Genomic DNA, 60,948 nt, shown 5'->3' with positions numbered 1-60,948 from the left:
AATACAGCCACCAGGCTCACAATACAAAAGTGTGATTGTCATTTATAGATATTGTGGATCATGATCAGCCTATTTCTGAACACGACGGGTATATTTTAAATTTTGTTGAAGTATAGAAAGACCTGGCCAAAGTCTCGTTTTTGTATGAAGCTATTAAACGACGCAAGAGGAGGGTCCCTGCTCGTGTTAGTTTGCACCTGCCCATTCCTTGTGGTGGTAGTGTCAAACTTTATTAACAATATGACGCCCTGTCTGGCGCTAAGTTGTGAAAATTATTGGCAAGCTTACCTCAGCAGCCAACAATCAGATCTTGAGTTGGCCGATCATGTCAACATTTTGCTAGAAAACAATGCATGTTGCTCTATGGAAATCTTTTGTGATGTGTGATGTCATAGCGCTTTAGGCTGAATAAAGATTATTATTATGATTAAGTAATGTGGATGCACAGCAGACTTGAGTAGCTTTATGCCATGTTAGTAAATTGTCGTACAAGTTGTTATTGATGCAATAAAACTGTGAAATAGACAAATGTCACCATTTAAGTGGAGGCCCCGAATGAGCCCTCCCCACAACACTGCTGGTTTTTATTGCATTCTTTTAATTTTACAAGAAAAACCAGCACCTGCTTGTTCATGCTAACGATGTAGCACTTCTTACTTTTGTTTGTTGATGAATGAGCTCACCAGTAAATTGGCTTTTGAATTGGGTGCCCTACACCTCTCCCAAGCAACAATAAAGGTTGCCGGAGGAAGTACATGCTTTTTTAAGTCATTACAAAGTCAACCTAAATCATTACATATCCTTTCAAATGCTTACATTGTTTTGCTAAGACTTGCAAAGTGTGTAAATACAACAACAAAAAAAACCTTTTGAACATCAAAAACTGTTTATTGACCAAGATACAACACTGTCATAAATGTCAGACTGTGTGAGGTACACCAATAAGCCATGTATAAATAAACTGCTAATTACAAAATTTCCTTCATTGCAGTGCAGCTATAGAAGAAGAAAAGATGGAGACAATCTATAAAGCATTGGCACTTTTGGGCACTGTACTGTCTTTTGGTACCTAGTGTAGGGACAGGGAAAACGTGCCGAGTTGGTCCTAGAGGATGAAACTGGCTCGTATTACTAGACACTGCACTAGCACATTACTATGATGTGGATCCCGGTTTCGAAATGTCCAAGAGATGCAAGCGTGCATGCGAAATAGCCAGCAGCCTGACAGCACAGGTAACAAAAATACTAAAAACATTGCACTACTAAATTTGACCTAATCCTATATTCACAGAAAAAGAAAAAAAAAAGATTGCCAAAACAAGCGAAACAGTACTGTGAACCTCAAAAGACAACCTAGACGCGCAATTAACCCAGACCTCATCCTGCCATACAAAACTCGAGAGTGAAAAAGTAAAGCAACCTGAACAAACCTGACTATACATCCAGACACTGGTCAACACGCTCCCAAGCACACTGCATACAAACGGGCCAGACACAGACTCGCTTAGTTTGACCTCAAAACAATCCACCGCATTCTTGAACACATCGCTCATGTCTTTATGTACATCACCACCGTAAAAATGACTTTTCTTCTTGCCTCTTGCAGTTCTTTTTGGCTATATTCCTTGGAGGTACAAAACTAGAACCCAGCACCGTCCAACGACTGGTGTGAACGACCGCCGGCAATTTAGGAGTGCCGTAAGGGCTCGAACAAACTGTTGCTCTAGAAATTTTTGCCTAGTGCTCTGGTTATGTGTAATCCGTGTTGCTAGAATAACAAGACAGTTTCAGTCTTATTCTGAAAATAAATTTGTGATACTTGATGTGCGATAAAATGCTGCAGAATGTGAAATTTGTTGAGCTACAACATATGTAGAGTGATTCTAGCAACATCCAATTGTATTGATTGTGTTCCTTATGCACATAGCACACAACCCATGCAGAACACGAGCAAAGTGTTTTTGTCACATAGCCTCTGCTTTGACTGCTTGTGATCCTCTTGGAGATAGGCATGTTCTGGCAAGGAGCACCGCCTCAAGCATTCCAGCCAAACCTGGTGAGGAACATGTACTCCAGTGGAGAGTTTCATGTTCATGGCAGTGTCCTTGTCATGCGCACAGTCCTGCAAGGCCTTTAAAAAATCTGAACAGCATGACCTAGTACCATAATAATATCACTTCTCTGCTCAGATTGTGTTTTGTTTGTGGCTGGTTTGACTGCTCACAGGCAGACGGCATCCTATACTGGTCCATTTTTCGCCATTCCTTGGCATACCTTTGAAAAACCTATCGCACGGTTATCACAGCTTTAAGACTTCCTTCCTGCTCTACATTGTCCTCTGTTCGTTTTCTTGCTCAGGAAGCTTGAGAAGAACAAAATATTTAAAAAAAATTTATACATTCTATGTACAAAGCACCACCACACTGTGCCACCGCTATGACAACTAGACATTGGGAACTGCCACGGCTGTGCAGACATTCGACGTTGACTCTGGGTTTGACAAACCTGACAGCCAGACATGCATCCTGGCATTTGGTCGTAAAGCGTCTACACGTGGGGTTTATTACCTGACAGTTAGTTAAAAGCTAGAGCTGTCAACTAAACAGACTGGTCAGAGATAGCAGTAGTAACGGTAAATAAAACAAACAAGGACTGGGCAAAGGTAAGTCCCCTTGAGCTCAGAGTCTTAACAGCACAACACGTGCAAACCTGCCAATCAGTACCTGCACTTTCTGGGCCCACGAACACTTTGCGAAAAGTTTCGCGTGCCTGCACGTGCTCCCGTCTCACCCAGCAGAAAAGGCTCGTGTGTGCTTCAAAAGAAATAGGGGCAGGCAAAATAGCAAACGACACTTATGTAGGCTGCTATTTAAACTGGCAGTGCCAGTTTGGGGAGGTACGCACGCCTGCCACTAGTCATTGTAAGGAAAAGGTTCATTTGCATCGATGTGGCAGCAATGATTAGACCCTGAATCATGTTAGGCAAACCTGGCTTCGACTCGTTTTATGTTTGGATGACTACGCAGACTCGGCAGCTTGTGGCCTGGTGCACCGAGATACACTGGGAAGACGGGAGCCTGTGAAGGTAGCAGAAGTGTCGGCAATTGCAACCCTGCCCAAGAATAAGTGAAATGGTATGTGTAATCACAGACATAAGTGCAATACTTCGTACTTGTCCATACTCTTTCGTGCTCCCAACCTCATGTTCTACGAAGTCATGCTTTGAGTTTCATGTTTTTATATTTCCCCGATATACTGAAAAATTACTTGCAAAGCGCAAAGCACTAACTCACGGCTGCTAGTGTAAAGGCAAACAAGCAAACAGTTTACCGACACTGTGCATAGTCATACATTTTTTAAATTCCATTGGTTGATATGAATGTTTCCTGACCAACAAGCTCTTTTACTAACTCTTCTTTTTTTTCTTGGCTGACTAAACACAATTTTTCATGTTCAAATCTTGATGGCATTTTCTGTCAAGACTTATGTACAATCTTGCCAACAGCTGTTACTGATGTCTAATGTACTAAAAAGAAAATGAATGTCTCCTCATTAATAAAAATAGAAAAAGAAAAGTAAGCCAGTGAGTTTTTTCTTTTTTTCATTAATTCCATTTTTCTGGAAGCCCCAGTAAATACATCTTTAAAAATACGAAGGCAACTATGCTCCATGGAACACAACATTTCAAAAATTAAATAAGTCACAAATGTCTCCCCCCTCCCTTTCTCATCTAAAAATAAGTAATGCATTAGGGATTTTACTTCTACCACAATATGAGCTTCTATCATGCTTATTTTGATCTAAGGATTGCACATTTTGCCTCTGAAGTGGAACTTTCATGGATGCAGTATTATCTGGTATTCACAAGACCAATTTTCTTTCTCTTGTGAGAGTCTCAATCTCATCCGTAAAAGACTTCAATAGCCTATTGAATCAACATTCTCTCGTCTTCCCAGATGCACCACCCATGGCCATTTATTGCCTCCTTATGGAATGTGGCTCCGTACGTCTCGGTTTTCAATTGGCATGTTATTTCAAACAACACAACTACAAATTATCAAAGACAGTGCACCACTTTACCATGTCAGCCACATTCACTTTGTTGCCTCCCTGCTCCAAGTAATTTCTGCCATGGAAACTTTCACCCTCCACTCAGCTTCTCAGGGGAGTTTCCAAAAAAAAAAATCTTTAACAAGTTTGTAACTACAGAGCCAAGAAATAAAATGCACACTCATAAATACTACACGTCACATGCCAACATCCAAAGGCATGCAAATGCTCACTTGTGCTTTTGCCGAGTAAAAACATTTATAATGCCTGCAAACTGACGAAAACACTACTACAGTCTACTTCTAGCAACTGGAATTATAATTAAGCTAGTTGCGGCTTACCGAGGTAAGGAGGTTTCAGGCAATCAAACATGCGTAACCTCAGTCCACTGTTACAAAAGGCTCACTTGTCCATATGGGTATCAAGATAGCTACCTCGAGTATTTCCTGCCTAAAACCCGAAGCAAATTGGCCATTTTTCTTGTCTTTTACCATCAAGACACAATTGCATCCCGTCACATCTGTATTCTGCCACAACCCAAAGTGGCACGTCTTGAGGGTGCATGGCCAGCCGGCGACATGTCTTTCGTAAACCCGGGAAACAGCTTTGGGTTGCGGCAAGCGAGGGCAAGACCCGCGGCAGTTCCACAAAAGGCGGCGGACAAAGCGACGGCAGGCGGTTCGCCCTCAGGCGTCCTCGATGCAGACCCGCTGCAAACCGGCAGACAACTCCTTGCTGCCGTCGTCCGCCACAGACCCTTTGGATACCGGAAGGCACATGCGTAGCGGTAACGTGGTTGGTCGCGAAACCCTGTCTTCCTCCGTTTCTCGGCAGTTGTCGTTTATGTCCTTGCTCTGCAGGAGCGGCGACGTCTCGTTCTCGGCCACAGGGGTAATCGGCGGCAGAGACCTTACACGGCAGCTCCCTTCTACCATCTGCACCTCCGTGTTGACCGGGAACTTCTCCGGCGGTCTGGCATTGTCCGACTTGGCGTTGCCGGCGCGGCCCGCGTCCTCCCTCGGCTTCCACTCAAAGAGGTTCCGCAGGCCCCGCCTCAGACCGCCTTCGGCTGCTGGGCTCGCCTTGGGCTTCCAGAACATTCCCCTGAAGCGCTTCTTTTCCACTTTTTTGGGCAAGCCGAGTATTTTGTGACCGTTCCCTGAGAACAAAACAGACGCAGAGATTAGTATCGCCGGAAGCATTAAAAACAGGTGCAAAGGCAGGTCTAGAAATGGAACTCGCCACTCAAAGCAGTTGTTGCACATCACACAGACCAGGTGCATTGCCTTTCAGATTGTACCGTACCATTTACGAGGTTAAAGTAAGCCAATGCAGCTTGTGCGTAAGCCAAAAGACCTTTTTCAGTAATGAACAGTGTCTGCAGAGCTGTCTTGGAACTACAAATGAAGGGCAGCCCTACTTGCCTCCGCCCATCAGAATACATTGGCATTGTACTGTTGTACTGATCTTCATTGACTTTTATGCCCCATACTAGCATATACTCAAACAAGAATCACCAAGAAAGATGAAATACGTGCAAAGATAGGTCCTCAATATGTTGGACGACCGAAACTTTGCACTGCGAAAATGGCGACAGCGGGATGCGAGGCCAGGAGAGGGTGTGTACGCTTGTGCAGAAGCTTACTGAAAAAAGGTTCATTTAGCGTATTGAAATGCTAATTCACGGCCCAGTATATGTGCACAGTTACCAGTAACCGTAAATAAGGCAGAAAGTCAAGGAGAGCAAGCAGAGGAGCCACAGTTGAGTTCTGAATTCAAAATCTCCGGCAAGAATGCAATGCAGAGAGCAAGTCGTCTGCCTCTTGCGCAGGGGTTGCGGTGACGTCAGAACGATGCGAGGCTCTGACTGGCTTTGATTGAAAGGACAGTGCGGTAGACCTCAATGCTAGGTGGTTTGAGGTCTACCCCCTATTTTTTTCAATCAGCCAATAAGAGCTCGGCATTCTGACATCATCGCAACCCTTGTGCAAGAAGCAGACAAACTTGCACTCTGCATTATGCTGGCCTCCTGTGCAGCTTTTTACTCTTTACTTCTGAACTTTCAATTGAAGGTAAAACTTTACTTTAATCTTGTTGTAGCAAGGTGCTTTGCACCACTATCTCACTGCAAAGGGCATATGGTTGGTCTATTGTGCTTGTGCACGCCACCCTGCGTCATTGCTTTGCTTTCACTCCAGCAGTATTCTTCACGATGCTACTCGTGCGACAAAATGACGGCATGGGATAGGGTCACACAAGCAGCTTGCACAACTGCCTGCCTGCAACATGAAACAATGTGCAACAATAGCCCGTGTGTACTGGTTTGTTTGTCATAGTACGGTATATCATTTCAGGTGAACAAGCGGTATGCATCAAGGAAGTGAAGAACAGTGTGGACTAACACTATCAATTTATATCTGGTGCCACTGCAACATTGTTAGAACTGAGCCAGAGGCACTATGTTTGCACACTTCACTGTTAAGGTGAGAGCACAATACCAGCACTGATAACTTGTAGCACAGCCTGATCGACTCTGCAGCTTGTAGAGCTTCACTCTAAATAATGCAGATATTCACTACTACAACGTTTGGGACTCATGATACCTATTCCGATTGAAAAGTGTACACCTCATAGTAGCATTGCTAGACTCTCATTAGTTGCCATCCCCTGCTGCAATGACGGAACTTCACAGCCTCACAGAATGCACTTCCGATGATACCTCATAAGACTAGTCACCATGAATAGTTTACTCATTTCCATTCTCGTTGCAGATAGACTGCTGTGAGGATGATGGCCTTAGCATAGCCTGGATGCCAGCAAGCTCCTTCTTTCCTCGAAAACAAGGCTCTCTGGTGCTTCCCTGCTGTCCGAGAGGACATTAGACAAATATATACTCCTGACAACAAGTATACATGGGTGGGGCAGACCAAACTGAGTTTGGAGCAATTTTTGGAGCAGACAAATTTGCATTTTTGAGCAATTTAGGAGCAGAAAACCTATACAGTAAAACCTCGTTATAACAAAGTTGAAGGAGCGGTTGTAATTATTTTGTTATAACCATTAGTTTGTTATAGCCACTGTCCATTTCTTCCCACTATTAGCAAGCAAGGGGAATTATGATTGCTTTGTTATATCCATTAGTTTGTTATATCCAATTTTGTAATAATAAGGTTTTACTGTACTTTGGAGCAACTTAGGAGCAGAAAAGCCTGTATTCTGGAGCACTAAAGCATTAAAAAAACATTTTGGAGCACCTTAGGAATAGCTGTGACATCATTTTAAGAAGGCATCGTAGCCAGTTGTACCATCAGTAACAATTCAAGAAAACAAGGTATGTACTACAAGTGTTGGAAAGTACTGAATAGAACTTTACAGGGAAATATCTAAAATTAAACACAGAAAGATATTTTATTTTAGGAACAAACTTATGGCGAATTCGCGTGGTCAATCGTCGGCAACTTATTTTGCCGGAAAACCGGCAATAGTGTTCGCGTGGTCAGTTTCCGGCCGGCGCGCACCGTTCGGGTGGTGGTTCTCCGGCAAGCACCGGCAACTTTCCGGTGCTTTTTCCGCCCGAGCTCCGAACGGCCGGGCGAGTGGGCGCCAGACTGTATCCGGTGTCGTCACTTCCGAAATGAGAAAGAAGGTCAGTGAGAAAAAAAAATGAACGAAAGAACGAAACTGATCTGAAGTAACTTTAGCAGCCGCTACGAAAGTCAATCCAAGTCGTTGGGACATGAGTGACGGCGGCGACAGGCTCTCGCTAGCGGTGTCGCGCGGGCAAGAGGCGAAGTAAACTGCCGCCGTCTGGCGTTTCGTGTTCGGGTGGTGAGGGTCACGTGGTGTGCCGCCGGCGCGTTTCTGGTTGCCGGTTGCGCCGGCTCGTTCTCGCCGGCGACTGACCACCCGAATTCGCCATTAGACTAAAAATGAAGGGGCACCACTCGGCAACTGAAATCTTACATGCTACGTTGCATCATACATTGTACATGTACAATGTCTCTCATGCTGCGGTACGATGGCTAGGATGTACGATACACTGAATCCATCGGATGGATGGATGGACAGATACGGCTTTAACAAGGAATCGAACGGTGGCCTGTGCCACCTGGCAATAGTTTAGCCAAGGTTGTCAACCGAACTTTCACTTTTTGCTAAATCTAGCATCGCAGTGATCTCCGGCACAGCGTGGCACAATTTCGGTTGATTTGGCGCTCTTGTGCCGCTAGGCACAGAAAATTGTGAATGTATCGAAATGGCGTAATTAATGCAGTAGTTCCACCCCTGCAAGAAACAATATAAAAGCAGGTCCAATAGATTTACTGTATTCCCTCATTTTGGTCCAGACAATGAGCGAGCCACATGTTTCGTTACCATCTGGTGCATTCTTTTTACTTCACCGAGTAATGGGGCTTCAGTGTTTAACCACGACTCCTCGATTCGCTCCGAGCCGTTGCGTCGCTTCGTCCTGCCTGTCACTTCCCGGGGAGAACAATATCAACTTCGTTTCTCCTCGGTTTGAAGGAGTCACCGCTACGTGTGCTGCACGGCATGGATGCACGTTGCGTGTCTGGCGGCGAGAAATAGAGGTCCGCGCAGGTATGAAACAGAGGTCTGCACAGGTATACCGGCCATAGCCTGGGCTCAGACTTCACAGCTAAGACCATGCAGAGCCCGGACCGGGTCAGGCTTTGCGTTCACATCTACAAGGCAGGCCTGGCATTTTTCTTCCCACAAACAAATTGCAAACCTGTTTGGAGAAGATGGGTAGTAAAAAAAAAATGGTCGCATTAAAGGCTTTTTTTTCTTTTTTTTCTTTCAAGACAGTGTGTATAAGGGCCGGAGAATGTTGGTGGCGTGTGAGTCGTCGGGTTCTTTTTTGCCACCCTGAGTGGTAGAAACATTTTGTCACCAGAGGTGCTGCCAGATATTTTTTCTTTCAAGCACGAACGCATATGCGGCCGCACGCAGGCATTCCCTTGAGTGTGCAAATCATCTGTGCACACGGGAGCGAGCACCTCCTTAATATGGGTAAAGAGATGCCGCTTTCACATTGTCAGAAAGTTTTGGCGTTCGTTTCGTGTTGAAGCGTGGTGTGGGCTCAGTCCATCCTGGACTGAGCCCACACTGAGAAATTGTGTCTCATGGAAAGCTTGCTTGAGCAAAACATGAACAGCAGGGTATTCTGGAAGTGCAAAGAAGAAACAAACTATTTCCGCCTTAATTTCTCTTTTTGAACTACGTATGCTCAGCCAAAGGGCGGTTGTATTAATTTTTATGCAGCGCAGAAGTTTCACTGCGTTGAAACGTATGCTCCGATGCACTTGCGATCTTATAAAGACACACAATAAAGTGAGCATCCAAGCAGGAAAGCCGACAAATCGCAGCGTTAAACATTTTGCCAAGCCCATACTACATCCGACCGTCCGTGCTCCCTAGCACCACCCGAATCACAGTGGCCATTTTTACAACTTTCGTCGCCACCGGGAAGGAGAGTGATGCAACAAGCCAAACGAGTGGAGAGCGACGAGGGGCCGTGTGGAGCGAATCGAGGGGCCGTGGTTTAACTCTACTTCAAAGACGAGAGTGGCAGGAGACCTCTATCATTTTTTGAGCCCATTGAGCAGTAGCTTACTTTAGTCTTCCATTTAACTTTTCTAGAAGTTAAAAATCGTAGCCAGAGGCGTCATCCGTCACCGGAGACAGTCGCGAAACCTGCCAAGTTCAGTGCGGCCCCCGTCACCTGACAAATGCACTCACCCGGCAAGTTGGGCTGCTTGGGGATGACCGTAGAGACGTGCACCGCATTTTGCACATAAGGGATCGGGTGGTAGGCCCGCGTGGTCTGTGCCAGCACATCTCCTAACACCAAGGCGCTGTTGTCCTCGGCCGTCGTGGCGGCAGTCGCCGAAGAAGTGGCCGGCGAAGACAACGACGAGTCTGCGTTGCCCACTAGTCCACTGCCTGCAGGCCTGTTGGCCACAAGCCCATTGCTCACGAGCCCGTTGCTCACGAGTCCATTACTACCGAGTCCAATGCTCCCGAGTCCATTCCCCACAAGACGGTTGCCCATGCTCACTCCACCCAGCAGAGCGGCGTAAGGCAGCAGGCTCCTCGAGTCCTGGTCGAGCAGCGTGTTCCCACTCACGGAGATCTCCTCCACGGGTTCCACCATGAGGTTGCGTTCCAGGCAGGGGTTGCGTCCCTGGTGCGGTTGTAGTGGCACCGAGACTGCGGTTGGGGCGAGGTTGCTGCGGTTGTGGTGATTGTTGGCCGCTGTACTGTTTTTGTCGGCCAGCTGGCGCACCCCGGGGCTGCTCGGGGAGAGCGGGGTCTCGGCCGTGGCCTCACTCCGCTCAGTGCTGTTCTGGATCGAGCAGGGCCCCAGGGGCCCGCAGCCCAGTAGGGAGGAGAACCCGGACCTCGGGTGGTGGTGCGCCGACGTCGGGTTGATGGTGGGGCTCACTCCGGTGACGCTGATGCCTGCTGTGGGTCAGAACAAGGGGGGGGGGGGGGGGGATTGGTTGGTTTGTGAGTGACTCCATTCTATGCGGGAGTGAAACGGTGCCATACAACGAGGAATTTGAGGACAAAATGCACATGCAGAGGGAATTTCACTTTTAGCCCTTTAAGTGACGGGTCTTTTTCATCCCAGTGTGCACCCTTTGATAAATTTTTTATGCTGAGCAAAAAAAAAATTTTTGGATGCAGAAATGTGGTTGCACAATTTAATAAAAACATTTATTTATCAGGCTATGTTGCTTTATGTTCTTCAACTTCAGAATTTCTTTGATTTAAAAAAACTCTCTTCATGTGGAAAGTGGCACCTCGCATCACTTTCATCGGTATCCGAACTACACTCAGTTTCACTGTCATCAGATTCTGACGTCACAAATAAAAAGAAGCGAGGAGGTGAGAAGCGGGAAAAAAAATAAATAAAAAAGTGTGCGCGCATGTGGGAGACCTTTTTTTTTTTTTTTTTACGCATTGTGATATTTTTTTTTGTGTCTATGACTCAAACTTGCATCAATTTCAACAATAAAAGAAAAAGACCTTTGGGGTGTCAGTGCCCCTTTAAAGGGACACTGACAGGGTATTTATGCTCGCCGAGGTTTTTAGTTGTACGTGACGTATGAGAGCTCAACTACCCAGAACAGAATTTGCGGCTCGAAATTCGGTTTCTTTCCGCCCGAAAACCGCCGATCAAGAACTGGCCGGTTCGAGTCTCGCTCACTTTCTTTTCCGCGGTCACGGGCCGTTTTCTAAGGTATTGATGCAACCACCAAATTTAATCAAAGTCGTGGGTCACTGAAGGCACACACCCAATATTAAAAATAGAAAAAAATATGAAACCCATTTTTTGTGGCTTCTAAAAAAACTGCATATACGTTGATTGAAAAAAATAGTTCCACAGACAACCGGAAGCATTCTGTGCGTTCGTCGTTTCGCGTATCGTGGGGACGGCGATGGCAGCAGACCACGGGCGTGGGACCTCTATTTCAGAACTGTTGTTTGCGGTACCGGCGAATTCTGTCTGCCTTTAAAAAAGAAATTTGGGACTGATCAAAAGAATTGGTATTCATCCCGTACGACACGCCCGACCACCAAGCCGATTTGAACGAAGACGTCGCCCAGCTGTCACTCCGTTCTCGTGGCTGAAGACATCGCTCGCGCAAACGTCAAGCAAGCACAACGTGTCTACTTCGAATTGAATATGCACGCGTACGATTTCTTCACTAGGTGCGAATGTCGCCAATGCGGGGTGCTTCCCGATTTCGGAGTGCTTTTGCTGGAGGCAAATCAGCAACAAACTTTCCAACTTCCAGTTGACCCTCTGGGTTGTTACTGGAAAGAGATCACCCACGAAAAGGATGCCCCAGTAGCTCAGAGGGAAAGACGTCCGCGGCACATGCAGTAGGACAGGGTTCGATCCCCAGTAAAATCTTTTTTTTTTTTTTTTTTTACAATTATTACTGAAGAGGCAAAAAAAAATAACAAACAAATGTTGTGGACGACACATCGCTGAATTAAATGGTATGGGATTTCCTTTTTGACACCTGCGAACTCAATGTAATCACTTTCCACAAAATGCAAGGAGCATATAAATCAGGTAGCGTCCGCTTTCCGAGGTGCCCGTAAATGTTCTACAGGAATTGCAGCCAGCCATTGGTCCCGATCCCGTTGATCTTTCGGAAACTCTGTCGCACATTGCCACTTTTTTCGGACGCAGCTGGGACATGTGAGCCAGCTCTTCACGCAACATCTTGGGTGTATTCTTTTCTGAGCCGATCATGGAAATTCACCACGGGCACTCGCTACTCATCTCCGACTCCTCAATGTACAAAACAACTCATCTTGGAGTACAGAACAGCGAGCGGAACAAACATAACTGCAAATAAATCGCGCGGCAAACAGTTCCCCCTACGCTGCATGTCGTCTGCTACGGAAAGGAGAAAAAAAAAACGCACGGTCGGGTGCTGCCACGTGACTTCCGCCACTCACTCCCTTCTCTCCACTTCTCTGACCTCCGTGCGCGGGTTTCGGTTTCGAGCAGTTGCGTCTTTTGACTTTATTAAAAAAATACGCTACTCTGTTGCAAAATATTGATTGGGTAGTCCTCCAACACCATAATGAAGCGCCTGGCAAAAGATGAAAAAAAAATTTTGGGGGGTGTCAATGTCCCTTTAAGGGAGCTGTGCAACGATTTGAACGATGAAAGAATTGGCATCTTCTACTTTTGACATTGTTTATCTTGTCCCAAAGGACAGAAAACACATTTCCTTCCTTCGAAATGTTGCAATTCCGCCGCATAATCGCAAAGCCAAAGTGATAATGTTCTTCGACCTGCAGCCGTGAGCGGCAGCCATGAGAACCACGCGGCATGACGTCAATGGGGGTCTTGTAGAAAGAGAGCAAGTTGAGCGAATACCTGCTCGATAAAAGGTAACTTTTTTATAAATCTTGTCGTTTTAACATAAATATGAATGCATCAAAAACCTGGTATCATCAACAATGCTTTTATTATACGTAGTTTTAGCGGCGCCATCTATCCTAAGTCCACAAAACCATCAATTCTATCTGCTACCGCCACTACCGCAAATAGTCGACAGATGCCGGAGGGGGACGGACCCGGATGAGACTTTCCTCCCTTCACCATATTGTCCGCGCTGCGCCAGCACGTGGTCATGCGGTGGCGAGCGGTTCAGTTTTCGCTGTTCACTGATGGCTCTAGAGAAAGAGCTTCACCCGAACCCCGCGCTACCCTCATTGACGTCACAGCGTACCTGACTCGGAAGATGGTGAAGGAGTTGAGGGGTGCCGAAAACCTCAATCTTTGTCCATTTTTAGAATAAAAACTAGGACATGCAAGCAAAAGCGGTTTTTTGTTCTTTACTTCAGAAAGGTCGAGACACAAACTCCCAAATTATTTAAGCAAAACACTGAAATTGCTGCACAGCTCCTTTAAGGATGTGCAACTCACCCTTGTGCCTGTCCCAGAGCATGGGCAGTTCATTCAGCCTCTCCTCAACGCACACCGCAGTGAGGCGAGCTTCGGCGTCTTGGTCCCAACAATCTTCTATGGTTTCCTTAAGAGCTCTCACAGCCTGCATTTGAAAATAATTGGAAGCAATTACTATTGCATGTGAAAAATTATTACTGTTCACGTATGCCTTTGTTAGAGCTTACTGTAGCCTCAGAAACTGTGCAACAAGTTAGCCGAAGAAGGGTGTGAGTTTGTACTACATAACAGTTAGTGAGCGTAACATAAATTCAGGATTTACAGTCATACATACACCAAACTATAATATATACAGATGAGTGGCTACACGGCAAGAGCCCACAAGAATGATGAGTTGTGTCAAGCGCAGAAACTCTGAGTATAATTTCATGGGGGAACAATAGTAGAAGGGGAAGGAACACAAATATCCCAGAAGTGCAAGGGCAGTATGTATCCTTGTATATTAGCAATGTGCATGTATTGCCACATTTCTGGTCTAGTGAATAGTGAACAAAAAGTAAGGGCGCAAACGAGCTGGTGTACACTGCACATGGTTGAAAAAATCCCGAGACTGCGGGTAAACGACACAACACTAAAAAGTCTCTCTGAATAGTGCATGCGACTCCCGCGCAGAAGCACAGGGTCCTTACCCTGCTACCCTCATTTTCATCTGACCTTTCACTACTAAAGTGGAACAGTATGTCCCAGTAGTTTGACAGTTATCGTGCGTCCTCGTCTAGAATGGTCACGACGACCTCGTGCGTATAAAGGTAGCAGTAGTGTGAGCAACAAGGCAGTCTACCGCTAGTCTCAACCCTGATGTCGTGCCGACATCAGCGCCCACGACGCCAATGATCGTATTAAAAGATACATCAAGAATAAGGCAGAAATAAACCGAGAAATTTTTTCTTAAATTATCAAAGGGGAAATGGTGGCCGACGGAGCTCTTGAATGCATGGAGCTGCGTAGCACCAAATGCCGAAAACGGGCACAAACGAGTCCCATTTTCCTATTCAAATTTTCAGGAAATCACTTACAACTTAACGAAATGACGGTTAGTTCTGAAATTTTGGCATCTAGTTCGGGCCGCTAACGCTACATTTGGGCGGAGAACGAGCGTTCGGCGATGCATAGTTTATTCATGCAATAAAAAAAACAAAATTTTTTTGCTTTGTTTTACATCCTGTACAGTGCAACCCATTCATAACAATACCACATAATATAACGATGTACCGCTTATAATGATCACTTTCTAGAGTTTCTGGACTGGAAATGATCAGTTCTAGTCCAGATACAACGATAATCGGTTATAACGCTTGAAATTTTGGGTTTTCTCATTACCATTAAGTGGGCTGCACTAATTCATTTTTAATGGAATGGAGTGTTGGCATATGCTCAACATTTTATGGCAGAAACTTTAGAAGAGTGCCAACAAAGTAGAAAGCAGAAGCCCTACCGGATTGCTGGCCTTCCAGATGTCTGGGAAGAGAGGCCGTGCCTTGTGCCTCGCCACCAGCACTTGCATCTGCTCCGTGCTGGGGTGCACCCCCACCTCGGCTTCGTACGGCATCTTGTATTCTGGCACATTCATGCCTGTGCAGGACAAAACACCAATGACTCAGGACTGGACATCTACCTTTTGCGGCAAAGGTACACCAACAGTTTCACAAAGGGCATGCCATACGGAGCGATGGTGCAGGGGGAGTAACATGAATTTAGCCGTAAAAACAGTTTCCAATATATAATTCCACCAGTATTTTCCAAAGGAGTTCTCATTTAATCCCCCTCCAACTGAAGATCACAGCTGACTGTTGGGCGAGTTGGTCCTGAATCTTAGAAAACATGGTTGCGCTTACGGACACTGACAAGGGGAAGAAGAAACAACACAATGGGTTGGCGTATTGCATTATGTGATCTTCCCTCTCCTTCGTGTCCGTGAGCTCAACCATGTTCTCAAAAAAAACCACAGGGTGTTCCCACGCCGGATCGCGTACAATGACTGTCCAGGTCATATTTTTGATATTTCTGTAATAAATATATGTGAAAGCCATGCTCTTGGGAGGAGCAGTCGGCTATATGTAAACGCCGTAGCTAATCTTTTTCCTAGAAATACAAAATTGAGAAACTTGAGGCATGGACATTGCAGAGACCTTATTATGGTAATTTGCACAGATGCTAATGTTGCACAAAAGCAGGCCCACAGTTAAATTTTTTTAAACTTATTTATAGGCAATTCACAACATGCACACCACATACGAACAAATTACAATTATATATTTCTATGCAAAAAATTTACGAAACACACAAAAAGAAACACGTTTTGGAGACACTTTCGCAAATTATTTACCAATAAGCAACTTTATGCAAAATGTCGCAAAATATATCAAAATGTGTGTCTTGAAATGCAGCTTACGAATATGTAAAAATATTTGCTTAGTCATAATTGTAGTTTTGTTATTAATTCAGAAACATAAGTGATTTCTGTAGAGCAGCAAAATTGCACGTCAATATTTAAAAATCTCCTTTTTTTTTTTGTTTCTTTTAAACTCGCCTTATCTCCTTGCAGTAACTTGAACTAAGTTGTGATGGAAATATTGAGTAGCGTATAACCTCCAATTAAGTAAAGCGACAACAAACCTTCACTCAAATCGAGCTAGCTTTCCTTCGTTATGGGGGCTTTGCCGCACGACATCGGCTCCAAAGAGATATTCTCTAGAACTGAGAAAGTGTGTACAACGGTGCTGCTCTAGTGAAGAGCATAGAAAGTCGTCATAACTTAAAACCATGGGACTAGGAGGAATAAAGAAACAAACAACACAACACAAAAACCTCAAGAACGGCCGAGTTCATTCGGCCACACCAAAACAAGGAAAGATCAATAAAACAGAACATGATGACTTTGACGAGCGTGTTGGGACAGATGTAACAGTAAGAAAGCACAAAACAAACAGAGGGACAAAAACAGACATGTACAAGCTTTCAAGCTTGTACATGTCTGTTTTTGTCCCTCTGTTTGTTTTGTGCTTTCTTACTGTTACAGAACATGATGTCGCGAAGATTTGACCAGACGTGGCTTGACAGGCTAAATCCATGCAAAACTAGACACACTTCCAACAAGGAGAATCTACCACCAAGCACCCGCAAAGATAATCTCTGTCAAGACTACGAGAACGAACCAACTTCCTGATCTCAGAGTGATAGATAATGATGTTTCCTAACCAACTCACATGTGTTTACTTCTCAAAAAGTCATACTGTCCCAAGCTCTGTTTTATCTTTCAATTTCCTTGTGTTAACTTCTAAGGCCCCTGCATAAACTGTGTAACAAAGCAAGGGAAGTCTTCTTTGACATGTTCGCTCCAAATGCTAATCTGAGAGTTTCTAAATGCCTCTCTCCAGGTTTTTAATGTTTGCTTAGCGTCCTTGCAGAAACATCCATGTGGTTACCAACTTCTATCTGTATTCCTTGTTTTTTATGTTACACGTCGAAGCTTCCGAATGCTAAGCCGATGTGAATTGTTTGTTTTCCACCCCCCAATGTTGAGCAAAAAGGTAGTGACACCCAAGATACTACTTCCCTTGCTTTGTGTTCGCGGCGACCAACCTTCCTTTTGTGCACACTAGAGTTTCAAGGCGATCTGCCGTTCCTGTTCGCAACTGCAGACACCAGTGCCGTGCCCCAACACTCCTTAGGAAATAATAGGAAAAAGGGGGGGAGGGGGGGGCTTTAGGAGGCAACACAAGGAAACTGAAAGATAAAACAAAGCTTGAGAGAGTATGACTTTTTGGTTGAGAAGTGAATGCATGCAAGCTGGTTAGGAAACATCATTATCTACCACCCTGAAATTAGGAAGTTGGTCGGTTCCCATAGTCTTGACGGAGATTATCTTTGTGTACGCCGCAGACTCTCCTTGTCAGAAGGGTGTCTAGGGTTGTACGGATTTAGCATGTCAAACCACGTCTGGTGAAATCTTCGTGACATATGTTCTGTTTTCTTCATCTTCCCTTGTCTTGGTGTAGAACGGAGCTCTTGAGGGAGGAAGGGATGATACGGAGAGGAAGAATACCCCTGCTCTTTCTCTCCTCCTCTTCCCCATCCCCTCCTCCTCCCTCCACCTCTCATTTTCCTCCTTCCTCTCCCCCTCCTCCATCCTCCTCCTTTTCTTCTCTCCCCCTCCTCCCCTCCCTCATAAGTCACCCGAGAAAGTCACGTGAAGGCCGTGACCTTCACTGTGAAGGTCGTGACCTTCATGAGTGGCCTTCGTGAAGTCACTCAAGACCTTAGTGACCCTTGTGACGTCACGTGTGACGTCACGAGGGTCATTACATCCCATAATGCAACGTCACTACGTCCCATAATGCAACGTGCGGTTACAAGTGACGTCACTCGTGACCCTCATGATGTCACTATAGCCGGTTACAGATTAAGAAGGTAGCGGCAGATGCCCCTCAAAGGGAATCATTCATATATCCCTCCGCCACCTCCATATCCAATAGCGTACCATCGTTTCCGTGACGTCGCGGCCAATGCGCGAGGAGTGTCTTGCCTTTTGTACATATTTGCTTTATCTTTCGATTTTGACTTAGCATTGTGGAAGCCACGAGAGGGAGATTAGAGTTTTCCCCCTCCGATGGCAACAAGTACAACTTTCGGGCATTAGCTTCCCCCTCCGATGGATAGGCTGCTTTCAGGGGCTCAGTTCCCCTTCCAATGTATACAAAGATTGCTTTCTTAAAAAGTGGGATTGGAGACAAGTTGGAATCCATTGAAACGGAACAAGGAGCGTTTCCAGTGAACTCTTCTTTTGACTGCGGAGAGATTTGAAACGGGCGCATCACGCTTGTGGGAGGAGCTTCTCCTACCTTCTTGACTTGTAACCGACTAAAGCAAGGGTGGCCAAGCTGTGGCTCGCGAGCTGCATGCGGCTCTTCGCATGTTAAAGTGCGGCTCGCGGCTTGCGGCTCCCTCCCCTACCCTACCCTACCCCCCCCCCCCCCCCCCCCCCCCCCAACCCGCCTCCCTCCCGGTCACACGAGCACTTCGACACAAAAAGAAATGGAACGCATTTCAAATCGAAAGACAGGTTTGCGATTCGGATAGATTGAAAGTATTTCGAGTTTCGTTTACTGCTATGAAGAAAAGTTTGCCCCGCCCCGCCCCGCCCTGCGCGGCTCTTTGAAGTTTCGTGGTTTTGTTTTGCGGCTCTTAGGCCAGGTAAGCCTGGCCACCCCTGGACTATAATGACCCTCGTGACGTCGCATGTGACGTCATTATGCGAAACGTCCCATAATGCAACGCGCAATTACGCCAATGGCGACGCCACTCAAGCCAGAAACGGGTGCTGAGCTGTGCTCTAAATATTTAACTGCATGCCTGCTTTGGTGCAACATTGGCATCTGTGCAAATTACCATAGTGAAAGTTTAACAATGTCCACGTCTCAACGTACTCAAATTTATATCTCTGGGAAGACATTAGCTATGGCGTTCACATATAGCCAAATGTTCCTCCCAGAACATGGCTTTCACACATATTTATTACAAAAATATCAAAAATGTGACCTGGACAATCATTGTTAACTGACGTGAAAACACACAACATTTTTTTTTTCTAAACTAAATTAAGTAAATTGGGGTCACAGTCATGACTGAACAACATCTTCATACATTATGCACACACATACTGGCCCCCCCCACGGGAGGAAAAGAACCTCCACTAAAACCAGTTTTATCCGCAAACAGTTTTTCGTCATTAACTCAATCAGATATCTCAGAGATAAGTTTCACCTCATGAAATGAACAGTGCCACCTCGCATTTATTTTAACATCTATGGTTCACAGTTGTTCGGACTTCAACAGCTGAAGTCAAGAACAAAAGTTGGTTCGAAAGTTCCTAAAAAATTAGTCATAAACTAAAACTATGTTTTTAAACTACCTGGGACAGTAAAATGAGAAGATAAGAGAGGGAGTTAAAAAGCACCGAGGCTCAACCATGCACCCAGGGGCACACAGATTAAGAATGCTCGCTTCATGGGCCAGCCCGGTTGCCGCCCATCTTGTTGAGCGTGCCACGTACCTTGATAGAGATCAGAGCAGCGCGTTGCAATTTCCCAAAGGATCAATCCTAGCGCGTAGACGTCCACTTGCTTCAGCGAGGACTCACAGTCCCGTAGGTTGAGTGCCCCTTCAAGCACCTCGGGAGCCATGTACCTGAGAGTTCCCACCTGCAAGGCAGAGCCGAATAGGCCCGTTGCAATAGATGCAGTGCCACGGCGGCAGGGCATTTTTGGGAACCCAAAGTACAAATCGTGCGCCTTCTCATTGCGCCTTCTCGTTGCGCCTTCTCGTTGCGCCTCCGCGACTGCGCGCGAGTCGCGGCAGCTGTCGTCGGCAGCTGTCGTCAGCAGCCGTCGCAGCAGCCTTCGCAACACTCCCTCCCCCCTTTGCATGCGCTTGCCTGGCTTGCCTGCTCGAGTAACCAGTGCCCGCTCGGTGCTCAAGTATGTCCCGTGGTAGCGGGAGGAAAGACAATAGGATAAGCGTACCGAGCACTCCCGTAATTTGTCGCGGGCTTTTGGAATTTTTGCAAAAGTTCTATAGACATGCAGAGACAATGACCAACAGAGAAAAAACATGGCAAACCACAGCTGGCTTGCTGAGCACAAAGCCTTAGCCAAGACTGCGTGAAAGAAAGCACTGCCAAAGCTATAGTGCACGAGTGGATTGACACGTGAAGTCGTGTCTCAAGCCTGCGCAATAGCCAGGCTTTGCAGGCGTTCTTTCATGCAGTGTTAGATAAGATGCCGTTTCTAACAAGCCAGCTTGCATGGGCAAAGAAAAGATGGTGCTTGCAAGATAAGAAGCCGGGACAGCCACAGGTTGTGACCGATGTTTAGCTCGGACACTTAGTTTCTTCGGAATTGTATTTGGTGTAGTCACATCTTATGACAAATGGTCTGCCACTCTTTGCAAGTATTACGACACTTCTTTTTGATTAATGAAGAACGTTCGTTATGAGAGCTAATTAAATTCATTGTAACTGTAAATGATAGACAATGGTAGCCTGTTTTCTTTAAGAACAAAACCATTCGAATGATGTGCGCATGAAAGTATCAAACAAGCTCAATTCAAAACTGTGGATGAATGCCATATCTGTTGAACAGTTCTCAACTCTTGACAAGTATGCTGCCACCTCTGAAAAACTGCCCAATACAAAGCTCGCAACATAAATACGTATTCGCTGCACATTCACACTGGTGTGAACTTCCCAGAAATATGACTAGCTAAAAAGTGATTGCATTAGTATAAAGGGGTTCTGCCTCAGTTTGGCAATGACTAAAAGGCCGATGAGCGTACCTCCGCGAGAGAGTTGGTCTCAGCGTGCTGCTCCTCCCCATTGCGGATGTACTTGGAGCCTGAGATACGGATGGCAAAGCCAAAATCGCAAAGCATACAGCTGCCATCGTCCTTGACCAGAACGTTCTGTGATGTGAGATCTCGATGTGCTATGCAAGGCTTGTTCTTTTCTGAAAGAGATTAAATGCGAGAGGAAGCAGTTGATTAAATGAGACTGCAATGGAAGCCCAACATCGGACAACATCCAAGTCAGGATGGCACCTAGCAGCCCATGTAAAAGACAGAACCCAACATTTGAGAGACAAGTCAATGGTCCCATGGAAAACCTTATGGAAGAAGCTTATAACATGCCCCATAACACTCATACCTGAAAAGAACTACTGATTGAGTATTCAGACATTCTTTTGTTTCCCTAAGGCATTCTAGGTACCATGATATGTTGGTGCCTACAATGCAAAACCTGTTTTAGGAAAAAAACGACTACACTAGTCTCAATCACCATAATCAGTACTTGAAATTCCTTTAGCCTTATCATAAGCATTCATGAAGTTTCTATCTCTACATCCATATCTTCTCTATATCAGTATTTGCTATACATGGCTCGAACGCGCCGTCCCCGCACCGTGCTGGTGGTCACTGCTACTCGTTCGTGCCGAGAAAAACAAATACTGTGGTTCGAAATGTCTACTGCACAAGGTACACATACAGAACCATCACGATGGTAGCTAACGTGACTTGCGTGCAAGCCCCAAACAGAGACGACGAGCCAAAGAATGCAAAAATGTCTGACATTTTTCTTACTTATTTTTTTCCGACCAAGGGAATCTAGACGAGCGCCAGAGCAGGAAGGACTACTTCTGCCAACACTAGCAATCAACGCAAAGGGACAGACCCTACCGCCTATTTTGCTAAAAAGAACTCGTAGACTTGTGCCATCCAAAGAATGCCGGGCCCACTTTGGAAAGCAAACCGGCCTCGAAGTCCACGAGGCGAGAAACCCACCTTCGCCGTGCAGGAATGCCAAGGCCCTGGTGATGGACTGCGCCATGCGGCAGAGGCCCGCCCAGTCAATGGTGCCCATTCTGAGCTGGCTCTGGAGGCTGCCCCTTGGCGCATACGTGAGCACCAGCAGCCACTCTCGCCGCCCTTCGGGTCCCACCCGTTCGTCTGCCCCTGCACGGGACCAATTACGTGCGTGAGTAAAAGCCAAAGCCTGCACAGACGCTCAACATTAGCTAGTGGCTGCTGCAAGCTGTAACTGATCTAACGCATAAAATAAAATCTATCTGCCATTCCATGGCAGGCGCCCAACCGACACTTTCTACTTAAAAGATAGAGTGCTAGATTTTCTATGTCAATGTGGGGCACAAATTGGATAAAAGCGACGCGTCAGCGCTCGACTGGGGCTCGTACGTTCTCACCAACTGAACATGAGTCCTTGTTGAGAGCCGAAGCAGCATTTCCCAGCTAAAAGTTCTCATTAGATTCAACTGGAATTCTAACTGATTTTAATTGGAACCAATTAGTTTTAGTGGGATCCAATTGGAAGCACACTGGCCAATGGGTCTTACTAATTGGAAAAACATTTTCCAGTTAGAAACTTAATCGGTTCCCATTGGTGTGACCAATTGGTTGTCCAAAAACCTAACTGGTACCAATTGAAAATTCCAATTGAAATCTAATGGCAATTTTCAGCTGGGCTGCCTCTAATTTGTGCCCCGCACCCAGCTTCGGTAGCTGACATAGGTGCCGACTCAACTCAAGTAACACCTCAAAGTTTTATTTCAGCGGGGGGGTAGCACAATGCCACAATGAACACGTGTACGAGGTGCGATCCGGAAATTCCGAGACTCATTTTGTAGCGTACAAAGGAGGACGGTGATGCGCGCAGCAGTCGAAGGAAGGAAGCTTCGTGTCTCATTACGCCAAAGAGCGTCGCTCTGTGAACATTTGTAGCTGCGCTATGCGAGTTTTTGTGACCACTTGCACAGGCACAATGGCAATTTCACTGTAGGCTGTAAACCAGAGCGAGATTAAACGCAAATTCTGCGTCAAACTTGGCAAACATACAACAGAAACCTTTGAAATTATTCAGCAGGGCCGCGTCAAAAATGGTGAATTGTGCGAAGTGGCTTTAAGTGGCGCTCGAGCTTCAAGAATGGCAGAACATCGTTGGAAGACGAAGAGGTAGGGCGACCTTTTCTGAGCTCCCTCTGACTTCAGTGACGTATGTATTCTGTTATTCTTGAAGTGCGGGTGCCACTCAAAACACTTCGCACGCCTTGCTGCTTTTTGACCCAAGCCTTCTAAATTATTTCAAAGGTCTCCGTTTTAGCCAAGTTCGATGCAAAATTGATGTTTGCTCTTGCTTTGGTTTGCAGCCTACGATGAAATCACCGTTATGCTTGTGCACGTACGTGGTCAAACAAACTCGTGTAGCACAGCTCTAAATGTTTGTGGAGCGATGCCCTTTGGCATAATGACGCAAAAAAGGTCTAAGCCTTCGAATGCTGCAGGCACATCACCATGCTGCCCTCTTTTTTTACGCTACAAAATCAGACTCTGAACTTTTTGATCGCAACTCGTAGACAGCCCTTTTTTGGCCACCTCTTTCTTCCTCCACACTCGGTGCTTCTATAGTGAAACTATAGAAGCACCGAGTGTGGTGCTTCTGTAGTTTCACTGTGCACCCAAAGATTAAGTCAGATTTCCGGGACGATGCCCCACTTACCAATCAGCCGGGGCAGAAACGGGTAGTCCATGCGGAACAGCTTGTAGATGTCCTTCTCGTTGGCATAGTACAAGTGATGATGCTGAGCAAAGATCTTGACGGCCACGGTACGGTCGTTGAGGGATCCCTTGCACACGGTGCCATAGCGCCCCTTCCCAATCATTTCCTGCACAGCACCAACACGCAGTTCATTCAGCACATTTGCCAGAAGTCCTCGATGCTCCCCTTCCATGGCATACTCCTAGGAGGCACCCTCGACAACACTCTCAGAAGACTGCTCGACGTGGAAGTAAATACGGTCGCTTTCGCCCCCTGCCGACCGCAGAACTTTACTTTCACCTCCAAAGTTTGTAGCAGTAACTTTGATGAGAAACTATTATGGACGCGACACTCCTGCATCACACATTCTATTCTATACAAGGACAAATTTGGCAGCGATAGTTCACTCGGCCTAAAGGGGAAGCAGGGTGTTACAAAATGTCTGCCGTAGCTCACCTGCATCTTGAGGCTGTCCAGGTCTAGGGTGGGAGACTGCATCTGCGGTGCCTCCATCAGATGGGCTGAGTCGAGCCCCGGCTTGAACCGAGGGACGACCATGCAGCGATACGCCACGAGAGCAACGGCAGCGAAGAACACTGTCACCAGGGCGCAGACCACCACGATGACCATGATCGTCTGGTTGCCCTGCTCTGCCCTCAACTGCTCTGCTGCTCCGTGAAACGGGAAAAAAACCCGTCTTTAGCATAACGTTACGAGCGTAAAAAATTGAGTGTGATGGCCATCGGGGAAATCTGAAGATTATAATCATAACCTTAAACTGCAAGCTTTTCACCCTTGTTGGGGTTAGACTGGTGGCTGCTGATAAAATCTGTTTGCTCTACTGACGACTAACCCCTGGTTAGCTTAGTTAGTAGAGTGCTACACTGGAAATGGAGACGTCCTGGGTTCGATACCCAGACCAGGCGAATTTTTTCGGTCGCGCACCAGAAAGTTAGCTGTGTTTGGAGATCTGTGTTTGTCCTTTGTTCCTCTTGTTCCCCTTCTCCAGGGATTATTGATCACTTGCACCTTTGCATTTAATTGCATTATAATCATAACGATTGAATTTTCGGGTTCGGACTGCACTGTGTATGTACGTCTATCTTCTTTTTTCAAACACAGTTGCGAGTAATGCCTGAGTCAGTCTTCTCTCTTGTGTTTGTCGTTTTAGCGCTTTTAACCACTATGCTTCAAAACTTTCAACTCTTACGCCGTCTTCCGAGTCACATGCGTAGTGATGTATTCCCGGGTGCACTGAAGACACGGAGAATCTGGTTGGGCTCTTTCAGAGAGGTGGCTCTCTGAAAATTTATTGATTTATTGAAAAGGATTTATAGATTTATTGAAAAAATCTCTGAAAGAGTCTCTTTCAATAAATTTGAGTTAGGTACCTGTCCAGAGCGTCGTGATGTCATTGACGGCATCCCCGAGCCAGCTTAATGGTGAGCAAGGATCAGCTGACCCCACTGATGAAGTAACTTTTGCTACTTTCTCCACTCATGCGCTTTCCCACCCTTGGCGCGTCGCAACAGGCGGGTCTATGTTCCTACCCATAAGATCAAAAGAAAACTTAAGACACATAATTTTTAAGGTGCCTGCATTACAACTTTTACTGTTTGTTCGAATGCAAAGACTTCTTCAGGTGCCCGGTCACAAACTTGTCTAGACTAGACCGGTCTTTGAGCCTCTTGCAACGGTTTACGACCAAATACACTGCTGCGGAGCCGGTCATAAGCGGTCACAAGAGGCTTAGAAACCGGTCTTGCCTCAGTCGGTCGTAGTCAGTCGCAAGTGTGTGAACAAACCTTTAGTTCCCATGGCCGCAACCCCGCGGCTGCAAATTGCGAAATATTCCCGTTCTCTTCTTTGGTATCGTGCAGCAGAATTACAATATTTCAAGAGAATTTTCAGTACGATAAGCAATGTAAAAATTAAAAACTGAAAATTTTTTCGCAGTTAAAATTGTTGCATCGCTCCTTTAACTAGATTTTAGAGTACAAAGATCACAAAAGCCACCTCTGGACTATAGTGTCTCATGCGAGCATATCCCAATGTTACTAGATTAGCTCACGGCAAATTCCACCAGTTATTTTGGAGCACGCATATTTCACTGGGCGATCAAAATCGTGACAGACGTGTTCCGCTCGTCGTTTTAGATCAGCTCCCACTCCAGATCTCAATCCGGATAAGCAAAAAGTCACTCCGCCGATATTGGTGGATTCGACCGGAAGCCAGCCTGGCCAGCACTCAGCGCGCACGTGTGACTTATTTTTTTGCCGGGAATCTCGCCTTGCAAGATTTCTCAATTGCCGCTCGCAAAGTGCCGCCCGCTTTACTGTTGCTGCTGCTTTATGACAGTTTGTCGTCAAGTTACTCGAGCAGCTTCTCCAGCAGCAGTGGCTCGACTACACTTGGCGGCAACTTTTCTTGGCAATGCAGTGAAAGGTATGCGCACGCAAACCCTCTCCCATTTTGAACGCTGAATAAAGCTGTGCGCAGGCTCTCCTCCTCTCCACTGCTTTGCCAAGAAAAGTTGTCGCCGAGCATAGCAGCAACGACGAGGAATGCTTGTATGTCCCGCATGAATTTGGCTGCTTTTTCGAACCTCCGCAGAAAAGGCCTAGAACCAAGACACTTGGCCACCCTTCACGAGTATTTCGATGAAGAAGCAAGGGGCCTATGCTGATGCACATAGCTTATCGAGACGTATCTTTCACATCATGATTAAATTCGCTCGTGCGTTGAACATGTGTGGTTAGTGCCGCAACTGCAAAACATGTGTTTCGAGATCCAGAACCGAGGAAAGGGGATCCTTAGGAAGGTGAATGACGGGAAGGTATCCGCTGATCCCGAGGAATGACCATGTTCCACTCAGGTTCTGGAGGCAGGACGACTTCGTTCAGATCGCATGCTCCATCTCGGATCTGGTCTACTGATCTTGGCGCGCTCCGAAACGACCAGTGGAATTCAACCTTCAGTTACTCAACTCAACTCAACTTGCGCAAGCAGTACCCCCTCTCTCCCTACGGCTTGCCTCCCGTCGTTCGACACGCCACCGTTTTGGGGAGACAGCTGTTATGTTGACTGCAGTGTGTTCTATGAAATGTGTGTCTCGAAGCACAGCGTCTAGATGGCACTTCACCATACTCTATGGAAGACACAGTGTTCAAACAAAAATCAACACTTCAAATGCAGGAGGTGAACTGAAGTGAGCAAGGGAGAGACCCACCCTCTGCAAGAGTTCCAAAACTGAGGTAATCTAGTAACGTTGGCATGCACTGTAGGAAAGTTTTCTAAAATTTTTAAATAAAACAAATGGCTAAGTGTTTTGAAATAGGATCATTCGTCATGCAGTCTTTGGCAAGGCAGCCATGCTAGTCTTGTTCCCAATTAGGTTTCCTCTTTCTTTCGAGACCAAAGCTTGAGGCAAGATTTTTAAGAGACAGTGCACGCTTAGTGTTTGTGTTCTGCACTGAACAAAATAAGCGCTACTTAAGGGGGTTGAAAGTACTGCACTCATACCATGGTTGGAAAGGCTTACCAAACTCCGACAGGAATGCTAAAAAAATGTTTTCGTGCAAAAGTGAACAGCAGTTGCTAGGCAAGTTGCATGAGATTCGCTTCTTTGTCTCGCCACCAGCATTAGACAGCACTTACGAAGGTCTATCTCCGTGTTGTCGTCGTCCGAAGGCACATAACCATCGGTGACATTGACGTTGCAGAAGTCCCCCAAACAGCAGCAGAACATGGTGTTGTTGAGCACCTTGGAAGGCTTCTTGGTGGAGGTGCAGTTTGATGACTGGCAGTCCACTTCCCCTGATGTCCCCCAGCAACCTGCATGATCGGGTTTCACTAAACCTTTGATGACATACGAGAGGCGCAGAGTATGCATATGCAATCTTTACAGCATTTTTTTTTTTTACATTTTTATTTAAAAGTAATGTTTCGGGTGGTGCTTTGTGGCAGTTTGTCGCAAGTTGCCACACCAGAAGCTAAGAATGTCTGAAGTTTCCTGCTGTTTTAATTAATAGTTTGTTCACTACTCGTCTTGTTTAACCAGTGTACTCCAGTGACAGGGCCAGGTAATAAGAATGAAGCAATAAGAAGAGCTGAAACATCCATGCGATGTCACTGCTTGAGCGACTCAAACAGACGGCACTAGTGTAGCACGCTGGAGGCCAGAGAGGCCCTCAGTGTGAAATTACACGAGGGCCCCTCTGGCCCTTGGGTGATTTCCTGAGGGCCAGAGAGTTCCTTTGGTAAGCTTATAAGTAGGATTCCATGTTTTCGGAGTTTATTTCTCGTGAAATTCGGAGGGTGCTTTTCGGAGTTTATATTTTGCCGAATATTTGGAGTTTATCGGAGTTTATTTTTGTTAGATTCCCAATTCTCTGAAGTATGGAGCTTATTTTAGCTATGTTTCCAATTTTCAAGATTCAAACTAAAAATATATATTAACCGGTGGGTATAACCCTGCCTTAGATTTATTATATGCATGTCTCCCACGTTACATAGGCGTTTTTGCCATTAGTTATACTAACTGTCCCACAACAAAACTTAAAAAAAAAAAAGAAAATTGAAATCGCTCAAGTTTTGATGTAGCCGTTGGAAGACATGTATTTTTAGAGCGCAGCTCTTAGGCACTCAACTGCAGCTTGAGTGGCGTCGCCGTCGGCGTAATTGCGCGTTGCATTATTTGACGTTTGCCATAATGATGTCACACGTGACGCGTCACGAGGGTCACGAATGATGTCACCGCCATTGTATTATGGGTAAATTTCCCCGCTAAATTGAGTGTAAAATTTCCCACTAAATTTAGCGGAAAAATTCCCCATTAAATTTAGCACAAAAAATTTCCCGCTAAATTTAGCAGCCGAAGTTCCCGGCTAAATTTAGTGGAAAAACATTACCTGCTAAACTTAGCAGAAAAAATTCCCTGCTAAGCTTAGGGGAAAAATTTCCCTGCTAAGCTTAGGGGAAAAATTTCCCCGCTAAATTTAGTAGAAAAATTCCCTGCTAAATTTAGCTGAATAATTTCCCCACTAAATCTAGCTGGAAAATTCCCCCGCTAAATATAGCAGGAAAAATTCCCTGCTAAATTTAGAGGAAAGATTTCCCGCTAAATTTAGCGTAAAAAATTCCCCGTTACATATAACGAAAAAAATTTCCCGCTGCATCTAGCGAAAAAACTTTGAAGCTACATTTAGTGGGAAAATTTCCCCGCTAAATTTAGCAGATAAACTTCCCTGCTAAATTGAGCCAACAAAATTCCCCGCTAAACTTAGAAAAACAATTCCCCACTTAATTTAGCAAATAAATTCCCCGCAGAATTTAGGAGGAAAAATTCAATTTAGCAGAAAAAATTGCATGCTATATTTAGTGGAACAAATTTCCTCTCTAAATTTAGCAGAACAAATTTCCCCGTTCAATTTAGCGGAAAAATTCACCGCTAGATTTAAGGGAAACTATTCCACGCTACATCTATACTCCGCGACAACTTTTCTTGGCAATGCAGGGGAAGGTACAGGCCAACGTCCCCTCTCCCATTTTGAGTGTGCGTGGGCACTCCTCCTCTCCCCGGAAATGGGGGAGGAGAAGAGCCTGCATACAATCAAAATGGGAGAGGGGACGCGGGCCTATACCTTCCACTGCATTGCCAAAAAAGTATAGCGAAAACATTTAGCTATATTTAGGGGGAAAATTTCCCCGTTAAGGTAAGCGGAAAAAATTTATCGCTAGATGTAGCGATAAAATTTTCCTGCTAAATTTAGTGAAAAAATTCCCCGCTAAATTTAGCAGAAAAAATTCCCCCCTTAATTTAGCCGGATCATTTCTCCCCTAAATTTAGAGAAAAAAATCCTTGTTATATTGAGCGGAAAAAATTCCACACTGAATTTAGCGGAAAAAATTCCCCGCTAAGTTTAACGGGAAAGATTCCCCGCTAAATTTAGCGAAAAAGGTTTCCCGCTAAATTTAGCGGAAACAATTTCCCGCTACATATAGCGAAAACATTTTCCCACTACATCTAATAAAAAATTTTGATGCTACATTTAGCGGGAAACTCTCCCCGCTAAATTGAGCGCAAAAACTTCCCCGCTAAGTTTAGCAGAAAAAATTCCCCCACTAAACTTAGCCCCGCTAGCGGAAAAAATTCCCCGCTAAATTTAGAAGAAAAATTTCTCGCTACATCTAGCGAAAAAAAAATTCACGCCACATTTAGTGGGGTCCTTACTAAATTTAGCAGAAAAACTTTCCCGCTAAATTTAGGCAACAAAATTCCCCGGTAATCCTAGCGAAAAACTTTCCCGCTGAATTTAGCGAAAACATTTCCCAGCTAAATTTAGAAAAAAAAATTCCCCACTTAATTTAGTAATAAATTCCCCGCTAAATTTAGCAATACAATTTCTCCACTTAATTTAGTGGAAAAAAATTCTATGCTAAATTTAGCAGAACAAATTTCCCCACTACATTTAGCAAAAAGATTTCCCCGCTCAATTTAGCTGAAAAATTCACCGCTAAATTTAGGGGGAAGAATTCCACGCTACATCTAGCAAAAACATTTCCCCGCTAAAATAAGCAGAACATTTCCCACTACCTTTAGCAGAAAAACTTTCCTGCTAAATTTAGCGGAAAAAATTCCCCGCTTAATTTAGCGGGAACATTTCCCCACTAAATTTAGTGGAAAAAATTCCCTGTTATATTGATCGAAAAAAATTCCCACTGAATTTAGCATAAAACTTTTTCCGCTAAATTTAGCGGGAAAATTTCCCGCTGAATTTAGCAAGAAAGATTCCCCGCTAAAATTAGAGGAAAAAATTTCCCGCTGCATATAGCGAAACACATTTCCCACTACATCTAGTGAAAAAATTTGACGCTACATTTAGCGGGAAAATTTCCCCGCTAAACTGAACGGAAAAACTTCCCCGCTAAGTTTAGCAGAAAAAAAATTCTTCGGTAAACTTAGCAGAAAAATTTCCCCGCTTAATTTAGCGGGAAAAGTGCCCGTATGTTTTAGAGAAAAAATTTCCCCGCTAAACTTTAAAAAAATGCAGCATAGTTGTAAAACCGAGACTGGGGATACGGACAAGGGACAAACACAGAACAGGTTTACAACTATGCTCAATTTAGACCAGCTAGCGTGCACCCTCACCATTGCTTAAAAAAATTCTCCGCTAAATTTAGTTAATAAATTCCCCACTAAATATAGCGGAAAAAATTCCCCGCTTAATATAGCAGAAAAGATTCCATGCTAAATTTGAACGGAAAATATTTCTCGGCTAAATTTAACGGAAAGATTTTCCCGCTCAATATAACAAAAAAATTCACCGCTAAATTTCCCTGCTAAATTCAGCGAATAAATTCCCCGCTAAATATAGCGGAAAAATTCCCCGCTAAATTTAGCAGAACTAAATTTAGCGAAAAAATATCCCCACTAAATTTAGGGGGAAGTATTCCCCACTACATCTCGCAAAAACATTTCCCCACTAAATTTAGGGGAAAATTTCCCCGCCAAAATAAGCAAAACAAATTTCCCGCTAAATTTAGCAAAAAATATTCCCACTAAATTTAGCAGAAAAATTCCCCGCTAGATTTTCCGGAAACATTTCCTTGTTAAATTTAGCGGAAAATTTCGGAAAATTTCCCCACTAAATTTAGGGGGGGTTTCCGCAAAATTTAGCGGGATATTTAGCGAAAATTTCCCGCTAAATGGGAGGGGAGGAAGGGCATACCCTCCTCTCCGTACTTTCCCCTTCTCCTCCTCAAGAGCTGCGCTCTAATTCGGTGTTATGGGGGATTGTAAACATCTTTTTTTTTTCATCCTATTCTACCAATTTTCCCTGCGGCTGCACGATGTGGAGTGGTGAGACGCCTCCTATGAAATTTAAGCGTTCATAGCTTTCACAGCTTTCAAATCACAACCTATACCTTCCTCCAAGGGGTCTGATTGGGAAACCAAAACAGTGGCCTGTGCCGTGACCCAGAATTACAATACCCCGTTGCCCTGAACAAATCCTGACGGGAAGCATCAGGACAATCACAAGATACCTCGAGGCTCTCCCACACGGCAGCGCGCAGCACGGGGAATTGTGGGGCTTTTTCGATGGATGCTCGGGCAAACTCGGGCACTTCATTCGTCTTGGACGTGGCACGATCCATTCCGCGAGCGCAGATCCCCCCCCTCCCCCCCCCCAGGAAAAAAAACGATAAAACGAACAAGAAACAATGTGGACACGTATTTTGTTATTCTCCTGTCATCTTTCCATTTTAAAATCCCCAAAAGTAAACCACAATGAACTTCTACTGATGGATACTCTTTCATGTGACCTACTCTGGATTTACATAATTTGTCAAGCGGACAGTCGGGCACCACATATTTCTGGGTGGTCTCTTCAATAAGGACCACTGTTTTGACTATGGTAGTATAGTATGGAAGTGTAGTACAGTAGTAGAATGTACTATGGTCGACCCCTGCTTCCTTCCAGCTTTCCTTCCCTCCTCTCATTGTTTTGAGCCCCACTTTCCCAGTTACTCAGCTACAAAGTGAGGCACTTCCTTCATGAGTGAAAAATAAGCACCATAATGTGTTTCACTGCTCTAGAATTAAAATTAGAGCCATACAAATAGCTTTTCTAATTGAACAGCACTATGCCATTCATATAATCTGTAGCACAAAGAAAAGCCAGAGATAATTAATCTGTCTGCAGTGATGAAGCTACAAATGCCACTCTGCTATTTGACTAGAAGAACTATTTGCACACTGTATAATTTCAACTGTTTGTCATTGACAGTAAAATATATATCTTTCGCTGTTACTTGCATGAATATCAAAAAGCTATCACAGCTTGTAAATTTTATAATATTGGGAAATATGCGTTGCCTCACTGCACCCGATTGGAAAAGGAAGGGAGGTGGAAGCTACAAGAACTGATCTTGAGAGGCTTTGTTTTCTGTAAAGTTCAAAATTGTTTCTCTCTCTTTTTTTTAGGGGGATTTTTGGAGAAATACCTGCATATGAAAATAGTTTGTCAATATCCCATAAAATCTATTAGATACACACAATCCCTTGCACAGTTGTGCCAGTGCTAACCCTGAGTGACAACGATGATCGTCTTGTTGACCGGGTCCTCCTGCCAGAGGGAGTAGCAGAAGTGGGAGTTGCGGGGACAGCGTTCGGTTGTGTTGGAGTCGAGCAGTTCACCGGTGGCCATGTTCTGCTCTGCACTGCTGCCGCCGTGTCGCGCGTCCTCGTCCAGTCCATTGCTGCTCTCCTTGTAGGACACAGCTGGCACCCCTCCCACCCTGTAGATCTTGACTGTGGACTGGCGCGAGTAGGCGCACAGCAGCTGAGACGGCCGATCAAAAGACTGGACCGCTTCTGCAAGGAGAACCCGGAAACAAAGGCCATCAAAAATAGCTGGAGCCTACAAACCGGCGACATTTGCAACATAATACTGGTTGGATTGAGCATGAATAGAGTCCACTGAACATTTACACTCTAGCCACAGAGCCTCTTCTCTGAATGGTGACAAATCTGAAAGCCCATGCCCATGTTGTTGGCCCATGGCACAATAGCGCCCCTGTATCTTAGCTAAATAACTCGTGTCTGAAGCAATGCTGGTGGATTATGATAATTAACAGAAAATGAAGGAAGCAATCCTAATACTGCTGCCCCACTCTCCTTTCCCCATTTCAGCCAATTATAGATACGTTGGGCGCATTTTTGAATGCCCGTGCAGGATAAAACAAGAAGAGGCTCGTATGTAAATAAATCCGCACTTAAAAAAAAAAAAAACATTTTCTAAGGAGAAGATTGCATCCTTTACGCCACTGGTTGGCAGCCGTTCGCAGCGACAGGCCAAGTCGTCACGAACTCGACACAGAGGGGGCTGGGCGGCAAGGCGCAAGGGGGATTGAGGTATTAAGTTTGTGTGAAAAAGCTATAAAAAAAAAGAGGGGGGGGGGGGGCGCTTGGGCTTTTGTGGTGTCGTGTTGGGGGCCAGATGAAACTGTCTCGTGGGAGGCTGCATACTTTACTGCATACTCCTGCTTTAGGCTATGCGAAGAGCAAGTCGGCGTCTTCTTGCGCAGGAGTTGCGGTGACGGCAAAACAACGCCAAGCTTTGATTGGCTTTGATTGAAAGGATAGTGGGTAGACCTCAAAGCAAGCTGCCTTAAAGGGGCCCTGCAGTGACTTTTTTACTGTTTTTTTTTTTTTTAATTTGCTCCAAATCTGAGTGCACTGAACTTAGTAAATTAGTTCACTTTTTCCTTTCTCGAAATTCGCTTTATTTTAAAAGTTATAGGCATAATTAACATTACAAAAACAAACAAAAAATAACCTTCTTCGTGACGTCCTTAATCCTCTGTCTCCCCTTTTCCCGCGCCCGCGCACCGCGGTGACTGAGAAATGTGTGTGTGTGTGTGTGTGTGTGGGGGGGGGGGGGGGGGGGGGGGGGAACACGGGGAAAGGAGGTGAGGCCGAGGAGAGAGAGCTGCCCGGAAACGGGGCAGCTCTTTCTCCTCAGTTGACCAGGACCAATGACGTCAAGATTTCGCCACATGCCGCGCGCGTTCCACACCACGGGGCGCCCCTGTAGGAGGAGGAGGTTTCCGCGTCGTCCGGTTAAAATATGACGCACTGATATTTAGTTACTCTCTCCGTGCCCGCTGGGCTGCCCGAACAACAAGAAACACAAAAACAAAAAAACAAAAAAGAAAAGAAAAAAAAAGGTAGACGCTTAAATAGGATTGCAAAACCCCCCAAAAAAACCCTAAAAAAACGGTTTTTTTTTTTTAAAGTTTGGTTGGGACACGCGTGTAAAAAAAAAATATATGCGACAGAAAAAAAAAAAAAAAATACATAGCAATATTGACGGCGCGAGGCGCGATTTAGTCCGTAGTCACTTCCTTTCCTCTTTTCTCTCTCGGCACTTCGGGCGCGTGGGGTGGAGGTGGATCGGCTTTATTGGCTTCGCCTTCATGACCGAGATAGTCATTCCGGAACGTTACTATAAGACTACCTCAGTCGTGGAACTCCCCGCGCGTAAACTTTTTTTTTTTTTTTTGACACGCGTGTCCCAACCAGATTGTTAAAAAGAAAAACTTTTTTTTTCTTTCTAGAGACCCTTTAAGATCTACCCATTTTTTTTAATCAGCTAATACATTTTTGGCGTTCTAAAATTATCGAACAAGTTGCGCTCCGCATAGATTTCTAACCAGCCGCATTATTCGTGAAATCTTCGTAAGATTGGAAACCCAGCTGGCCGAGCTTTACTCCAAATGAAGCTAATGCCCGGGGGCGCCAGCCATTCAGTAATGCGTGGAGGAAGGCAGCTTACGTCGATGTCGAGAATCAGCTCGAAACAAAACGTGCACTCCAGTCTAGAGCACTACACGGGCCGGAATTTCTAGGCCCGGCCCGGTAGAGGCACGGCCCGGGCCCAGTAGAGCCACGACCCGGGCCCGGCCCGAGCCCGACAGAATATTTCATTTCTAGGCCTGGCCCGACACGGCCCGGTAAAGACACTGCCCGGGACCGGCAGGATTTTTGGACAGAAGCTTGAGCCCGGCCCGAGCCTGACAAACTTTTTTTTTTTTTTTTAAGTATATACACCAACTCATGTTTACAAACAAACCGGAGCGCCCCTAGCGGACGCCACCGGCGCCGCGCATGCGCGATGGGGGTGTGGGCATGAAGCTCGCCGTCGCCCATAAACAAACCATTGAAATGAGATGTTGTCGGCGTCGGTGTGAGTCCCCCTGCCCTTTTTCGCGTTCGAATTGTTGATTCTCCGTCTTCCTGGCGATGTCTGACTATCTTGAGCGGCGTCAGAGAAATTACCGAGGCTCATTACGCCGCAAAACTTCGCGTGAATAATCTGACATGTGGCGATTCATTCCGCGTGGAACCCGCAGTATGTACGCTAAAGCCTGATTCGCATGATGAGATTTCGCTCGCAATTTTCAGTCGCGACGCCGCTCGGACTGCAAAAGCGTGAAGCGTAGATGAGAGGTCGACGTCGATACTAAAAATCGCAAGCAGAATCGGATCAAGTGAATTAGGCATCACAAGTCGATGATGGCCACGGTGTAACAATGATCAACATCTCCTTGTATCTACCGTTTGCATCGAGCCTGCTTACCAACCTTCAAATTTAAGTATTTTGGGCCTGCACTTACTTCTTATCGCAAGTACCGGGTAAACTTTTGGTCTGCGGGGCGGCGTCGGCTAAGAGAGCAGACGACAATCAGAAATGTTTGAAAGAGCAGACGACAGTTCGAGCGATCAGGCGGCCGTTTGAACTTGAAGACGCACTGAACGTAGTCCGCAGGACGTCCGCACAACTTGACGGTTTTCTGGCGTTCATGTTGGAACAAAACAAATAAATCCGATGACCAAGGGTATCCGTGAATTCAACCCAAAGTGCTTCCCGCCCAAGCAATCGTTGTCCGACAGCGTCTGCTTCTCCCTTCTCACGGCACATCACATGTCCAGATTCTCAGACGAACCGAGCACGTGAAAACTGACCTTCAAACCTTTCTCGACACTTTTGGTACGACCCCAGTCGCGGCGTTATGACGAAAAGGCAGGTTTTTGTTTGGTTCCTTTCAAAACAAAGCAGGAATACACGTCTGGCATGGGAACTTCTGCCCACAGCCCCAGACCGGAAGTGCGACCGATGCGCCACCACCGCGCCGTGACGTCACAGAGATGAGTTCGTGTATAGACGCTTTACACACGCGCCAAATTACAGCCGCCATTGTTGACCTTCTCTTGTCTTACCGAGATGCCGAGCAACTGAAACGGTAGTTCACGATCCTCTACAAAGGCCGATGCTTTAGAAAAGGACACAGTTGAATCTAATATGGCAATAACCTGGCCTGCTATGGTAATGATGAAGTGAAATAAACGACATAAGAGGAAACAAAAACTGAAGGTCAGTTATGGCGGCGTCCATGCACAGCCGCTGCAAAGCGTCTATACCTGAGCCTGGCCCGAGCCCAACAGATTATGTACACGAGCAAAACTTTCTAAGCATAATTTGATTTAAATTTCTTTTAAACTCAGACCGAGATTTTTTTTTTTTTTTTTTTACACAATAAATATTCCGACTTAGACGATGTATTTTTAGAATATGGGCGAAATATGCAGTTCATAAATGATTTCGAAAAAAAGAAAAGTGGGCAATATTTTATTTACTGTACGCCTATCTTGAAGAGATATCGGACTTTTCCTCGTTCAGTTCGTTTCAGAGAAAACTTTCCTCTACATGGTTTTGTGAAGAAACAATCACAATCGCGCTAGCGCATCTTCAAAAGGCTGTATAAGCATAAAAATTATCTATGGTGATTAGCTTATCTTTGGTGGCATAGTAAGACCCCCTCCACAAAATGCAAAACACTTTTTTTTTTTTTAGTTTGAAAAGCAGAGGAAAAAGACATTCGTGTTGTACCCTGCGACTACCATGTTGTACCCTCGTTTGTTTTCATTGAACCGAAACGATCAATGAGCACACTTTTTGTATATCAACAATTTAAAATTTGCGGTACACGACTGCCCAGCCCCGACCCGGCGAGCCCTGCCCGAGAAAGTGGGTGCTACCCGAAGGCCGAGCACGGGCCCGGCTCGGCCTTGGGGCTAGCCCGGGCTCGTGCAGTGCACTACTCCAGACACCTTAAATCCGAATAGAGGCAAACCGATGGACGATTTTCGTGCCAGACAGAAATAGGGGGAAAACCGGAAATGCTCCTGGCGCCTTCGCCCTCGTTTCGTGGAAGCAGCCAGGGCATCCCCAGAGTGATGAGCTGGCCCCGCGTTGTGGCCATTCGGAGGGCGGCAGACGGCTTCGAAGTAGCGCAGCGGCATCCCGCCGTCCCGCGGTCGATGCCACGTCGGCGCGGCGGCGGCTCTCCCGACACCATGTGACCTTTCGGAGGGCCGGCCGGCCCTAACAACAAAAACGCCGCCGGGGAGCTTGCTTTGCACCGGGATCGAATGGCGCTTTGCGCAATGCAGTGTCGAGCTACGAAGCAGACGCGCGGAGCACTTCGAGCGTGCACCATGCGGCCACGGGGCAAATTAGAGAAAGTGTACGCATAATCGAGCGTGTGGTCGTGTTGCTCCTCCTCTACACCGCGGGTTCCCAGAGTGCCTTCAAGGATTCCCCAAGTTCCCGAATTTACCCCACGGTACCTTCCCTCTAAGTGAAGTTCCCTATTTTTAGGAGATCTGAGCCGAACTTTCCTTTCATTTTCATTGGCCGTTGTTCGTGATATCAAAGAACCCCCGTGACATTAGGGAGTTTTCGTAGATCGTTTTCGCCGTCCCGCAAGGCCCTCCGCAACCCGCTACGATAGCGGGAACTCCACAGTCAATGCTATCGCCGCGCAGGCGCAGTAGCAACTTCTTCGTTGCGGAACGCTTAGCGGAGGGGGCAGCGCGGTCTACGAAAACTCCCTATTACTTCATCGGCCGCTACGGTCGTCCAAAGAACAACCGCGCACTTTCGACCCGAACCGGGCCCCGCAAGAAAACAAATATCTGTGTTCTTCTAACCACACCCGCAATCCTGTTTGGTTTGGAGCGCCCTTTACTGCAGATATATCAGTCCTAACAGCGCGACTTTTTTTAAGGCCCGAAGAGCTCGCTACTCTAGCGGACGACTCTTGGCCAGTACACGACAGCCGGTTCCTCCGCACCTCAATTTGGCGCAGTGACACAAACCATGACTCGAGCGCCTACAAGAGAAGGCTGTAGTGGTGACATTTTTGCGCCACCAGCGAAGGCCAACGCTGGACACAGATTGGAAACGAGTGCTGCGTCAGCGCTCGGATTCGAGTCAAGTTTGAGCCGAACGAATTCACGCAGTCGCCGTGTCCAATCTGTGCCCAGCGTTGGCCCTCGGTGATGACGCCATCTCATTCAGCACTACAGCTTTGTTATCTAGGAGGTGTTGCACAAACGCTCTGCTTGCAGAGCAAGAGTATCGCGTTTCTTTTCCTTGCGCCGGCAACTCCGTATTGGCGGAGAAGCGGTCAAGTGCGCCGAGCTGGATCCGATCTCCATGAGGAAAGCGATTTTGCAGGCGCCGAGTTTCGGCCGGAGCATGTTTCTCGCTTTACGTTAGCGAGAAATACATCCTACACTAAAATCGAACGAACTTGAAGAATTGATCATTGAACATCATTATGTGGGGGATCTAACCGTTATTCTTCCAAATCCGCCCTGCATCTGTAAAAATTCAGGCCGGGAAAACGGGAAGGGGGGGGGGGGGGGGGTCTCAAACATATGATACGCTGACCCCCCGGCCCCCACCCCCTTTTTTTTTTTTTTTTTTTTTGTCTGAAAAGTGTGTTTTTGGCAAGATGATACTGCGGTAGAAGAGAAACATTAGGGAGTTTTAGTAGACCGTGTTTTCCCCTCCGCTAAGCACCTCCGCTACCCGGAACTCTACAGCCAAGGCCATCGGCGCGCAGGCGCAGTGACGTTTTCTTCGTAGCGGAGGCTTAGCGGAGGAGGAAACACGGTGTACTAAAACCCCCTAGGGAGTAGTTTTAGTACACCCTACTAGGGAGTTTTAGTACATAGACAGGACGTCGTCCCGTCTATTTTCTGTTTCTCTTCTACCCACATGGTTAATACCTTTTTGTTCGTCCTCCTGGGGTGCCTCCGTCCGCGCTGTTGTCGAACATGTCCGCCCGCGTTCGTCGAGCGAACGAAGACGAAAATCAGACCGAACGAAAGGGTAACGACGGCCGGAAAGAAAGAGAGAAAGTCGTTGCCAAGGCTACCGCCAGACTGACCAGACGAGACACTCGGAGGGAGATCGCATGCAGGGCAGGACAACGCCGGCAAAGCCAGTCACAACAACACCGCCGACGCCTCGTCGGGAATGCCCCCTCCCTCCCACCTCCTCTTTCTTGCGCCCTCCGCCACTTTCCCTCTCGCCAGCTCTCGCCCACGCTATTTCTGGCTACTTCCGCTTCGCGCCAACCAACTCCGCGGCGCCACTGTAGCGCGCTGTCACTTGTCAACGACTGCAGCGCTTCGGTGGTGGGGCGCTCCCAAGGTGGCTAAACGACATGAAGCGGCCATGACGTCACTGCTTTGATGACGTCACTGCTAGATGGCCTGGTCATTAAAAAAAGAAAAAAAAAAAACAAGACTTGGTAAACACAGAAAGGCCCCGAGTGACTCGGGTCACGTGTAAGCAGTGCGTGAGAGAGAGAGAGAGGGGCTTCTTTGTGTGAGCAACTGCAGAAATTGCACCTGTTATTCTTCCGCGGGAATTTCGTTTCACCGGTAAGGGCTTCGTGTGTTACATTCCGAAGTTTGCAGTAACGTGAAATAATGAGTTATACGCTCACCGAACTGAGAAAGCGATGGGTTTCGTTCCACGTTACCGTCGCGGCAATGACGACCCCAGTAAAGACGATCCGAGTGTGCGGAGTGGACAAGCGCATGGAATCGAGTTAGCGTATCGAATCGTCCCATGTAAACGCCTCGATTCTGTAGCTAAGCGCATCGAATCGAGCCCGATCCGTTTAAAGGTTGGTTTGACATTTTCAGTCCGAATAGAGACCTCCATGTGAACTCTAGCGAATCGAATGTCTGAAGGAAGGGGCAGTAAGGCCCTCCCCACTAAATGATTACAGATGATTAATGATCAATTGACGTCACGTGCTAGCTGGGAAATTTCCCGCTAAATTTAGAGGGAAAATGTTGGTAAATTTCCCGCAAAATTTAGTGGTGAAAGTTTCGCTAAGTTTAGCGGGAAATCTAGCGAAAATTCCCAACTAAATGGGCGGGAGAGGAGAAGCATACCCCCCCCCCCCTCCGTGCCCTCCCCCCCCCCTCCTCCTCCTCCTCAAGAGCTGCCATCTAATTCGGCATTACAAAAAATTGTAAACGTCTTTCATTTTTTCTTTTTTTTTATTTGTTACTGGTTTAGGTGTTTTAATTCATTGTTTATGCTTTTTATTTGCTGTCAGAAACAACACCTGTATGTTTTAGAAATAATTTTTAGTCTCGTTCTGCACCAAGTGGCGTATGCTTTAGCAAGAGACGCTTAAAAACATTGTACGACAGCGTTGTTGACATCACTTCCTTCTCTCTAGCCGCCGTGGGAGTCCAAAAAGTGCAACATAGGGCCCCAGGTACGCCTCTCCTCGGCGCGTGGTTCGAGGTTAAGCCGGGATCCCACTTGCAAAGGTGTATAACAATACTGAAAGAAACGGGGTCATGCAAGTAGTCCGTCGCTGCGCACTAACACAAGATGACCGCGATTGAGAAATAACTATGAAAGGTTGCTCACAGACGGCGCCACGGGATAAATAGTAAAATCCATCGAGAAAGGTAATTTTCAGGCTTTCACTTAAGTGCAATCTTTATCCTTCTATTTTCCCATTGAAATACATAGAACAAATATCTTCTTGGTGATATGTTAAAAGGGGCACTGACACCCCAAAGGTCGTATTCTTTTTTATTGTCTAAAACGATGCAAGTTGTAGTCATAGACACCCAAAAAAAACCGCATCGCGAAAAAAAAACTTCCCCGCGCGCGCCTTTGTATTTTTGGCGTTTATATTTTCCGCGCTAACCTCCTTGCTTCTTTTGATCGGTGACGTCAAAAATCAGGAAATTGAGAAGCTTTGTAGGCGACATTTCTATAACATTTAATAACGGCAATCGTAAAACATGTTTTTCAACGCAATGACGAACGCACTACGGCCTTTCTTTTTGAAATACCAAAAATCAGATTTCGGTGTGATGTCGCTTCCTGAATTTGTGTTCTCCCTCGGAAACCTTGGCGGCGCTCGAGCAGAGGCTTATCAGCGAGTCGGGGAAGAAACCGGTTTTTCCCCGCGCCGGCTCCCTTCTATCCCGCCTGCTCACCTCCTCCTCTCTTCAGGTCGCGGTAGCAACGGCGCTTTGCTTCACAGCGTGGTGCGGAGGTCCGAAAGAAAGTCGAGTCGCAGGAGACCGCAAAATTTGACTCACTGCGTTGGCGCGGATCGCGCGGGAACTTCAAATTCGGCATTTGGAAATTGTTTTTTTTTTTTATTTCACAAATACTGAATTCCCAAGTTTCGAATTTTGAGGGTGATGTCCCGGCATCATTTTCAATCGTTTCGGATAATAAAATAAATTACGATTTTGATGTGTCAGTGCCCCTTTAAGAAAGGAATTACCTTCCGCAACGCGTTGTCCGAAAATAAATTAGTGCCTAAATTTTCTTCAGCACTGCTCATGAATGGCAGGTTGAAAAGGTGGGCAGCTTGAAAAAATTCAAGGTCTTGTAGAAAATCTCTAGCCCCAAAACCGGGAAAAATGCGACCGCCCTACAAACTCGTTTTTTATTCTCTTTTTAATAAAACCATCCCGAGGTCTGCCCGTCCGGTGGTTGCTGAGCAGTTGGACGAAGAAGTTGTCATTGTAAATACATAGGTCCGGGGGAGCTCCACAAAATGACACTGCAATGCAGTACGGTTTAAAGTTGTAGAGCTCGTACACCTCCACTTCGCTTAACGCACAACTGCATACTTAATATGTTGCATGACTCGCCACATTACACTACGAAGGAATGGTGTTTGAGAAAAGACGAAGATGCCAGCAAAACCCTTCATATCAACAGCTATTCGGCGTCCAAAACCAATGCACTGGTGCAACAAAAAAAGAAAAAAAAAAAAAAGAGAAAGACTTTTTAACGAAGTTACATAGTTCCGTCCTGCCGACGAGTGGTTCCACGTCAGTTCTTGGCAAGCCAAAAACAGCAGTCCTCGGCAGCTATCAGGGCGGGAAATCCCGCGATTCCGCAAGACCGCGCGCCTGCCACTCAACGGCACGAAGCAGGTACCCGCTGAGTGACTCGCGTATAAAAGAAGCAAGCGCGCACAAGCACGCGCTGTAACAAACAACCAAAATGCCCGAGCAGTGCACCCAGTCTGGTCATCCAACAGAGGGAAGCTCCGCAAAACACGTCCACCTCCGCAATCTTTTGACGAGGAGCACACGCTCCTCGTCAAAAGGAGCGTGCGCTGTACGTCAAAAAGAGCGTGCGCTGTTCGTGAAAAGGAGCCTGCCGTGCGTTTGCTGCGCGGCAGGCTCGCAGCAAATACGCGACCTTACAGTGCGTACACGGAGCAAACCGCGTCTGCTCGCGCCGTGCTCGAGCACGAACTCATTACGAACGGGAGCGTATCCTTGCCTTGTCCCGCAAACAAACAGCGAGATCAATGCGCATTTGCTGTCCGTGATATTAGGGAGTTTTCGCAGACCGTTTTCCCATTTCCCGTTTCGCTCTCCGGGACGAAGACTCCACTATTGCGCATGCGCGGCGCTAGCCTTGCCTGCAGAGTCCCGGATCCCGTAGCGGATTGCGGAGAACGTTGCGGGACAGCGGAACTTTTCTTGGCAATGCAGTGGAAGAAACAAGCCCGCGTCCCCTCTCCCATTTTGAGTGTACGCAGGCTCTCCTCCTCTCCCCGGAAATGGGGGAGGAGGAGAGCCTGCGTGCACTCAAAATGGGAGAGGGGACGCGGGCCTGTACCTTCCACTGCATTGCCAAGAAAAGTTGTCGCGGAGTATAGGAAAACTCCCTAGGGACTTTGAGCAAACCGTTATCATGTCTGGAAAAATTCAAATTCAAAATTCATGATTCAAAAATCTGGAAAATTTTTGAATCATGCTTTTAAAAAGCGCCCGCGGGGCGTGCGCTTTTTAAAAGCATGGTTCAAAGGCTCCAGTTGGGCGGAAAACGGTAAGGGTTTGCTGAAAGACCCCATTGTTTAGCCGGTTCAAACGCACAAAGACGACGAGCGCCGTGACGATGCACTTTTGGTGCTGTTTGATTGGCTCCGCCGGACTGTAGCTGCGATCGGAGTGAAACGGAGTTACTGCTGCGCGACTGCCGTACTTGAAGTTACTGAGCCCGTATTTCTAATTTTCCCTTACTTTTTTTTTTTTCTTTTTTTTTTTAAACACCGCCGTTTTGCGGCGTCTTTTTTATTTTATTATTTTTTTTTCGCGTTTGCGTTTGACTCTTTTTTTTTTTTTTCGACTCTTTCTCAGCCACTTCGTTGCTCACAAATATAAGTCGTCTGCTATGTTACGCCCGTTCTCTTTACTTCGATTCTTTGAACGCCGTAATACTTGTGCCATCCGCAAACTTTTTTTATTATTATTATTATACGCGATCACTTTTGTTTCGGTATGGGATGGAGCCTCCAAAATGCCTCTTCTGTTTTCAATGTCTGCTACTGTCGGCTTCCGCTAGCTAGTAGCCTTATATAGGATATCCACAGGGCCGACTGACGCGCTAACTTTAAAATTCGAACGGTTTTTCTTTTTTTCTTTTTTTTTTTTTCTTTTGGGGGGGGGGGGGATTGCTTATTCTGATAAGGCGACATGACCAGGTCAGCGCGTTGCACTTCTCACATCAAAAGTAAGTTTTAAGAACTTAGTCCTAATGGATAAAGCCTTCTTTCCGGTTTTCAGACGCGCACCGGTTGTACGAAATACTCTGAACGGCGTTGGGTCTCCTTAATAAATAAATGTCTGTTTTTATACAAGCTATAATTTGACTCTCGTTGTGGTCCTGATCAGTGGATATCACTGTGCAAACACACCGAACGCGATTAATTGTTTCATCTCTTAGGATAGGAAAATGGGGCTCGCAAATGGCTAGAACAGTTCTTCTCAACCACTGATGTTTTTTTTCGCGGACCCCTTTTAGATCGCAGAGATGAGGGAGGACCCCATTCGTGGTGAGGGGAAGGGAAAGGTATAGGTTAGTTTTGAAAATGATTTAATACATGGATATAACTAAGAACTAGTGTGAAGTGGACTCCTCTCACTGACAAACGAGAAAACTCACCCAAAATTGAAACGTTTCCTCTCAATTCGTAAAAAAAAAAAAAAAAAATCTTTTATTGTCGGGCTTGACTGATGAGGGAGGTCCTCGCGGACCATATTTGATAACCACTGGTCTAGAACGTTGCGCAGGCTATACTTTTCTATAGCGTCGTCTGCTTGCGAAGAATCCAGGTCCGCTAGGGACGCCACTATCGTCGTTCTCCGGGCGCTTTCTGCAGAGGTCGCGCGTACGGAGCACCCTTCGTTTACTTTCTGAAGCCAGGGACACGCATATGCTTGCTTGTGGATTTGTAAACATTGAAAAGGTGCATAGAATGCACTCTGGCGCAACGCTGCGAGCCGGCCAGACTCAGTTGCGAAACATCGACCAGCAAAAAAAACAACGCAAATGCCTAAAAAAAAAGAGGAAAAAAAAAAAAAAGGACTTTGCACGTTGCATTTTGGCGTCCCACACAACGTATGCTATCGCCTCGAGATCGACCAGAGTCGCCACCATCCGGCCGGTGTTGGAAGCACTGGTGTGGATACCGCCGCACGTCGTCTACTCTCAGCGCACATTGAAACATGGATCCTCGCGACGATTAAGGCTTGTTTTCGGGTAAACTGCGCTATTTACGTTCTGAATGCTTGATTCTTCGAAAAGATTGTATCGTTCCACGAGAGGGGAAACACGCGAAGGCAACGAATGCCACGCCGGATGCTCATATAATGTTGCTACTGTGGTTATTGTTGTGATGCGGTTATTTGTTTCAGTTTCAGTGCCATTGCATACTATAATGGAGTACATTGCCACAGGAAAGCGGTGCCTTGTCGAAGGCGAACATCTTGTGAATGCCGGACACATTATTGAGTGCAGCGCTGTGGCCCCAAGGACCACGCCAACGAGCGTACACGTGCGGAGTTACGTAGCGCAGTCGTCGGCTCTCAGCAAGGATCCACACACGGTGGACCTGAAACTTACGAACGGTGGCACGACGGATGAGCTTTTGTGCACTCACCCTACCGAATAACGATTGTTTGTAACTCCAACGGACGGATACGTCTTTGAGAGAGTCGCACGATTCGTCCCCCCGATCGTTTTAAACGCTGCATACGTAAGCCCTTCATTTTTACTATCCCAATTATTCGCAAATTAGGCATAGGAACCTATTCCCGGCCGCTAATTCTCGCCAAATCTAAAGACTGGAATTCTGGCCTCAAAACTACTCAAAACAAGAGAGGTATTCACATGCCTTTATTTTTCGCTAATTCTGTAATTCTCGAAAATATATGGGGCTCGCGAAGGGTTTTGCAGTAGGCGATGCAGTCACTTCGGAAAAAGAATGGCGCGAGCTTCGTACGTGGCACCCATGTTCTTTAGTGAGCTGTTAACCTTAGATGTAATCGTGCCATTTTCATGTAGCGTGATTTGCTATTGAAAATTTGCTTTTCAAGCGAAGTGGCACGAAACCTTCGCCCCGCGGAGGAAAAGCACAATTCATGAAGTATAAACAAGTAATTGATTAGGTTCTATAGTCCCTGTTGGTCCTTCGGTAGATTGACCAGTTGCCATCAGCCTTATTTACCGCGTACTTCCGACTGAACTTGAAGAAAATTGATCAGGCGCGTCCGAATCGCACGCAGGCACTGAGCGAGTCACTTCCGCTGCAGTCGATGCCTTCTTTAGTATTAAGTAAGGGGGCTCGTAGGAGCGACAATTCTGAAATGTTTCAAAAGTTGAATTCTCACGCTGTAATAAGTTCGTGGCATCCGCAGCCTCTCCAAAACCACCGCAGCGGGAGAACAGCCAGTGAGGGTCACATTGCCCAGCAGCGAGCAAATATCAACGAGCACGCTTATACTTTGGGCTACTCGTGACACTTATGTAGACAGTTTTATTGTTCCTCTCACCTTCGTTATCGTGCATCTGTGGTTTGAAGTCTTCGGCGGTGAAATGTTTAAAGCAAACCATCGCGTGAATCAGATCTCAACTTGGAGAGCCACCCTTTCTTAAGCGCGCCGGCCGCTGGATATCGGTGAAAACTGACCCCCACCTCGGTGCAATAGGTATTGCACGGAGGCAGTGAACCGCATGGAACCATTTTTCTGTTGAAATTGCTTTCACAATGATACTGTACGAGGGGACCCCCCCGAAATCTTCTATTTTGCTGGTACCTCCTCTCCCCCCGCCCCCTTCATATACAGCATTTTGTCATGCCGCCGCCCCGCCGCCCCCTTCCCCCGAAACAAAATCCTGGCTACGTGCCTGAGCGCCACCTTTGGTTCGATCTCGAGGCGAATAGTGTTCTCCTTCTCCACCAAAACGGCGGCCTGTAAAAAAAACAGAAAAAAAAAAAAAAAAAAAAAAAAAAAAAAAACACGCCAGCCGATCGGTTCCGTGACACATGGCGGTGATTACGGCCTAAGGTCCCCAAACGACGTCCCTTCTTCTCCAGCGCCGTTCGTTCGGGTTTGGTTTGCGCTCTTGTCGCGTGCTCGGATGTCTTTCCGGGATAGATGGCCCCCCGCCTGCTCTGGGGAGTCCGAGAGCGGTAAGGGGACGGTCCGAACTCCTTCCTGCAACAGCCAGCAACAACTGTCCCATTATTGCGACGGGGCAACGTTTTTCTAGGGTGCTTCACACGGTTGCGTTTCAGCGTGATTGAGTCCGTCGAGTTCCCTCGCTTGCGACGAGAGAGAACACACACTGGAACACTGGCGCCACCTACCAATTGCGTACCTTTTAACGCTTCCCAGCTGCGTATATACGTTCTAATTGTTTTCGCGTCATTCTTCCATCCTGGGCTCGAAATACTTCTGGCAATGTTATAAGCGACCCTTTCACGCGAAGAATGCGTAGCTTTGATGTCGCAGCGAAACCTTCAGTCATAGCAATACGCAGTTCGAGGGCTGCATCATACGCGGCGCCAGTATGTCACTGTGTTCTGTCGTCGCAAGCGGTCACGAGAGGTACACATATAAAATAGCGCCAAAGGGACTGCGCACACTCGCGTTGACCGCGTGCGAGGGTTGCTATGGCAACAACCGCGTCGGCTCCAACAAAAACCGGCGTTTACCTCGTATTCTGTGAGCCGACGCAAGTGTTTCCATAGCAACCCTCGCAGTCGGTCGGACTAGAGTCACTAAATAAGCTGCTTTATTTAGTGACACTAGGTCGGACCTCAACGCAAGTATGTGAATCGGACCGCGTTGGACCAGCGCGAGCCATAGCAACCGCCTGTCGTCTCTTGTTTTGTCGCCACAAGAGATAAAGGCCCGCGCGCGCGTGAGCCCGGCGCAAGGACGTGCGTCCCGTCACGCGCAGCTGTCTCTCTCCCCGTGACCGACTGGAAGGGTCTCTCCGTCTGCGGACCCGTCTGCCGGTCCTCCGCCGGGAATGCCGACGCAATGAACGCGCCCACCGATTAGATAATCGCTCGCCGACGGACTCTCGCCGACCTCTACTCGGCCGTGACGAGCCAGCCGCTCAACGGCGACGCGAATGGCATCCGAGTTATTTCACGCATTGCGTGCAATGCGACCGAACGACTTTCGCTCCTTATTCCGTGTATCACTGACGACCGAAGACTTCCTCGTATTACGCGATAGCCTCGATTGCCTCGGAGTTATAGCTGCTACAGTCACCCGACTCGAAAGTTGGTCATAATTAGAACTCCGTGTTCTCAAAGAAATCCCCCCCCCCCCCCCCCCAAAAAAAAAAAAAGAACGGCTAAAAACGCTCGCCGGTAATATTTCCGCCAATTCGGATTTATCCGAAAAACTCATTTCCACGTCACAATGACAAAAGAAAAAAAAAAAAAAAAAAATATATATATATATATATTTTACGATGTAAGGTCGTCAGAGCACAGAGTTAGTGATCCTAAGGAGACGCGACCTACGTTTCTTTCTCTCCCTCTTTTAACGCTATAACGTTTAACAACTCGTGTTCAAACAAAAAACAAAACAAAAAAACAGTCCGGCGTCGGCGTTGATGGGACCATAACATCCCATAATGCAACGCGCGCAGCCACGTCTGGCGTCACACGTGACTGTGACGTCAATACCCTATCGATCCGCTAAATTTGTAGAAAAAATTTGCCGCTAACTTTTGGCAAACATTTTCCCGCCAAATTTAGCGGCAAAGTTTTCGCTGAATTTAGCGGGCCGATAGGGTTATGACGTCACAGCCACATGTGACTCACGTGACATGACGTCATGTGACACGTGAAGCTACAGACTAGGCCACGCACACACGATTGCACTGCTTGGGAACGAGCGGGGGCTTATATAAGAATGCTTCCCGAACGGCAAGCATTCTTATAAGCATATATATGCTTATAAGAATGGGGTTGCTTATATATGCATATAAGCAACTCCCCAAATTCCTTATTTGTTATTTAAACCTATGATTATTTACAAAAGGGAGTTTCCTGTTCATCTCGTCAGCGTTCGTTCAGTACAACTAAGTACAACGGGGAATGCAATTCTGGGTGACGGACAAAAGCACGGTTCCGGTTACCAGTTTGTGCAACACCATTATGCTCCTTCGATACAGGAAGGGTTGTGTTAAATAACAGAAGATATGAAACTGCAGATTTCATAGGAGGGGGAGGGCAGCTGAAGCGTTTATGCTTCCCAACGACTATGTACACGAGGTTAGCGATTTTAAAGCACCGATGTTATGTTTATTGAAGCATCACTTGTTCGCAAGGTTTGTCGTGGGGCTGTTAGTACTGCCAATCGCGAGTGTGCCAATGCCCCAAAACCAGTCATGGGTAAGTTACTTTAAAAAAAAAATATTCGTTACACAGTTAAAGTTCCTTTCAGAAAAAAAGTAGCGAAGTTACCGTTAAAGTCAACGCAACAAAAGAGTAACTCGTTACAGTTACAGTTACTCTCAAAAAGTAACGACGTTACTTTTCAGTTACTTTTCTATAACACAAAGATTAAGGAAAAACTAGTGTTTGAAAGAAAAAAATATAGACACGAATCAGTCGGGTCTACACCATAGTGGTAAATTAAAGCAATAATTTAGCTGGAAAACTAGTCAATATTATGAAAAGAATAAAGAACAAAATTCAACTGGATGTGTTTTCTCAGATTTGAACACGAAGACTTGTTGTCGGAGTACTCCTTGTTGCAAAGTTTGCTTACTGCGGTCAAATAGTTAGCAACCACCTTCACCACAGAAAAGTACTCTCTGTACGCCGGCCATGCTAGTTCTTTGTTCTCATCAAAATCCCTATCCTTGGTAGCACTAGCACATGGCTGGCTCGTTGTCGGTTGCGCTGCGTTCATGGACTCCTTTGATATATTTCAGTTCGTACCCTGCAAACCAGAAACAAGCCCTGCACAAACAGCAGTAAAGTTTGCCTCCACCGTTAAAAACCACGCCGGAGTATAGTGGCGCAAATCAAAATACGAAACATGCGCAGTGCGGAGTAGTAGCGCTAATCAAAATACGAAACACACGAAGTTCCCTCCGCGTGTATTGTTGTTTCACGGTGGATTCACCCGATTAAAAAGCGTGCACAGAAAAAAGAAAAACCGCAACAGAAATAGTGCTTCAATATACTAAGATCTAAGTGTTCAGTCACAATTAGTACAAGCAAGTGCGTAAAGATAACTACAGGCTTCTTTTTTTTTTTTTTCTTCATCAAATCTACCCGTGGCTATATTTGGAGAGTGACTCGCGAGGAAGAATTAACGTATTCTCAAGTTTGTGCAAGGCCAACTGACACTCGAAATGTCGGAAAAGACAATTTGGAAAGTGCAAGGAATAGCTAGATCAGTACTCGTTCAATTATATATTATTCACAAAGAACTGAAAAGTAACGACAAAGGTAACGTTGTTACTTTCATCGTTGCCTCAGAAAAAGTAATAAAACTAAAGTTACAAGTTATGTATTTTTTTAAGTAACTCGTTACAGTTAAAAGTTACCGAAAAAGTAACAAAGTTACAGTAACGCGTTACTACCTAAGACTGCCAAAAATCAGCTGCACAAATATATTTCAATACCAACAAGGTTTTTTTTTTTTTTTTTTGAAACTTTTATTTTTCTGTCGAATTTTGAAAAAAAACGGGAACACAGTAAAATTAAATTCCATATTTCGAAAAAATTTTAATATTAAAAAAATAGGAACTTTGATAAACTGGAATTTAAACTGAAAAACACCCTGCGAATAAAAAAATAATAATAATAAACTCCGAAAACACGAAACCCCATATTCCGCGACAACTTTTCTGGCAATGCAGTGGAAGGTACAGGCACGCGTCCCCTCTGCCATTTTGAGCTTTGTCCGCGCGGGCTCTCGTCTTCTCCCCGCCGGGCAATGAAGCTGTTAGAAAGCCTGTCAGTCAGTAAACGTTTCATTACTGGGTTCATCATGACTGCTTGATCCTAGTCGGTAAACATTTTAATAGAGGGTAAAATTCAGAGCCACATACAACATGACTCAAGAAAAAACAGTAAAAACAAATCTAGTGCTGCCAGTTCTAACAAGCTACCAAATCTTCAGGACGAACCGTTATCTTATTCAAAATTTAGAAGCGATTTTCTCAAAATTTCAATGAGAAAATGGGGCACGTTTTTCGGTACCTGGCGCCGTTCAGCTCCATGCATTCGAGGGTCGGCCGCCATTTCCGGCGGTTGTGTGGATATTTAGACAGCGTGTAGTTGGTCAGCCATTTGAAAGTTGCGACGAGTCACTCGCTGTATATGAGCAATTTAGCCAGTGCAGTACAACCGCTAGCCTGGGGGTCTTTAACGTGCATCACGCAGTAGTAGTGATACACGACCCTACGCCGGTACGATGCTCATTCAGATCGAAACGGGCAGGGGTGGGGATTGACAATCTCAAAAAAATCTCCGCGACTGCGTACTTCCTTTGCAGTATTCGTGTCACGCTTCATATTAGCCGTAGAGTCTCACAAAAATCAACCAGCGGATACTGATGAAAATCGCGAACATTATCGAGTTTTAAAGGGGAGATGCAACAATTTTCTACTTTTAATAAATACCGATTAGAATTATTCCTTGAAATATATGACTTGCGAAACACACGTTGCTTTTCTCTCTCTTTTCTACGCAATGGCAGTCGCAAGAAAAGCAAACGACTTCTAACCCCTCAACTCGCGGGAAAAAAAAAAAAAAAACGCGGTTACGTGATTTGCAGCTGATTATATGCCGCCAATGTTTCTTAACATACTATAGGGAGTATTTACTGGCGGCCATAGCTGTGTGCGCGAATGCTGAGCGCGTGCTGATGGCGAGCTTCCACAGTTCTTTTGAAACGTGCATTCCGCACCATCAAAAGTGCTGGTCTTAGCAGCCTATTCATGTGAGCTCGTTCTGAGTATGCGCTCTAAACAGCACCCACAAATATGGCGTCCAGTGAATACTCCCTATTCCCGTCATCCGAGCGATTGGGCACGAGCCACTACCCGAGTGCATGTCCAGGCATTGATTGTCACGAGCCAAAATCGAACGCCTACCCAGACTTCGTGTCCACTGCGTGAGCAGCATTTAAACAAATACCGTTGAGAATAATACAGGAAACTCCGGGCTAAAATGGGAGACGGAAGTAGAAAGCGATCCTGGCGGTGTGGAGTGGACAACTCGCCACTTTCCCCGGAAATGAATCAAGTGGGTCTGACTCACTAAAGAAATTGATAGTCTATGAAATATTCCCGTTTTTTGACGGAGCGTAGGCAGCATAAGATCGTGATATTGGACCTCTTGGTATTTTGATGTCAAAATGCAGTGTGTTGTATAGAGTCAGTATTTGTATCGCGATTTTTTTACAATCTAGATAATTATTAACCTTTTCTGAGCTTGTTGATTTATTTGTTTTATTCCTACCGAAACATGTCTTATTGGATGCCCTTGGCTCCAAGTGACCATAATTGGCATTAGGCATCAATTTTTTATGAGACCGACTTGAAATGACTCCAAGTGACTAGAAGGGATTATTATTGATAATCATGTGATTTTTTTGTGTGCTTACTCGTATGAACAGCTTGAAGTAGCTTTTGTTGGCTATTAGCATCTTCTTTGACCAGATTGACCTGAAATGGCTGCCAATAGCTATTGATGAGATAATTGAGAATTACCCATTTCGGCGTTGTTGAATGCACATGGTTTCAACTGGCTATTATTGGCTATCAGTCTCCACTTTTATATATATTTGATAGATATGGCTACAAATATAAATGAGTAATGAAAACTGAGCTATTTCTGTTCATAAACTGGAATGACTTCAGGTGGCTATTGTTGGCGATTAGAATATATTTCTGACCAGATTGGCTCAATGGCTACTAATGGCTGTTAGTCAGTATAATAGCAAGTATCTGCTGTCTGAGTGTTTATGAATGAGAATGGCTTCAAGTGGCTATTATTGGCTATAAGCACCTATTTTCGAATAGATTGGCTGCAAATGGCTACAAACCGCTATTAGTAGATAACTATTGCTTGAGCTATTTTTTTATTTACGAAATGGAATGGCTTGTAATGGATAATGTTGGCTATTTGAAATTATTTTTGACCAGATTGAATTGAAATGGCTGCTGATGGATATTGATGAGATCATTAAACAATTATGCGCTATTTCAGTATTTAAAAATGAGTATGGCTTCAAGCGGCTATTATTGGCTTATGCATCAAATTTTAGATAAATTTGATTGAAATGGCTATAAATGGCTATTAGTGACTAATGTTGATATTTATGGGTGTTTTAGTGTTTACTAACTGGAATGACTTTAAGGGGCTATTGTTGGCTATTAGCATATATTTCTGACCAGATTGGCTTCAAATGGCTGGCAATGGCTATTTGTAAGTATAATTGACAATTATGGGCTATTTCAGTGTTTATGGATGAAAATGGCCACAAGTGGCTATTACTGGCTGTAAACAATTATTTTTATTGCAATGGCTTAATTTGGCTACAAATGGCTATTAATGACTACTGTTGATAGTTATGAGTGATTTTTGTGTTCACCAACTGGACTGGCTTTAAGTGGCTATAGTTGGCTTTTATCATCTATTTCTGACCAGATTGGCTTCAAATGGCTAGCAATGGCTATTAGTGAGTATAATTGACAATTATGTGCTATTTCAGTATTTTTGGATGAAACTGGCTACAAGTGGCTATTACTGGCTATATGCATTTAAATTGGCTTAAAATTGCTACAAATGGCTAGTAGTGACTAGTGTTGATATTTATCAGCAGGTTTTATGTTTACTAACTGGAATGGCTTTTAGTGGCTATTGTTGCCTATTAGCATCTATTTCTGGCCAGATTCGCCTCAAATGGCTTGCAATGGCTATTAGTGAGTATAATTGACAATCATGTGCTATTTCAGTGGTTTTGGATAAAACTGGCTACAAGTGGCTATTACTGGCTATAAGCGTTTAGATTGGCTTAAAATTGCTACAAATGGCTAGTAGCGACTAGAGTTCATATTTATAAGCAGGTTCTATGTTTACTAACTGTAATGGTTTTTAGTGGCTATTGATGGCTATTAGCATCCATTTCTGGCCAGATTTGCCTCAGATGGCTTGCAATGGCTATTAGTGAGTATAATTGACAGTTATGTGCTATTTCAGTGGTTTTGGATAAAACTGGCCACAAGTGGCTATTACTGGCTATAAGCATTTAGATTGGCTTAAAATTGCTACAAATGGCTTGTAGTGACTAGTGTTGATATTTATAAGCAGGTTTAATGTTTACTAACTGGAATGGCTTTTATTGGCTATTGTTGACTATTAGCATCTATTTCTGGCCAGATTTGCCTCAAATGGCTTGCAATGGCTATTAGTAAGTATAATTGACAATTCTGTGGTATTTCACTCTTTATGGACGAAACTGACTTCAAGTGGCTATTATTGACTATAAGCATTTATTCTTTATCAAATTAGCTTGAAATAGCTACAAATGGCTATTAGTGGCTAGTCTTGATAGTTTTGAGCAATTTTAGTGTTTACTAACTGGACTTGCTTTTAGTAGCTGTTGTTGTCTATTATCATTCATTTTAACCAGATTGGCTTCAATGGGCTTGCAATGGCTATAGCAAGTAATTGTGGTATAAAGTATAATTGTGGATATTCATGAATAGCCATTCATAGCCATTCAATGGATATTCATAAATAGCCATGCATAGCCATTCAATAGATATTCACGAGTAGCCATTCATAGCCATTTGAAGCCATTCTGAAAAAAATAGATGGTAATAGCCAAAACTAGCCACATGAAGCCATTTCAGTTTGTAGACAAAGAAATAGCTGCTAATTATGAATACTCGTCACTTTAAGCCGTTTGTAGCCAATTCAAGCCACCGAGGTCGGGAACAGAGGATTATAGCCAATAATAGCCGATCCAAGCAACCAAGTCAAGAATAGATGCATATAGCCAATAATATCCAGTTGAAGTCATTCAAATCTATACACACTCCAACTGCATAAATTGTAAATAATAGTTGCTGATAGCCATGTATAGCCATTTCAAGCCAATCTAGTAAAAATAGATACTAATAGCCAATAATAGCCATTTGAAGTCATTTTCCATCATACTCACTGAAATAGCGAGAATTGTCAACTACATTCATGAATAGCCATTTGTAGCCATTTGAAGCCAGTCTGGTAAAAAATAGATGGTAATAGCCAAAACTAGCCGCATGAAGCCATTTTGAGTTCGTAGACAAAGAAATAGCTGCTAATTATAAATACAAGTCACTTTAAGCCATTTGTAGTCAATTCAAGCCGCCCAGGTTAGGAACAGATGACTATAGCCAATAATAGCCAATCCAAGCCAACCAGGTCAAGAATAGATGCCTATAGCCAATAATATCCAGTTGAAGTCTTCGAATCTATATATACTCCAATTGCATAAATTGTAAATAATAGTTGCTGATAACCATGTATAGCCATAGCCATCTTAAGTCAATCTAACAGAAAAGCATGCTAATAGCCAATAACAGCCATTTGAAGTCATTTTCAGTCATAATCTGTGAAATAACATAGAATTGTCAACTATATCCACGAATAGCCATTCATAGCCATTTGAAGCCAGTCTGCTAAAAAATAGATGGTAATAGCCAAAACTAGCCGCATGAAGCCATTTTGAGCTCGTAGACAAAGAAATAGCTGCTAATTATAAATCCTAGTCACTTTAAGCCATTTGTAGCCGATTCAAGCCGCCCAGGTTAGGAACAGGTGACTATAGCCAATAATAGCCAATCCAAGCCAACCAAGTCAAGAATAGATGCCTATAGCCAATAATATCCAGTTGAAGTCATTCGAATCTATATATACTCCAATTGCATAAATTGTAACTAATAGTTGCTGATAACCATGTATAGCCATCTTAAGCCAATCTAACAAAAAAGCATGCTAATAGCCAATAACAGCCATTTGAAGTCATTTTCAGTCATAATCTCTGAAATAGCATAGAATTGTCAACTATATCCACGAATAGCCATTCATAGCCATTTGAAGCCAGTCTGGTAAAATATATATGGTAATAGCCAAAACTAGCCACATGAAGCCATTTCAGCTTGTAGACAAAGAAATAGCCGCTAATTATAAATACTAGTCACTTTTAGTCATTTATAGCCAATTCAAGCCACCCAAGTCAGGAACAGATGATTATAGCCAATAATAGCCAATCCAAGCCAACCAGGTCAAGAATAGATGCTTATAGCCAATACTATCCAGTTGAAGTCATTCAAATCTATACACACTCCAAGTGCATAAATTGCCAATAATAGTCACTGATAGACATGTATAGCCATTTCAAGCCGATTTGGCCAAGAACTGCCCATAGCCAATAATAGGAGACACTTGAATCCATTTATAGTCAAAACATCATGAATACTATGTCACTAAATGTCACTAATGTTCATTCTGAAGCAATTTAAGGTGATATTGTTAAGATGATATGCAATTGGGGCTAAAAATAGTCACTTGAAGCCATTTTCATTCATAAATATAGAATTGCAGAATATAGCGACCAATAAGCACTAATAGCCATTTTTTGGCAATTCGAGCCAACCAGGTCAATAACAGATTCCTATAGCCAATAATAGCCATTGGAAGCCAACTCAGCCTGCATAAAATCAAATAAGTCGAAATAGTGACTGATCATCACTGATAGTCACTAGAAGTCATTTACACTCCAAATCCGCCATATAATTTATAAACATGATAATATAGCCAATAATAGCCGTATGAAGCCAAATCAGTCTGCACACAATCGGGCAAGTCGAAATAGTGATTAATAGCCATTGAAAGTCTCTAGAATTCATTTAGACCCCGAATCTGCCATATAATTTATAAACATGATCACATAGCCAATAATAGCTATATGAAGCCAGCTCAGTCTGCACGCAATCAAATAACTCAAAATAGTGGCCAAAAGACATTAAAAGTATCTAGAAGTCATTTGAACTACATATCTATCATGTCAAATTTTGATCAAAAAGCCAAAATTAACCATTGAAAGCCAACTCAGTCCGCGCGCATTCAAACAACTCAAAATAGTTACAAATAGCCATTGATTGTCATTAAAAGTCATTTGGAACCGAAATCCGCCATATAGTTCGGAAATAAAATCAAATACCAAATAATAGTCATTCAAATCCCCCCAATCTGAGACACAACATTACAAATGTCACGAAATGGTGACTAATGGTCATTAAAGTCTATCACAAATGGAACTACCTAATAAACAGCCGTTCAAATAGCTCAGAAATATAATCCAATAGTAATTGCAGTCATTAGAGGCTAACCAGGCCCCCAAAACGACAGGTAAAGAGCCAGTCACTGGAGCTAGTAACAGCCTAGCCTTTAGACTGGTCCATAAACTGTCAATTTACAAGAAAGTCGCTAATTGCCAGTAGGTCATTTGTACCAGGTGTAATACATAGGTCTATATAATCTAAATACCTAGTGCTAATATGAAGCGCACCTCATTATCAGAAATACCGTGTATCAGCTCTTGCTCAATTGAAATCGGCCACACAGATTTTCCATATATTCACAATTCCTGATAGTGTGAAGAGAAGAAATGGTGTAGTGAATGACTGTTTTCCTTTTAATTTCGAGCTCATAGTTTACCATCCCACACCGAGAGATGGCAGCACTTCTGTGTCTCCCGACAACCCCATGTATTTTGGCTCGAGTTTCCAGTATTGGTAGTCAATGGTATTTGATTTAAATATCGCCACAGCGGGGACCGCAAAGCTTGATGACGCTCTCCCGGAGATCGCATTGTTAGCGTTGTCTCCGCAGCTTCGTCCTCAAATTTTGCGAAGGAGAGCCTGAACGAAAAGTTTCACTTTTATCCTTGGAATTCCACAGCGAAGAAGACGCTTCTTGGTAAGTGACGTTGCGATCGAGTATTCTTCGGTCCCACCACTGACAGTGCTAAGCTGGTGAAAATTGAGAAACGTTCCTGCCCAATATCGTTGCAGAGTGTTTTGACCGAGCGGGGTCCGTGGTGGTGGAGGGGCGACTCGAGCCAGGCACTGGGCTGGAGCTCAGCGGGAACAACGATGAGCCGCGATCTCTCTCGAAAAGTACACTGTTTATTTACATGATGTACAGTTGGTTCAAGACCAGAGAAGATCTTTGCTTGTCAAAGTTCGCTCATTTTAAGCACTTGGTTCTCCCCAGGTCCCTAGGTAGGGACCCCTACATCGGCGGATAGTCGGCCAATCACAGAAAGGTGTCTAGTTCAAACACCGCCCCACATTCCATTATTACGCACACTGAGCCGCCGTAAACACTTCACCGTCGGTCTAGACGGCGCCGAGAGTCTCACCAAAACACCGGCTCGTTGGAATTCACGCAGCTGGTCAAAACACCGTCCGGGGCCGAGACGTGGCGTGCCGACATTCGACTCTTCGTGTCTACGCGTTGAATGAAGGCGTCCTGATGATTTCATCGCCCCGGATCGTGCCCTGGTGTGAAACCTGAGATGTTGTTTTCCCTCTTCGGATGCTATATCCAGACGTGTGTACACGGCAAAGTCTGGCTATATCACGGCGCCCGTCTGGTGCGTCCGCGGGGCAGGCGTGCTTCCGAAGCGATGCTTGCGCCAGGCTCGCTGAGTCAGATGACCTTGAACCCGCGGGAGGCGCTCGACGAAAACAAACGGCCAGATGTAGACATTGTGAACATGGTCCGGGGCCCATTCATAACAGCTCTCCACCGACGGGGAGACGGTCTAGAGGTTGAGCGGTCTGCAGCTGCTCTGCCGAAAGCCGTAGAACTGGTGCCGTCTCCTGAGATCCCAGCTCTTGCGCTGCAACTTGGGTCACTTTTCCGCCACGTGGTTAGCTTGCGACTCCCGGAATCACAAAACACGAAAAACGGGAAGCAAGCGAGCGTCCACCCCGCCCGGAAATTCGCCAAGTGAAAAAAAGAACATTGTCACTAATATATTTCTCTAACGTGAGTGCGTCACGATCAATGTAGGACAATACTGAACTATAACTTCATTACGAGAAACCAGCCTCCATAAAATATCAGGTAAAGGTACAATAAAACGTAATAAAACCGGACTCCCGTGAAAATAAAGCCACCAACTATTACTGAAGTAACATCGCGTCTCCTATAATGAACAAATAAAGAAAAAACACAGCAGCCGTGTTACAAAAGCAAAAATTGGCTTGCATACAAAACGCTCTGAAGCTGTACAAAACGGTATTACCAAGAAAAGGGAAAGAAAAGCCAACGCATCTTACATATCTTAACTGATATAAGCTTAACTCCACTTTTCTATTTGCCGAGTGCGGGTGGCATTCGAAGCAAGGCCCAAAATTCAAAATCAATACAATCACTGGAAAACTCTACAAGGTCTTTCAAGAACGCTTTTAGTACATGCGACTTGTCGGCGTTAGAATTCAGCTTTCCTCGCTTGTAAGTTACGCGGAAGTTAAATTCCTGCAACGCTAAACTCCACCGCAGGAGCCGTCCGTTTTTGGGTGACATCTGCTGCAGCCATGTCAGAGGACAGTGGTCCGTTTCGAAGGTGAACATGGCACCTGCCAGGTAACAGGACAACTTTTGCGCGGCCCAGACCAAACAAGCACACTCCTTTTCAGAGGCGCTATACGCCTCCTCCCTTGTGGTTAGCTTGCGGCTCGCGTAGAGGATGGGGTGCTCCTCGTCCTTGATTTTCTGGCGCAAAACCACACCCAGTCCCCGGTCGCTCGCGTCGCACTGGACGAAAAATGGCTGAGCATAGTCAGGTGCTCTTAGCACCGGTCGCCGCGTGAGCGCGGTCTTTAGGTTCCGGAAAGCCTGCTCCATTTTCTCGTCCCAGATGACCTTGTTGGGCTCATGCTTTCTGAGAGCATCCGTGAGTGGGCTAGCTGTCTGAGAATAATTTGCGATATATCGCTGGTAGTATCCCGTCAGGCCTAAAAACGAGCGGATCTGCGTTTTTGTTTCGGGTCTCGGGAAACCGTCTACGGCCGCTACCTTGATTTCCGAGGGTCGTCAACGCCCTTGTCCAATGACGTGACCTAAGTAGGTCACCTCAGCACGCCCCAGCTGACATTTTTCGGCTTTTACCGTAAGGCCCGCTTCACGTAGCCTACCAAACACTTGACGTAAGTGCGAAACGTGTTCTTGCCATGTTTCCGAAAAGATCGCGATGTCGTCGAGATATGGCAGTGCGAACCCCTCCATCCCGCGAAGGACGCTGTCCATGAGTTTTGAAAAACAAAATGGGGCGTTCTTAAGCCCGAAACTGAGCATCAGCGGACGGAACGTTCCGAGTGGTGAAATAAATGCCGCATAGCGGCTTGCCCGTTCCGTCAGGGGTACCTGCCAATACCCGCGAATCAGATCCAATGTGGAAATGTACCTGGCTGCACTTACACGCTCTACCCTCTCCTCTATGTTTGGGATGGGGTACGTTTGGTCTCTGGTGATCGCATTTAGTCTCCGATAATCGATGCACGGGCGAGGATCTTTACCCGGCACTTCCACGAGTATGAGGGGAGAAGTGTAGTCACTTTCGGCGGCCTCTATAACTCCGAGCTCAAGCATGCGTCTGATCTCTTCGGCTAGTATGTCACGTTGTCTTGGAGAGACCCTGTATGCTTTCGATCGAACTGGGGTGCCGTCTGTGAGTTCGATGTCATGGCACACCAGATCAGTACGACCAGGCCGATCGGAAAACACTTTATCGAATTCCTCGATCACATCGCGCAGGTCGCTCACCTGATCTTCAGTAAGAACTTCAGTTTTTATCTGCCTTGGCCACTACCGTATCTACATCGTACAGTCCCCGTTTCCCCTCCCATCTAGGAATATCCGTGGGAACTTCCTCCGGTGTGTTCCAAGCAAGGCTAACCTTCTCTTTCCTCCCCACGTAGGGTTTCATCAAGTTAGAGTGGTAAATCGTTACCTT

At 45.4% G+C, this 60,948-nt stretch overlaps 1 protein-coding gene across 1 annotated transcript; it reads right to left on the bottom strand.

Moving 5' to 3' along the window:
- Window positions 1-867: 867 nt before the first annotated feature.
- Window positions 868-33,075, bottom strand: LOC8036103 (bone morphogenetic protein receptor type-2). Its single transcript, XM_029966909.3, has 11 exons — window positions 32,761-33,075; window positions 27,330-27,506; window positions 24,129-24,340; window positions 23,634-23,799; window positions 21,905-22,075; window positions 20,903-21,072; window positions 19,623-19,770; window positions 15,006-15,142; window positions 13,532-13,655; window positions 9,811-10,536; window positions 868-5,209 (listed from the first exon to the last, which is right to left on the bottom strand). The coding sequence occupies exons 1-11, from the start codon at window positions 32,879-32,881 to the stop codon at window positions 4,737-4,739; spliced, it is 2,625 nt and encodes an 874-aa protein (XP_029822769.3). The 5' UTR covers window positions 32,882-33,075; the 3' UTR covers window positions 868-4,736.
- Window positions 33,076-60,948: the final 27,873 nt, after the last annotated feature.

Source organism: Ixodes scapularis, unplaced genomic scaffold, assembly GCF_016920785.2.
Source record: "Ixodes scapularis isolate PalLabHiFi unplaced genomic scaffold, ASM1692078v2 PGA_scaffold0__279_contigs__length_252992795, whole genome shotgun sequence".
NCBI lineage: Eukaryota > Metazoa > Arthropoda > Arachnida > Ixodida > Ixodidae > Ixodes > Ixodes scapularis.
Note: the sequence above shows the minus strand (reverse complement) of the source record. Positions and strands in the feature narration are given on the sequence as shown.

Coding starts and splice junctions, on each gene's coding strand:
- LOC8036103 (XM_029966909.3), bottom strand. CDS start 32,881: ATGGCCACCGGTGAACTGCTCGACTCCAACACAACCGAACGCTGTCCC. Junction 27,507..32,760: donor GATCATCGTTGTCACTCAGG/GTTAGCACTGGC, acceptor CCGATCATGCAG/GTTGCTGGGGGACATCAGGG. Junction 22,076..23,633: donor GTTTCTGCCCCGGCTGATTG/GTAAGTGGGGCA, acceptor GGTCCCGTGCAG/GGGCAGACGAACGGGTGGGA.